This window comes from Dermochelys coriacea, chromosome 21 (genome assembly GCF_009764565.3).
Source record: "Dermochelys coriacea isolate rDerCor1 chromosome 21, rDerCor1.pri.v4, whole genome shotgun sequence".
Classification (NCBI taxonomy): Eukaryota; Metazoa; Chordata; order Testudines; family Dermochelyidae; genus Dermochelys; species Dermochelys coriacea.
The window spans coordinates 12,578,884-12,650,972 of record NC_050088.1 but is presented as its reverse complement, the minus strand read 5'-3'; positions in this window follow the sequence as shown (position 1 = coordinate 12,650,972).

Genomic DNA, 72,089 nt, shown 5'->3' with positions numbered 1-72,089 from the left:
TTTCATTACAATGGTAAAAATGCCTATACAAGTGTGAGAAGGCCACACAATAACGCAATTACCGTGGAAGGTTGTGATGAAACATAATATCAACGCAAGTCTTTGGAGACTTTATCATGATGCCATTACTACTTGTTCAGTCCAGAGTAAAACAAGACTGTGTGATGCTACAATTTCAGTATAAAGACTGAAATATCAAAACCACGGTCAATGGAATTGACTGACGGTATTTTTTACTCACTGAATCGTGTTGTGAAGATCAGAACTGGGTGAAGAATTCACAGCGAATGATGGATTCTGTGAATGTTACCTCTCAGACATTCACATCTGTGCAATGCATCACTTAAGTCCCACATAAGCCAGCCAAACCACAGCTCCACATGAGGCCAATGAGATTAGTGATCCTGAGCGCATCTGAAAACCAAGCCCGATCATTTTACTGTAAATCCGTGGATCTGCGCTACTGTTGTCACAATTGGAAATACCAAAGGCTACGCGATAGTTTGTGCTAATGCAAGAGCTTTGTCTCATGTCGCTCGTGCTTTAGGCTGGGATTTTCAGGGGATCATAAAGATTCCAAAGGGTTTGGGTGCCTAACTCCCATAGGCTGTTTTAAAAACTCCAGATTAATAAAAAGAAAAGGAGGACTTGTGGCACCTTAAATCTGTTAGTCTCTAAGGTGCCACAAGTCCTCCTTTTCTTTTTGCGAATACAGACTAACAAGGCTGCTACTCTGAAACCAGCTTAATAAAGGTTTCAGAGTAGCAGCCATGTTAGTCTGTATTCGCAAAAAGAAAAGGAGTACTTGTGGCACCTTAGAGACTAACAAATTTATTAGAGCATAAGCTTTCGTGAGCTACAGCTCACTTCATCTATGCTCTAATAAATTTGTTAGTCTCTAAGGTGCCACAAGTACTCCTTTTCTTTTTGCAGATTAATAAAGTGTTTCCTTTACATAGTAACTTTCACCCACGGTTCTCCACACAAGTAACAACTGAGCCCCACAACACACCTGGGATGTCTTCTAGTCTAATCCGTTCTCTTTAGGTTCTGACATCTTTCCCATCATTGTGGAATCTATTCTTCTCATTATACAACCAAGTCAAAAAGAGGGAAAGTCCCTTTCCCTAATTCATGTGTTGATTAGTGGGGGATGGAACCCAGGAGTCCTGAGTCCTACATCCACTGCCCTATCGACTAGGAAACCTTGCTTTAACAGCAAATAGTTCAGCGTTGCTTGAGCAAGCTGTATTCCAGGCAGGATTTTTATCAAGGGCGTTCAGGTGTCTTCCCAGAGTACAGCATGTCTGTGAGCTATGACTGCCCTTTGCAAAGCAGGCAAGGACTTTTGAACTGTGTTTGTCTCTTGGTTTTATTTTTTTCAGTCCTCAAAATCTTTTTATATCCTTTCATTTACTAGTTCAATGAACATTGTAATAGAGGGATATATCATCCAATCCTGGCTTGCAGAAACTTGACCAAGAAAGCTCTGAAGCCAATGGTGAATAGCAATGTGTCAACTAACATAGTTCTTTTTAGTAGGGGCAGCAAGTGACAGAATGACTCCCTTGAACCAGGGACTTTTGAAATTGCTGGTAAAGGCCCATATTTTAGCAGCCTTGGTGATGTTGCTGCAGGGACGGTGCAGGGAAGAAGAGCATAATATAATGGTCAGTGCCTAGCAAATAAATCTTTTATTAATTCACCCCTGTGCCAAGAGACAGGACAAGGTCTGTGTCTGTTAGAGCTGGGGGGACTTTTGGTTCTCTGAAAAACTCTCCGATTTGGAAGGGAGATTCCTTGGGAGCCCCAGCTCTGTGTCAGCCCACATGGCAAGCTTTGAAACCTGCCTGGCAGAAAGGGTTTGGTCCGAAACCTGCCTGGTTTCTGTTGGAATTTCATAGAAACCATGGAGTGTTTCTCTTCTGATGAATCAACATTGTCTGATGGAAAAACATGAACTGGAAAATTTCTGATCAGCTGTAGTGTCTCTATATATCCAAGTACTGTTGTTATTGTTAGGATTTATTTGTATTGTGGTAACACTTCGGAGCCCCAATCATGGAGCAGAACCCAATGGCATCTGGTACTGTGCAAACACAGAACAAAAAGCTGGTCCCTGCCCCAAGGAGCTTAAAATCTAAATACAGCCCTTGTCACCATAAAAGCCTCACAATCAGTAATGGATTTTATCTTTGCAACATCCCTGTGTGGCAGGAAAACAATATCCCTGCTTTACAGGTGGGGAACTGAGACACGAGGTAGTTTAAGTGACTTGCCCAAGGTCATACAGGAAGTTTGTTGTTGAACCAAGGAGCAAATACAGGTCTTTTGAGTCCCAGTCCAGTACCCTGTTCTCTAAACTTACCCTTACACCACATAAGATTCAGTTTGAGGCCCTAAATTTGATTTTTACATGGTGCACTGGCCTGTTATTGTCCCTTTGCACAAGCGTGAGTTACACCCCCTATGAATATTCACCAAGGTTTGCTATTTATATAAATATTACACACACAAAAATTATGTTAAAAAAAACTCACAATTATAAAGTCAAGCACTCAAAAGTTAGGAAATCTCAGAATTATGGTTGCCTGTGCAGTCTTAATGGAGCCCCCTCGTGTGTATGCAGGTTGCAGTCTTTAGTTACGTGATCACATCTGATTTTTTTCCCACAGGTCCCGCCTCTTTGGAGATTTTAGCTGCTAAAAGCAAAAGAAGTCTCTACTGAGCATGTGCAAACTGCTATTTTTCAAACGCTTATAACTTGGCCACATTTGGGTGCATTTTCACGGGGATGGCAAAAGGCACATGTCTGACACAAAGGCCTCCCGAGCCATGCCAGATATCAAGTTCCTGCTCCAAGCCTGAGCCTCTCAAAGAACAGGTCGCCAGCCTTGTTTCAATATGGCAAAACAATGTCTTTTCCTCCAGCCTCATTCTTCGAAATGCTAAACTATTTTGGCTGAAACTTTCCCAAAACCATAGCCTGAGGCACACACTGGCATAGAAAATGTCCACCCGAATAGTTAAAGTTTAGCAAAGTTACAATAAATTAAGAAAAGGGTCCTATAATGGGAAGTGTCAGACAACCTTAATAATAGGCAATAGTCTCAGCCCAGCCTATAACACAGGACCAAATTCTTCAATCTGTATTAAAAGCTGTGTTTTGCCCCAATTGAAACCAAAGGCTAAATTCTGATTGCTGTCTAAGGAGAAGGATCAGGCCTGTTATCCATGCTGAAGTAAACTCTCACTGAATAATGGCGATGAAGTTTCATATAGAGGTACATATATTTAAAGCAGACTCATGTCTCATTCCCCCAGTGTCTCAGTCTCCAGACTAGCCGGGACTAAGCGTGATGTAGAAACACCATAATCAGCCCCCTGGGGGTGGAAGGTTAAGATGGTCTCTCATTGTATCGCAGTGACGTAACTGGTTGGTCAACTCTAAAGGGAATTCCAGTCAGGTCCTCAGCTGAAAGTGGAACCTGAAAAGTGAGTGGACAGTGGGGACATATTGAGGAACATGATGGACTCATGAGACATGAATGAATCCTTCCCTTCACCCCAGCTGATTTCTGTGCATCTTTTAGCAAACAAGGGCCAAGTTCACATAGATTCATAGATACTAAGGTCAGAAGGGACCATTCTGATCATCTAGTCCGACCTCCTGCACAGCACAGGCCACAGAATCTCACCCACCCACTCCTACGAAAAACCTCACCTATGTCTGATCTATTGAAGTCCTCAAATCATGGTTTAAAGACTTCAAGGAGCAGAGAAGCCTCCCTCAAGTCACCCATGCCCCATGCTACCGAGGAAGGCGAAAAACCTCCAGGGCCTCTCCAATCTGCCCTGGACGAAAATTCCTTCCCGACCCCAAATATGGCGATCAGCTAAACCCTGAGCATATGGGCAAGATTCACCAGCCAGATACTACAGAAAATTCTTTCCTGGGTAACTCAGATCCCATCCATCTAATATCCCATCTCAGGGGATTAGTCCTATTTACCCTGAATATTTAAAGATCAATTACTTACCAAAATCACATTATCCCATCATACCATCTCCTCCATAATCTTATCGAGTAGAATCTTAAAACCAGATAGATCTTTTGCCCCCACTGCTTCCCTTGGAAGGCTATTCCAAAACTTCACTCCTCTGATGGTTAGAAACCTTTGTCTAATTTCAAGTCTAAACTTCCTGGTGGCCAGTTTATACCCATTTGTTCTTGTGTCCACATTGGTGCTGAGCTTAAATAATTCCTCTCCCTCTCCTGTATTTATCCCTCTGATATATTTATAGAGAGCAATCATATCTCCCCTCAACCTTCTTTTAGTTGGGCTAAACAAGCCAAGCTCCTTAAGTCTCCTTTCATAAGACAGGTTTTCCATTCCTCGGATCATCCTAGTAGCCCTTCTCTGTACCTGCTCCAGTTTGAATTCATCCTTTTTAAACATGGGAGACCAGAACTGCACACAGTATTCCAGGTGAGGTCTCACCAGTGCCTTGTATAATGGTACTAAAACCTCCTTATCCCTACTGGAAATGCCTCTCCTGATGCATCCCAAAACCGCATTAGTTTTTTTCACAGCCATATCACATTGGCAGCTCATAGTCATCCTATGATCAACCAATACTCCAAGGTCCTTCTCCTCTTCCGTTACTTCTAATTGATGCGTCCCCAACTTATAACTAAAATTCTTGTTATTAATCCCTAAATGCATAACCTTACACTTCTCAGTATTAAATTTCATCCTATTACTATTACTCCAGTTTACAAGGTCATCCAGATCCTTCTGTATAATATCCCGATCCTTCTCTGAATTGGCAATACCTCCCAGCTTTGTATCATCTGCAAACTTCATTAGCACACTCCCACTTTTTGTGCCAAGGTCAGTAATAAAAAGATTAAATAAGATTGGTCCCAAAACCGATCCCTGAGGAACTCCACTGGTAACCTCCCTCCAACCTGACAGTTCGCCTCTCAGTAGGACCCGTTGCAATCTCCCCTTTAACCAATTCCTTATCCACCTGTTGATGTTCATATTAATCCCCATCTTCTCCAATTTAACTAATAATTCCCCATGTGGCACGGTATCAAATGCCTTACTGAAATCTAGGTAAATTAGATCCACTGCATTTCCTTTATCTAAAAAATCTGTTACTTTTTCAAAAAAGGAGATTAGGTTGGTTTGGCATGATCTACCTTTTGTAAAACCATGTTGTATTTTGTCCCATTTACCATTGACTTCAATGTCCTTAACTAATTTCTCCTTCAAAATTTTTTCCTTGCATACTACAGATGTCAAACTAACTGGCCTGTAGTTACCCAGATCACGTTTTTTCCCTTTCTTAAAAATAGGAACTATATTAGCAATTCTCCAATCATTCGGTACAACTCCTGAGTTTACAGATTCATTAAAAATTCTTGCTAATGGGCTTGCAATTTCAGATGCCAATTCCTTTAATATTCTTGGATGAAGATTATCTGGGCCCCCCGATTTAGTCCCATTAAGCTTTTTCAGTTTCGCTTCTACCTCAGATATGGTAATATCTACCTCCGTATCCTCATTCCCATTTGTCACGCTACCATTATCCCTAAGATCCTCTTTAGCCTTATGAAAGACTGAGGCAAAGTATTTGTTTAGATATTGGGCCATGCCTAGATTATCTTTAACCTCCACTCCATCCTCAGTGTTTAGTGGCCCAACTTCTTCTTTCTTAGTTTTCTTCTTATTTATATGGCTATAGAACCTTTTACTATTGGTTTTAATTCCCTTTGCAAGGTCCAACTCTACTCAACTTTTAGCCCGTCTCACTTTATCCCTACATGTTCTGACCTCAATTAGGTAGCTTTCCTTGCTGATCCCTCCCATCTTCCACTCCCTGTATGCTTTCTGCTTCTTCTTAATCACCTCTCTAAGATGCTTGCTCATCCAGCTTGGTCTACAACTCCTTCCTATAAATTTTTTCCCCTTTCTTGGGATACAGGCTTCTGATAGCTTCTGCAGCTTTGATTTAAAGTAATCCCAGGCCTCCTCTACCTTTAGATCCATAAATTCTTCAGTCCAATCCACTTCCCTAACTAAATTCCTTAATTTTTGAAAGTCAGCCCTTTTGAAATCAAAAACTCTAGTTGCAGATTTATTTTTGTTAATCCTTCCATTTAGTTTGAACTGAATTAGCTCATGATCACTTGAGCCAAGATTGTCCCCTACAACCATTTCTTCTATGAGGTCCTCGCTACTTACCAAAATTAAATCTGAAATGGCATCCCCTCTAGTCGGTTCAGCAACTACTTGATGAAGGAATCCATCAACTATCGCATCTAGGAAAATCTAAGCCCTATTATTATTACTAGCACTGGTCCTCCAGTCTATATCTGGGAAGTTAAAGTCTCCCATGATCACGCAGTTTCCATTAGTATTTACTTGATTAAAAACATTAAAAAGGGCTCTATCCATATCCAAATTAGATCCCGGAGGTCTATAGCACACCCCAAGCACCATCGTAGGAGAGGCTTTATTAGTTATCTTCCCCAATGTAATTTTTGCCCAGACGGACTCTGTCTTATCCATTGCATCGCTTCTTATTTCTTTACATTCTACCTCATCATTGATATACAATGCTACTCCACCACCTTTACCTTTGTTTCTGTCTTTCCTAAACAGCACATACCCTTCAATACCTGTAGTCCAGTCATGACTACTATTCCACCATGTTTCTGTTATCCCTATAATATCTGGTTTCACTTCCTGCGCCAGTAGCTCTAGTTCCTCCATTTTGTTACCTAGGCTCCTCGCATTGGTGTACAAACATCTTAATTTTTGCTTAATTTTTCACTCCGGATGTAACTCCATTGGAACCAAAGAACTTGCACAAAGGATGGTTTTGGTGCAAGGCGTTAAACCTTGGATTCACAGTAAAGCGAGTCTGCACTGAAATGCGACATGGTAGCAATTAGGCAGGGATGCCTGGCAAAGGCAGGGAGCTCTGGGATCCACAGATTCCCCCTGTGACTCTCATCTGGTTTTAATCCTCAAAGGAGATGGCTAATTAATTTAATTAATAGGAAATTAAAACTTGCACACCCCTGTACTGGAATCATTACTGCAGACCTGTCTTCCTGCCTCTGCACTTTCAGATTAATTAGTTCATGTTTGTACAGCTCTGCAAAGCTGCAAAGCCCCGCAAATGTGCTAAGTATTATCATTATTCACTTTCTAGCTGGCAGTCTGTGTACAAAACTCTTCTGCCTGAAGGATCATTTGACTATTCTTCACATCATCATGCTGCACCTTCAGGCGCGTAACCTGGTGATCACTGATGCGGAGAACTAGGGCTAAAACGTGCCTATTATTCAAAGGACTTCTCCATCCATAATGCTGGGCCAAGGTAGGTGTTACTCTCCCCATTTGACTGCTGCAGAAATTAAGGCACAGAGAAGTTAAGGTGCATCTTTTCAAAAGTGGACATTAATTTAGAGTGCCTGGATACCCCTCTGAGCCACCTTGGTCCTGATTTTCAGAGGTGCTGAGCACCTGCAGCCCCCTTTGCCTTCAGTTGGAGTTGTGGGTGCTCAGCACTTCTGAAAATCAGGCCCTACGTGTCCCCAGAATCATCCATACTTACTAGACACTTTTGAAAATGTGGACCCAAGACCAAGTGATTTGCCCGCTTAAGAAGATGGTGGTAGAACCTGGAACAGACCACGGTTCTGCTAATGCACAGCTCCGTGGCTTAATCCCCCGCCCGTCCTGCCTTCCTTTTAATGATCTAAATTCTGCTCTTGGGTCCCCACTGCAGACCTCCGTTGCTTACTGCACTCTCACCGCCTGCATGGAAATTCCATCAACATCAGAGGGAGTTTGTCCAGGGGAATACACCTAAATCTAAGGGATATTATAAATTACCCCTGTTGGGTGGGGACACAGCCAGAATTTCATAAGAATCTCATCACTTACCACCCTGCCTCTTACTGCTGAGTGGTTTATGATGAGGTACCTCTGACACCCTGAGAGTTCCTTGATCAGAGATTCAACCTAGGTATTATTATTTAACAAGTTTATTACGGCAGTGCCTAAGGGCCGGCCAAGAGTGGGGCCCATTGTGCAAGATGCTGTACGGTCCCTGCTTACAATTTCAATAGACAAGACAGATGCAGCGGGAGACTTAACACACAAGCGGAGTGATGGCACGTTGACTGCACAGCTCTCACTGGCTGATGATGTCTTCCTAGTGGTGGATAAAGCTCAGGTGCCCATACCAATTATATTTCAGATCTACCAGTATCCACGACCTCTGATGCTATTGGCCACATGGCAGCAGGCCCAGACAGGGATAGAGTGGTATTGGAGAGGTTCTGTTCTGTGAAAGGACCCAGAGGGTAGTATTGGGTGGCCGTTCATCTAATCCAAGTGCTGTTTTGTGGGAGTGCTGCAGAGTTCTGCGTTGTCCCCTTCCTGTTCGGTGTGTACAGGAGACTTGGGGAGATAGTGAGATGTTTGTGGTACCCGGCAATCAGTACACAGATGACACTCTGCCCTGCATCTCCATTTCACCAGAACTGGATAATTCAGTTGTCAGTGGAGACAAGGCACTGTAGTTTATACCATGAGGTAGCTAGGCCATGTGAGCCATGAACGGGACCATAGAGCTGACCTTGCCTATCCACCTCATGGTAAAAACTATAATGCCCTCCCACTGCTAGGGTTTTACAGCTGGATAGCTATTGCTCATTAGTTATCCTATGCTAAAAACAGACCTATTTTGGCAATGAAGCCAAAGCCAGAGACGAGCTTGAACGAGAGCAAACTGGATGAAGCTCAATGTGGATAACACAGGGATGATGGAGTTGCATTGGCAGAAACATCCAGATTACAGTGGGGGAGATTGTACCTGTCCCTCTCATTGAGGGGGGTATATCTGTCTTTTCTTACTCATGTCCAAATCCAGGAATCCTACTGGATCTTTAGCAATTTCTAAACACTCAAGTAGCTGCATTAGCTTGTGTTTTTCTTGTTTGGTTTTTTAATGTTGTGCTGTGTTATTGCTTGCAAACATTTACAAAGCTTTGGTATTGCCAAGCTGTTAAGAGTTCAGTCCTACACAAGCTGAACTGCCATGGATTTCAATGAGAGTTTTGCCTGAATTATGACTTCAGGATAAGGACCTTATTGCTATAATTGGAAGCACCAGGAGGATCGTGGGAGCTGTTCTATAAAGATGGAATCCTGTAAACACTGGTACACATGTTGACTGGAAACACTAGAGCTGGCCAGAGAACAACAATTCCGCTTTCCAACAACTTTTGAGGTTTTGAAATTTGTTTTCGTTCCACATTGGAAAGAGAACAAAACCCTGAGAACATTTTTCGAAAATAGAATTCTGCCAAAAGACCCATCTTTGAACAGAAAAGGTCAGGTTTTTTATTCTTCTCTCCCTGTGGAAATGACTGGAGAGTCTACTCTGGACCTCAGAAACCTTCCCAAGGAAAACTTGGCTGGAATCAATCATATTTCAACAACAAAAAATTAATCAGAAATGTTCCAACCAGTTCTATTAAACAAATAAATAGTTTGCAGGATCAAATACATGTTTGCAAGAGAAGAGGGGGGCCCATATCAATAAATTTTACAAAATCTATATAGTAATGTAGGACCCAACCTTGCTCTCCTTAAAGTTACACCTGACAATGGATAGGCCACTGATGTGATACCATTGCCTATCATGCTGATCAGTATGTTTCCTTCTTCTCCTTGTCTGTCTGTTGTAACCACCTGTTGTCTCTCACCTTATACTTAGACTGTGAGCTCTTTCAGATGGGGGCCATCTTTGTTATGTATAAAGCACTTAGCACACTGAGGCCCTAGTCTTTGAGTGGAACACTTAGACACTACCGCCACCACCACCACCACCATCATCATCAAAGAATGTTATGGATTCACCAAACACAGTTATGGATTCTCTTAACCCAGTGCTTAGTTAAAGGTGAAATGCAAACCAAAAAACGAAATCCTTTCATTTTGTTCTTTTCTGCATCTTTATGATGTATGAGGCAGCAGCCATAAAGTTTTGAGGAGGGGTGTTTGTTTTATTTTACTCTTTTTTTTTAATGATAGAAACATCAGGTCTTCACAGTGCTGGAGGACACTGGCAGGAGCACTGGAGGACCTGATGAATGGTGACATCTAATGTCACATGAGACTGTTACCTGAGCAACAGCTTCACTCCCAATGGAGGCCGGAAGGGATGCTGAGTCATTGCCAGTTTCTGCTTCTCGATCACCTTTAATGAAAAGCTTTGCTGGAAGATTCTCCACCCTTTCATTCCCCGCTCCTCCCCGCAATTAAAGAACAAAAACTCAATTATAAATGAATACAAGGAAAAATATCAGCTAACATCAATGAAACTTTAATTTCCTGAATTAACTAATTTTGGTTCAAAAGTCAGTGTCCGTTGGTAATTTTCTAAAGTGGCTACAAACAGGAATAACTTCTGAGATGGAGGCTTTCAAGCAAATATTGATGACTACATTAATAAGTCTGCAGTCAGAGAGAATGGGAAGGAAATCAGAGGAGATCTTATTTAATGAACTAAAACCAAGAACTGTCACTGAAGAAAACCCCTCCATTAAAAGATTACAAGTTTCTTTTCTTCTTTTTGTTGAGTTTATTTCCCCTTTCTTTTAAAATCCATGTTTATCTTCCTATTTCCAGCAAATAAAGTGTTGTTGTTTTTTTAAAAATTTAAATAGCCTGCTTTAGATGATACTTCTTTCCTCCAGCCTCTGGGAAGTTGCATATTTGGGGTCCAAAAATATGAGTAAGATCATATTACGAAAGCAAACATTTACATCCCTTGCTTTGGCACGGCGGAAACATACAGCTACCCTTTCGGTATGGACAAGAGCTCTCTCTCTCTCTTCGGTGCTTAGATGGCCCCCATGGCCATAAGCTCCAAGCAGTCACAATCTTTAACATGCTACCCTATGGCATCAGGCAGTGCTGTTATCCCCATTTGATAGCCGGGGAAATGAGGCACAGAGCCGCCAATCTCCATTGTGAGCTGGGTACCTCAATACCTTTGAGAATCTGGGCCTATACGACACATCTAAGGTCACCTGTTAAGTTTACAGCAGATCCGGGACAGGAATACAGCTCTCCTAAGTCTCCTAACTCATGGCCTACCCATCAGACCATCCTTCCTCCCCAGATGTCAGTTTTTAAGTGTAGCCAATATGTATTTTTTACATATAATGGGCCCAGTTCTGCCTCCCCACATAAAGGCCACATTGTTGCCTGTCTAACACTCCCATGCAGGGGCACAAGACATTCTGCTTCCTCCCCTGCACTGGCTAGCTACATCACAGTGGAGGGAAGCAGCAGTAGGGTGGGGAGGAGGGAGGCAGGTGCGGGGAGGGAATGGTGTCTTGCTTCTGTCCACGTCACAGTCCTGGGGGAATAACATACCCACCCCTGGCCTCCCACTCCCACCCCAGAGCAGGGATCGAACCAGGAAGCGGAGTCGCAGTCTGGGTCTGAGTCTGTGCCTGGGCTCTCACAACTACGTGCTTCCCCTTACAATTAATTATTAATTTGTTCATGACATTTATTTGTTTCTTCTTTTGCTTTCCACGCACTCATTCCATCAAATGGAGCAAGTGCCCGGCCTTGGCTTTGGGTGCTCCTTGACGCATTTGAAAAATAGAGTTGCAGCATCACCAGCTCTCGTGATTCTACTTGTGAGAGTCGGTGTTTTTCTTAAAGCCTCATCTTCTGGAGTCTTGTGATTCTGTGAGACTCTTGGCTTTCACTTAAAAGTAAGTCTCCAACCCTTGTGATTACAGGAGAAAGATTAGGAAAGGAGTACTTGTGGCACTTAGAGACTAACAAATTTATTTGAGCATAAGCTTTCGTGAGCTACAGCTCACTTCCCCGAAAGGCTCATAAACCAGACAGCAAATAAAAGGAACCCCATTTTTAAATATCAGGATTTTAAGACAATCTCGTGATTTGGGGGGTCTGACTCATGATTTTTGAACATGTGGGGTTAGCAATGCTGCAGTTATAAAAATAGATAGTCCCTACCGCCCAATTACCAAGATAAATAATAGCCAAACAGCTAAATCCTGCTCGGTCTTGTAACTTCTTGTTGTGTGTGGGTGGACATACACTGCACTGAGACTCAAGCTTTCATCTGTGGAGGTCTCTGAGACAATTACTGGTGTGTCAGCCAAAATGGTGGCTGCCACTCACCTATGTGAGGTAAAAATGGGTATTATTGAAAAATCCATATTCTGGATCTCAATGTCATCCTAAGAAACCTCTTCTTCCCACCCCTGGCTAACAGCACATGTTGTTTGTTGTTACCAAAGAGCCTGAGTAGGCCTAACTTTCCTTTCTCAGCTCCTGTCCTGGAGGCCCTTCAGGTTTCTGAGAGAGCCAGGATTGCGTTGGAAAACACGTGTCTCCTATAGCCCTTCTATAGTGGCTGTACCACTATGCACCTCTTGTTTGCTGATAGCCTTCCACTGGTGCTTTTAATAGATCCATTATAGCAGCAAGGACAGTGCATGACATCTATGCAAAGCTGAATTGTAAATGTTTTTTTTAATGAGGATGATTCATCGTACCTACTGTCCCTATTATCATGGTAAGAATGTGCCTGACTGGGGTTGCATTATGCTAACATTTCAGTGTACTGAAGCTTGGCCACGACATATTCGTTAAGAAAAGACTGCAACTGTCAGTTTTCAGAGTAGCAGCCGTGTTAGTCTGTATTCGCAAAAAGAAAAGGAGTACTTGTGGCACCTTAGAGACTAACAGTTGCGACTCGTGGTTTTAGGTAGTGTGGCAGGGTGGACTAGGGCCAGAGGCCCCCTGTTCCAGAATAGAGCAGCGAAAAGGCCTCCAGGCAGCCTAGAGTGGCTAAGAAGAGCAGCTAATCAGAGGGGTCTGCTGGAGCGACCAATAAGGGGCCAGAAGGGCCAGATAAAAAGCAAGCAGCAGAGCAGCGCCTTCAGTTGCTGTGTGGAGCTTGATGAGTGAGGACCAGGTGCCTGACTGGCTAGAGGAGCAGCAGGCCATGGAGAGCTCACAGCAGAGAGTTCACCAGGCAAACTGAGCCCAGGCAAGGCTGCCAAAGACCAGATGCCTGCTGGCTGGATAGAATAGCAGCAGGGCCATGAAAAGATCAGTGTGGGCAGGCTGAACCCAAAGGACTGAGCCCAGGGAGGGCTGCTGAAAAGGCCACCAGCTGAGGGTACCAAGATGGATCCCAGCTAGGTGTCTGAAGAAGGCAGTGCCTCTGGGAAGAAGCCTAAGAGCTACAGCCCCATACCAAGGCCATGATAAGAACTCGGGACTGTAGACCCCGGAAGGCTTGGAGAGAACCAGCCAAGAGACCCAGCAGCCAGGGGGCGCTCACGCAAGGAAGGTGCCATCCTGATGTAAGACCAAAAAAGAAAAGCAGGCTCACACCTAACCAAGAGAAAGAGGGCCATCCATGAGAGGTGGGGTCCCCCCATACGAAAAGAACTGTTTGCAGGCACTATTGGGATGCCCATGAGATGTGGATGCTGACATTATTACAGGTAGAAAGCGATGTAGGCAATAATAATCCCAAAGTAATAACAGTACCATGCAATTCTTTAGCATTTTTCATGAGCGGCTCTCAATGCTCCTTCTAGGGATAGGCTGGAACCAGAGCTCTGACACATTCATGTAAAGGGGAAGTTTTGGATTTGGATCTGGATCCAGACTTGGCAGCTGGCCCTATCTTATAATGGGGAACATCCAGACCTAAGATCTGAATTCCCCTTGAGTTTTAGAGTCTGGATCTAAAGTTTGTAACTAAACATCTCAACCTCCTACTCCAACAGGGCACAACCATAGCAAGTAGTATTAACCCAATTGAAGGATGGAGAAGCTGAGGTGTGAAGTGATTTGCCTGAAGTCACAGAGCAAATCTGTAGCAAAGCCAGGTTTAGAAGCCCCAGCCAGCCCCCAGCATCTGCCCTCCCCAATAGATCACTGCTTTGCACTACAACAAAAGGCTCTCTTAACTGCAAAAGTCTGGACTGCTCTCTGTCACCAAATGGAGAGGGTAGCAGGTAATCTAAATATTCCAGCAACCTCAGAATGGCAGCAGAAGCAATCTAACAATTAACCCACATGCTCTTCATAGGGGCAGAGGCAGCCTGTGGGTGAAATGTTCTTCACTGGATCAGTACATTCACATTGCAGTTAGAGATGGGGGCTTAAACTGCAAATGGGGATTCAGGTGCAGGTATTTGGTTCAGCCCATTATGATGTTAAGGGGCTAGTACTCAGGCTCCTTGTGTTCTATTCCCACCTCTGTCACTGACTACCTTGTGGCCTTCAGTAAGCTACGTCACCGCTCAGTGCCTCAGTTTCCTCACCTGTAAAAGGGGAATAAAGACACTGCCCTTCCTTGTAGAATGCTTTGAGAACTATGGCAGAAAAGAGGTTATTAATGATTATTGTTTAACTACACCAACCTAGCCTCAGGGTTGTTTGGGGGAATGATTGGATCTGGGCACTTATTACAATACAATAAAATAAAAGCCCCTCTTTTTGTGTGTGTGTGTGTGTGTGTGCGCGCTCACTTCACTCCATTTTTGATGGGCTGCTTCTAATGACACCAATGCAACCTCAATGGAAAAGCTATTAATTTTCACGCTCAACGGTGGGCTTTTAAGTCTGCCCCGGTGGAGTTGGTGAATGGGTTTTGAACGATGGAGCAGAGATTCCACAGGAAGCTGCGATGGAGCTGCCTCAATTCTCATTAATGCAAATCCCCACTGGCTGACTCCAGCACTCCGACAATGTGCTCAAATGCTGAAAATTAGCCACATTCATCATCATAAATAACAGGGTGGGCCACTTTGAATGGTGAAATGGCTCTGATAGATTGTTTCGTGGAGGGTCCCAATATGCAAATACTGGGACTAATCAAATCCTCTGACAAACAGGAAGAGATAATTGAATCACTGCCTTGTTACATATGGACTGATTTAGACCCTCATTATGGATTTGGCAAGTACTTCGCATAATAAATCAATGTAAAATGGCACATGAGACTAAGGTAATTCATAATGAAACTAAAACTCGGGATTGTGAGGCAAGAGTAAACCTCTTCATCTGAAATGAATGGCCCAACTATTAGAGAGGAAGCGTGGGCAAGTGGATAAAGCAAAGACACTGGGAAAAAAAAGGTGATCCAGTGACTAGGAAGCTAGCCTACTGATTGGAAGACTGACGTTCACTCCCCTACTCTGCTACAGCCTTCTTATGGTGACCTTGGGCAAGTCATTTAGGATACATTTGCACCTTGAGCTGGGCAGTACAATTTCAGCTCAAGTGGATGTACACAAGTCAGTGCACTAAAAATAGAAGTGTGGCTGCGGTGGGATAGGCTGGTAGCCCAGGTAAGGCCCAAGGATCCTGGATGGGATTTTTCTCAGGCCACATAGCCCATATCCCACCCACTGCAGCTACACTTTGGTTTTTAGCATGCTAGCTTAATCAAAGCTAGCACACATCTGTCTGCCTGGGGTGGAAACTCCAGCTCCAAGTGCAGACACGCCTGCAGTCTCTCTCTGCCTCAGTTTCCCCGGCTGTAAAAAACTGGAGACAAGAGCACTGCTCTATAGCACAGATGTTGCGAGAGGCAAGATGTTAAAGATTGTGAGCTGCTCGGATAATGGGTGCCAGATATGTCCCATAGACAGATCAGAGTTCTATTCCCAGGCCTGCCTCAAACTTGCTGTCTGAAGCCAACTCAGGTCACCACTCAGTGCCTTGTTTTCCCTAGCCATACAAGGGAGCTAATAATACTGAATCCATCTCCACACGAGTCTTGGGAGATTAAGTCATTAATGTCTGCAAAGTGCTTTAAGATCCCTCAGTAGAATGTGCTGTAAGGGCGCAAGTATTTATAATTTTTTATCACAGTAGTGCCTAGAGGTCCCAGTCAAAATCAGACCTCCATTGTGTTTGGTGCTGTACAAACATGGCATAAGAGATGGTCTGTGCCCTAAAGCTCCCAGTCTAATAGAGCAGACAGACAAGGGGTGGGAGAAAGGAAATACTGTTGCCCCCATTTTGAAAACTGGGAACAGGGAAACAAAGAGAAGTCAGTGGCAAAACTCCCTTGGACTTCAGTGGGGTCAGGATTTTCCCCTAAATAACTTGCCTATGGTCGTACAAAGTCTGTGTCTGGTAGAGCCCAGACTGGAACCTGGGTCTCTTGAGTCTCTGGCCAGTAACTTAACTACAAGCCTCTCCTTCTTCTGCAGTAAATTAAGTATTATTGTTGAAACAGAGTGATATGTAGCAGAGCCACACATTAATTTCCAACTGCAACTAAGCAGCCAAATAAGGTTACAGTATACACAGTGTTAGTGTGGCTTAGATCTGTGCGCATTATGAAATCTTTGAGGGTAGGATGTGTATTATTGCAAGTCACTGGCGGGAAACTGGTATTTCCAGTGGAAATCACCCTAACCTATTGCAAAACTCTGGAGGGATGTAGCAAAGAGTAATCAATAAATTGCTGTCAAACGGGGAGGGTGTATCTACTGGGGTAACACAGGGGTCAGTCTTGGATCTGGTACTATTCATGACTTGAATAATGGAGTGGAGAGGATGCTTATCCAATTTTCAGATGACATCAAGCTGGGAAAGGTTGCAAGCACTTTGGAGGACAGGATTAGAATTCAAAACAACCTTGACAAATTAGAGAATTGGTCTGACGTTAACAAGATGAAATTCAATAAAGCCAAGTACACTTAGAAAAGAAAAATCAAACACACCACTACAAATTGGGGAATAACTGACCAGAGGGTACTGCTGCTGAAAAGGTTCTGGGGGTTATAATGGTTCGCAAACTGAATATGTGTCAACAAGGTGCTGCAGTTGCAAAAAAGGCTTCTACCGTTCTGGGGTGTATTAACAGGAGTGTCATACGTAAGACACAGGAGGTAATTGTGCTGCTTTACTCAGCACTGATGAGTCCTCCATGTCCAATTCTTTAGGAAGCTGTGGGTAAATTGGAGAGAGTCCACAGGAGAGCAACAAAAATGACAAAGGTTTAGAAAACCTGAAGTATGAAGAAAGGTTAAAGAAACTGGGGGTGTTTAGTCTTGAGGAAAAAAGACGGGGGGGACATGAGTGACACGTAATGGAGGCTGGGGGAGGCTAAGCCTCCACTCATGCTCCCTGCCACAGCCCTGGGGCCACAGCTCCTCCAGCCAGTCAGGGCATGGGATGGCTCAGATGGGCTGGGGCTCGGGGAGGGGCAGGCTGGTGGGCCGAGGCTCGGGGCAGTGCGGGCAGGCCAGGGCTTGGACAGGCCGGCGGGTCAGGGCTTGGGGTGGCTCAGGCAGATCAGCAGGCAGGGGCTGTTCAGACCGGGGGGGGGGCTTGGGGCTCCTCTGGCCCCAGTGACTGAGAGTGGGAGGAGGCGGGGCCTTGGGCAGAAGGGGGGCATGGGGCTAGCCTCCCTGAATGGGAGGGTTCACACACTGCCCATGCTAAGGGGAAACCTAATAACAGTCTTAAAGTAAGTTAAGGGCTGTTATAAAGAGGATGGTGATCGATTGTTCGCTGTGTCCACTGAAAGTAAGACAAGAAGTAATGGATTTAATCTGCAGCAAGGGAGATTTAGGTTGGATATTAGGAAAAATTTTCTAACTCTCAGGCTTCCAAGGGAGGTTGCAGAACCCCCATCATTGGAGGTTTTTAAGAACAGGCTGGACAGACACCTGTCAGGGATGCTCTAGGTTTTCTTGATCCTGCCTCAGTGCAGGTGGCTGGACTTGATGACTTATTGAGGTCCCTTGCAGCCCTGCGTTTCTATGAATCATTGTGAAACTAGCTCACTTAACCATTACAGAACCATTACAGATGAAAATAACTTGCAAAGTCAAGCAGTAGATTGTTCAGAAATGCCAGATTTTCAGTTGTCTGTACAACTTTAATTAAGCCCCTTTCTGTATCCACTCTGTGCTTGAATTAGGCAGAGGTCGTGTGGAAAAAATCCAGCATGTGATCGTGTAATTAAAGACTGTATCATAATGCACAAGGAGGCTGTTGGAAGATGTGGATTAGAAGAGCTACTGAATCTGTATGATTGTTGAGTTTCCTTGTGTAACAGGAGATAGGGATCAGAGCATAGAGAATTCATCGATTCACTATGTAATAGGTAGAGACTGGTCCCAAATTCAGATCCAAATCTCAACTTTCCCCAAGTTCATTTGGATGGTGGGGTTTTCTGGGGCAGTGAAAAGCGATGACAGCATGGCCACCTTCATCACTCACAGCTGAGCAGATCCAGAATCTAGTTGTGTTCTTAAATGGCCTTCATCACCATAGTATCCAACCACCACGCAGTCATTAATGGATTAATTAATGGCACCTCAGTGTCAATTCAGCTTATTTTGGTGAATTCACTGAAATCAGCTATACTGATATAGGCACTTTTATATTGACATACCTGTGTCTACCCTACAGATTGCACTGATTTAAAAAACTGTATGTAGACAAGACTTAATGTTACGTAATCTTGTCCTGGGTGCTTTGCACAGGAGGCAGCATTGCCTAGGAAATAAACCACTGGATTGGTTCTCTGTACACCTGAGTTTTATTCTCAGCTCTGCCACTGGCTTATTGGGTGACCTTGGGCAAGTCATTTTGCCTCCTGATGCATCAGTTTCCCCATCTGTAAAATGGGGGTGATGATTTTTACTGCCTTTGTGTAAAATGCTTTGAGATCTGCAGATGAAATGCATTAGATAAAACCCAGGTATTATTATTCTCCAAAGACCTATAATTTTTAATGGAAATCACCTACACTACTGCAAGGGAAATTTGCATGGGTTTTTGTATGAGCTTTAAAATTCACTTATTTTGCCACTAGAGATTGATATAAGAGAGAGGCATTCACAAATAAGGGACCAAATGAGCCTCCTGTAAGAGGGCCTATGTGGTACGTAGGTGAATGTAACCTCTGCGTGATAAAATAGTACCTGGAAATAAAGATAAGACAACGCTAGAAGCAAATTTTGCCTGAAGTTCTATTTAGTGTGGCAGCATGGCATAGCGGCTAGAACTTTGCAGTGGGACTCCAGGGATCTGAATTCTCTACTTGGCTCTGCCACTGACATGCTGTGTAATCTTGAACAAGTCACTTTGCTTCTGTTTTGCTTCCCATCCTTTTCCTACTTATATTGTAAGCTCTTGGGGCAGGGACTGTCTTTGTGTCTGATCTCAGTTGGGGTTTCTAGGTACTGACGTAATAAATATAATTCTATTTGATGTCTCTGACATAACTTTTTTGCATTCTAGGAACCCTACAACCTGAGCAGATAAAACAAAACCCTCACACCTAATGATTAAACTATAGGTTTTTAGTCTAAAATAAAAGGAAATCCTCGTTGAATAATAGCCAAAGAAATGAAACTGACTAATGAGAGTACTCTGGGAACTCAAAACCAGGAGTCTTGCCAAGTTAGAGAATAGCTTAATTGGCTATATAGGACAGATAATATGAGGCTTCTGGGATGTTGCTCTGACAGTTCTAGTGCTTGTGACTTTGTTCCCTCTATATCTCTGGACAGACCTATTCGCTCTATCGTCCCACGTAGGAGATGATTTTAATTGGGGAGCTTGTCACGGAGAAATATGCTTCTGAAAAACCAGCCACTTCCTCCTGTTCCCTTTGTGGAAGTGCCATTCACAGTACAAAGAGGGTCGGATGAGCTAGGCAGCCCAGCTTGGCTTGAGAGCTTGAGCCTTTTTATGAAACAAAATGTATCAAAGAGACTTTAGGGCTCGTGAAAAGTCCCAGAGTTTCAGTCTGTCTGCTCACAGAATAGATATAACACAGACAGCAGCAGCTTTCCCAGACTGTCCCACTGATGCAACTGATGAAATGAGCTGTAGCTCACGAAAGCTTATGCTCAAATAAATTTGTTAGTCTCTAAGGTGCCACAAGTACTCCTTTTCTTTTTGCGAATACAGACTAATACGGCTGTTACTCTGAAACCTGTACCACTGATGTGTCTCCCCATAGAATATCAGGGGTGGAAGGGACCTCAAGAGGTTATCTAGTCCAACCCCCTGCTCAAAGCAGGAGCAATCCCCAATTTTTGCCCTGGATCCCTAAATGGCCCCCCTCAGGATTGAGCTCACAACCCTGGGTTTAGCAGGCCAATGCTCCAACCAGCTATCCCCCCCCACACTTTGTTAGTTACATGTAGTTGGCACTGGGATGTTTTGGGGGGAGGGGTTGTTTGTTTGGGTTGGTGGTGGTGGTGTTTTTTTGTCCATCTACAGCATCTAATAAGCCAGATCCGCAACTGATGTAAATCAGCATAGCTCCATTGATTTCAGGAGAGTTATTCCGCTTTCCACTACCTGTGGATCAGGCTCCGTCTGTTTTGAACGGGAGATAATTGTAGGTAAGTCTTTTGACATTTCAGCAATTTGCCATGAGGCACACAGAATGAGAGCAGGTTTATAGGTTATCACATGATACTCTCCTGCTGTTGTAGGGATATTTAGGACACCGCTTCTCCAGGGAGGTTCCATCAATATAATGTTCTGGATTACTGATGTTTGCTTTGTTTTATTGGCAGAGGTAGTATGTGGGTCAAATTCTGCACGAGTGTACACTCAACTTATCCCTGTTGCCTACGCTAGTGTCCCAGTCTCACAGTGGGATACAAGATGGTGGACCCCTGTGTCTGTCTGCTTTGACTTTAATGGGGCTTCACATGGACCACCAGAATTGGTCCATGTGTTTCACTGGAGGATCAGGGCCTGTGTTTGTACAGGATGTAAATCAATGCAGGATTTGGCCTTATGTATGGATATTGATATGTCCTCTAACCAACCCCAGGGGGTTCCACTTCTGGGAGAGGTGTTATTCCATCCCAAAGATGGGATCGATTTTGCACCTAACATAAACTTCATTTCAGCCAATGATGGGCCACTACGATTTGGAATTGGCTTGCCCTAAAGCAAACTTGCCCTTTTTCGGCCAAACCATCCCCTCTTTTTCAGGTGCTCTACATTCAGTCTGGCAAGGTGCTGAGCCCGCTGACCCCAATCCAGCCAAGCACTTAAATATGGGACTCCCCACATGTTTAAAGTTAAGCATGTATTTAGGTGTGGTGCTGGGCTGGAGTAATGACCCTTGCAGAGCTGAACTTTCTGTGTCTACTGCAGGTGTGATGCTCAGACTTGGATATCCCTGTTTGGAGCCTGACAGCTCTCAGAGAACAATACCATACTGAAACAGACACTCCTCTAATGCTGCTACAAAACTTATGGGACTAAGTATCTCTGCCGTATTTCTTTTATTGTCTTTCTCACAGGGGACCAGTACAGGAGACCTCCAACTTTGCACAAAAACACTGTGTCCAAGGTGAGGTTGTGGTATTATTAAAAATGCCATTATTCATGGGCTTTCCCCTAACTATTCTCTCAGTCAGAAAGTTCCTGCTACCTAACTGGGATGGAGGAAGATCTTGTGGCTATGACACTTCAAGGACCCAATCCTGGAAGGTGCTGAGTTCCTGAAATGCTCTGACTGTCCTCAAATCCCATTGAAGTCAAGGAGAGTTTTAGGATATTCAGCAACTCTGAAAAACAAGCCACATATTTAGATACCTAAATCAAGATTTCCAGAGGAAGGATAATGCACAGTGGTTATGGTGTTACGCTGCAACTCAGAAGGTGTGGGTTCCATTCTCTGCTCTGCTACTGACTCCCTTTGTAGCCTTGGATAAGTCATCAAGACCTACATCCTCATAGGTCTGTAGGTGCCTAACTCTTGTTGGCATAACTGATTTCATAGGTAGCAAGGCACCTAAAGACCTTCAAGGATCTGGACCTCAGTTCCCCATCTGTAAAATGGGAATAAGAGTACATCTCTAGCTGCCAGTGGTGTTATAAGGGTGAATATGTTAAAGATTGTGAGATGTTCAGATACTATAGTACTGGGGGTTCTATAAATCCCCAAAATAGATAAGTACCTGCATTTGGACACACAAATTTTGGCCTTAAATCTCTCTGTGCCTCAGTTTCCTATCTGTCCAAACACATTAGTAAACTGTTACCAGCTTCACAGAGTATTGTAAAGTTTGGTTAATTGATGAATTTAAAGGACATAGAGATTTTTAAATGGAATGAACTATGACCACAGTTTTCAGGGGGGCCCAGCATTCACAGTTGGGGCCAGAAACCTAAATAAGTGGCCAGATTTCCAGATGAGCTCAACAGACTGGATCCAGGTTGGGTGCTGGGCATTTTTGAAAATCTGGTCATTAGTGTCACTCTGGGAGCAGCTGGATGCGAACCGATTTTGAAAATGTGATCTTTAAACAGGTGTCTAAGTGGGAGCTGAACGCTGTTAAAAATCTGATCCCTGGTTGTGGGTGCTGAGTGCTTGGAAATCTGTCCCCGAACCCTTTCAAAACTGGCTCGTTAGCAGGGCCAGCTTCCAGTCTCTGTTCCACTGTTGTTAATCAATGGAGTTACTCCAGTGTAAATCTGGCCCTCTAGACACAAATGATTATGAATTATTTCTTTAAAGAATCAAAACTCCATCTTCATCATACAAATCAGTGCATATTCCTTTGCTGAGTAAACGAGTTGGCCTCATTTCCCAGCTCCCAGCATAGAAACAATCAGCACACATCAGGGCCACAATTCCAACACAATTCAGAGATCCAAAGATGACACAGATCGTCTGAGCCATTACCAGGGGCTTCATTACAAGACTTTGCGAGAATGACTGTGAAAGCTAATGACCGCAACATTAATGTGAGGATTCACATGAAATACCACCAGGCTCTATACCATGGAGACAAGAGTTTAGTAGGATTCAAAACAGGGCTTGAACACTTTTATGGATAATGAGAATATCCAGGATCCTAATGCACGATTTTTGGAAGGGCTGTAAACCTTCTGGCTTCGTGAGGGAACCTCTAATTAATTGGGGCCAGGAGGAAACTTTCACTGCCACCAGATTATTCCATAACTGCCTACAATGGGATTTCTCACATCTACCTCTTAAACAGCTGGTACTAGCCTCTGACAGGATACTAGACCATTGGGCTGACCTGGTATGGCAATTCCCACAGTCCTGTGGTTTTGCTTCCAGTCCCATAGGCTATGAAGCAATATCTCCAAAATTACTGTATATTGCCCTTGTACAGCTCAGCCCATCTCTAGAGTAAATAGATGGTGAGATTTCTTCCAGCATAGAAAATATAGAGCAGATAAGTGTCGCAAAGGCATATTTGTAAGCATTTCCTGGTGAAACAGGCAACCTGAACAAATTTAGGTCTCATAGGATGAAGAGGGAGAGAAGCGTCGTCCAGTGGTTGGAACAGTGCATAGGCACCGACTCCGTGGGATGCTCAGGGGCTGGAGTACCCATGGGGGAAAAAATAGTAGGTGTTCAGCATCCACCAGCAGCCCCCCTGTTAAGCTCCTCCCCCTCCCTCCCGCCGGCGGGCCCTGCCAATCAGCTCCTCCCCCTCCCTCCCAGCACCTTCTACCCGCCGCGGATCAGCTGTTCACCAGCGTTGAGAAGGCGCTGGGGGGAGGGAGAGGAGTGAGGGCGGAAAGGGGAGTGCAGGGGCAGGGTGTGGGCTTGGGGGAAGAGATGGAATGGGGGTGGAGCCTGTGGCGGAGCAGGGGTCAAGAACCCCCCAGCAACTCTGGAACAGTGATTATTCCAACCGCCATCTGCTCCTGACTTCTTGTGTGACTATGGCCAAATGACAGAGGGGCCCTTTTCCATAAAGGGGACCTTAGCCTGGCCTCTAAACTGTGCTTGTGCAAGCCCAACTCGTGCATTCAAAATAAATTGGAAGTGCAGCTCAGATGCCGGGCTGAGTCCCCTTTGAAACACTTGGAGGCACAGTTTCAGATCTCATTTAGACACCCCCTAAATAAAACCAGATTTTCAGAAGAACTCAGCACCCAGTATGCTGAGCTCTTTTAAAAATCCGACTGCTTATTTAGGTGCCTAACAAAGAGCTCCCCCCTGGAAAATCTGGCTCCAAGTATGGATGCTGAAAGCTTTAGAAAATTCAGTCCATAATAAAGACAGTCCTTGCTCAAAAGGGTCTACTACTTACTCGAAGTTTGTAGGCACAGTTTGTAGGCACAGAACAAGTGGATTAAATCCTCATGTGCTTGAGGGTGGTTTAAGAAAATGGTTTATGGATGAGGCCGAACTACATTCCACATGTTGGCCAGATGGTTCAAAATCAGTACAATTAATAGATAGGTTTTAAGGCTACGAGGGACCATTATGATTATCTAGTCTGACCTCTGGCATAGCACAGGCCAGAGAATTCCACCCACTGATTTCTCCATCCTGTCCAATAACTTGCAGTTGAGCAAGAGCAGATATTTTAGAAAGAGACATCCACTCTTGATGTGAAAAGACTCCAAGTAATGAATCCATCCCCTTCCTAGTTATCCCCATGGTTAATTACCCTCACTGTTCAAACTTTGCTCCTTGTTTCCAGATTAAATTTCTTTGCTTTCAACTTCCAGTCACTGAATTTTGTTATTGCTTTGCCTGATGGATTAAAGAGCCCTTTATTCTCAGACACTGGAGGAGGCTGCCCAGAGCGAAGATGGGGCCATCATTTAATATAAGGAGCAAGTAGGAGGAGCATTTCCCCTGCTAAATGTTCAGCACTCAAGCCCTGTCCATAGAGTTTCCTGAATGTGACTAAAACAGCTCCACATTCACTCTTTTGTGATGCAGGTTTGAATTAGGGATGCAGTTTTACTCAGCAAAAAAAAGGCGTTTATCTCAGCAAACCAGCTGTGGAAGAAACTGTGGCATGTCATCTCGCCACGCAGGCTCCAAAAGGGATGAGCAAACGCTGAAATGAATCACCCATATCTGAGTTATTGTCACAGAGCTGCAGGCCGGTAGGGACCCACCAGATCATCTGGTTGACTTCCTGAATGTCACACTCCCCAATTCTAATATTCATTTTGCCTTTTTCCTTGTTGTTTGTTTTCATGCGTCAGGGATTAAGCTGATCTGAAGCTGGGGTTAGGAAGAAACTTCCCTTTTTTTATTTTATTATTGCAGAATCAGGGGCATTAGAGGGGATTTTCACCTTTCTCAGAAGCATCAGGCATTGGGCCACTCTCTGTTACAAGATATTTGATTACATGGACCATTGATCTATGTGTCAGCTAGGCCTTTCTTCACTTGGCCTCTCTGTGCCTCAGCTTCCTCCATTGTCAAATGGGAATCATGGTTCTTAACTTCTGCAGGGGGGCAGAGGGGCATTAGGGTTAATCTATTCATATTTTAATAACTACTTAGAATTTAAAAGACAAATGCAAAAGGCCATCACATGGCAGTGATTTCTGAGCACCACTGGAAGGAAGCGTGGTCCAGTCAGCTGGGCCACATGTGTGGATCTCTGGAAAGCCGGGTTCTATACTCACCTCTACTGTGTGCTCTTGGGCCAGTCACATCACTGCTCTGCTCTGCACCTCAGTTTCCCCCATCTTGAAAAGGGGAATAACAACAACCTTCCTTTATAATGAACTTTTGGATCTATGGATGGAAATTGCTATGTAAAAGCTGAGCTATGATTATTATTGGTGTCCTGGGCTGGATTTGCAATGGCAATCTAGAAGTGAAAGGCTGCATAGATTAGTTCCCAGTAGCCACCCAGATACACACAACATGTGGAAATGTCCAGCTCGGAACTGAAACTAAATCTGCATAATGGTAAGATGGGTTCTTTCCAGATGTAAATAAATCCAACTATCCATTGAGCAAGGGAAGAAAAGCCACAGCTGCTTGCTCAATGAGGTGGGTCTCAGGCTGTCATTAGTGTTTCTCTTCTAAAGTAGCCTCTGCAGCTCATACCTGCTGTATGGGGATGAGCTCATAGCCTAACCAGTCTCAGTTACTATGCTCAGGAATTGCTACACGAACGCGCGCCCCATGCATAGAGCAGCAAAGTGACTCTACTGAGCGTTGGGTGTAGGTGCCGCAGAGCAGGAGCTCGGCAGGACGCAGATTAATGTGGAGCCAGGCTGGACTCTTTCCATTTGACAAACTGGAACGAAACATTTTGGTTCCAGAATGTCCAAACGTTTTAACGTTTCAGGCTCAAAGTACTTCGCCACAACAACGTTGGGTGCTTTGAGTGTCATCCCAATTTGGCATGAAAACACATTTCAAAAATATCACAATTTCCAGTCTACAACCAGGTCTGCTTTGCACAGCTGGTGTGGAAGGATAGATCCATGGCACTAATTGTCGGCTCTGATGGACACTTGGTGCTCCTATGCTTCAGGACCACACTGTATACTTGGTGCACAGAGTTCCTATAGCATCCCTCATGGTAGAGGAGGTACACTTCTCAGCTGGCATGGACATAAAGGGAATCTCCTTCCTTAGAAGTTTTTAAGGTCAGGCTTGACACAGCCCTGGCTGGGATGATTTAGTTGGGGATTGGTCCTGCTTTGAGCAGGGGGTGGGACTAGATGACCTCCTAAGGTCCCTTCCAACCCTGATATTCTATGATTCTATGATTCTTTAGGGAGGCTGCTGGACACAGAGAGATCCTGTGGTTCTATCTGGTTCTTTGGCTCCCAGACTAAGTCTTGTCTCCACTTACCGTGGATCAACGCTGCAGTGATCAATCCACCGGGGGTCAATAAATCGACTGCCGATGGCTATCCCGTCCTCTCTGGTACTCCACCGGAATAAGAAGCATAAGGTAAGTTGATGGGAGATCTCACTTCGATCCAGCACAGTGCAGACACCACAATAAGTCAACCTAAGGTACATTGACTCCAGCTACGTTATTCACGTAGTTGGAGTTGTGTAACTTCGGTCGACTTAACCCCAGAGTGCAGACCATAGTGTAAATCCAACCTAGAGTCTTCCTGAGCCCCGTGCTGGCCTAAGCAGTCACATATTGGTCTGCTGACTACTTTACATTCTCGTCCACAAGGATCTGAAACTCTAAAATCATATATGTTGTATGCAGGATCTAGAACAACAGTTCAGATAGACAGACAGCATTCCTTAGGAGATCAGCAGTAAAAGGTGAGTACAGAAATCACATCAGAAAGCTGGGGGCCAGTGGCGACAGCTGCTCCTGTCTCCTTGACATCCAAAGCAAGATTGCCAAGACAACAATAAATTTCAATCCTCTCAGTGGCGGCCATGAAATCCAATACTTAGATGTGATGTGGCTACTCTATGGCTGTGACTCATACACAGGATGAGTTGAAGACTTCCAGGTACTGAACATATTTCATCCCATCTGGTTCTGCTGAGTTCTTCTAGGAAGATCGTCCCCATCAGTCATTATGCCAGTGTTACTATTTCACTCCTAGACAGCATCTTCCATCCAACAATCTCAAAGCACTTTGGGAAAGTATCATTATCCCCATTTTAACAGATGGGAAAGCTGAGGCACAAGAAAAGCAATCTGTCCACAGGTCAGTGGCAGAGGCAGGATTAGCTTCCAGGTCTCCTGACTCACAGAACAGTGCCCTATCCACTGAGCCTCACTGCCTCAACTAACAGATTTATTTGGGCATAAGCTGGTGGGTGATTTAAAGCACCTGGCATATTGGAGGCAGGAGGCTGTTCCAGGCAGGACCAAATTAAGGCAATCTGGGGCCCCGAGCACAGCCTGCATGTGGCCCCACTTCTATACTATAACCCTGCTTCCAGGCCATGGCAGCATTCTCTCCCTACTAATGCCTCCATTGCCCTTTCTTGGGTATCTCAAAAAGCACACCCAGACTTTTGTGCAAGTAAAATAACACCCCTTCTTGGAGTCTGGGTTATTAAAACAGCACAGTTCAAGTGTCATCTTAAACCAGAACCAGATTAGTTTCTTCAGCCCTTTGCTAGGCTCAAAAGTTCATTCTGAAACTCAGGTCTTGCTGCCTGGCGTTTCCCTCTTGAGGCTGTTCTTCTTGAGGGTTCTAATCCTGCACCCCGATGGAGTAGCTCCAGGCAGGCCTTTTCAGATGGCGTGGACAGCCCCTTCCCCAGACCCCTTTTCTCACCCTGGGTTCCCTCTAAAACCTAACCCTGCAGGTCTCCCCCACTTATGTAAGGTCTTCAGGCTTAGGGCTACCACCTAGCTGGCATTTGGCCAGCCTGGCCATTTTTTTTTTAATTGGATTTGCCAGTTGCCAGAAAAATAATTTAATCTGCCTGGTTTTTTTAATGTGGGTCTAAAGATTTGCATGATTATCACAATGCACCAGGATATCTAATGTTAAAATGACAGGTTTCAGAGTAGCAGCCGTGTTAGTCTGTATTCGCAAAAAGAAAAGGAGGACTTGTGGCACCTTAGAGACTAACAAATTTATTTGAGCATAAGCTTTCGTGAGCTACAGCATCCGATGAAGTGAGCTGTAGCTCACGAAAGCTTACGCTCAAATAAATTTGTTAGTCTCTAAGGTGCCACAAGTACTCCTTTTCTTTTTGCTAATGTTAAAAGTTTCTGTGTCCAACTAAAGAGGCTGCAGTGTTCACACTTCTGCAGTTTAAGCAGAACTTAAGTCAAAACTGTTGAAAATACAGCAGCCGTCTGCCCACCAACACGCACGCACACCGTGTGTTTGTGAGAGAGGGTTTGAGTCCAGCGAGAGTGAGAAGACATGCGATGTTCTCAATCTTATCTATGTGTTATCTCTCTAGATACCATCATTGGCTGTTGAAGGGGAGGTTGCGGAGGTTGGGGTGGGGATTGCAGTGTGCTTGCTTTGGGGGGGGTGCCAGTTTTTTTTACATTTCAAAGATGGCAATCCCATTCAGGCCCCAGCTGTCCTTCAGCTCCCCAGAGCCCTCTGATCAGGGGAGCTCTACCAGGCCCACTCCAGGCTTCTCTAGAGAGATCTGTCCTAGGTCTCTCCTGGCCTCTGCTCTTCCTCTCTCTGATGGAGCAGGCTCCATCCCACAGGAGCCTTGCCCCTGACCATGATGTCTGGTCACCACTCCGAACCCAAACCCTTCACCTAGAACCAGGTGACAAGGCACAGGTGGGGCTGACCCCAAATCCACCCTGTGGTATGCCCTGGACACAGACCATGAGTGCCTAGGCCAGTGGTCCCCAACCTTTCACATTCCTATTCCCAACAGATCATGGCGGGCGCCAAGCACCCCGCCGCTGCAATGCCACCGAGAAGCAGCAGTGGAAAGAAGCCCCGCCGCTGAGAAAGGGCAACGCTTCTCGGCGGCATCACGGCGGGCAGTTCTCAGGAGGCCGCGCTCGGCGACGGCCTTTTGGCGGCACGGTGTCCTGCAGGGGCACACAACTGCCCTGGCGGGCACCATTGCACCCACGGATACCACGTTGGGGACCCCTGGCCTAGGCCTTAATCCAGAGAAAAGCGGAGAAAAGCACCGAGAGGTGGGGGAGAGATTACGGGGCATTATGTCACACCCAGCGGGAGGGGGTGCTGAGGTGGCTCTCTGCCCCGGCCAGAGCAGCACCCTGCGGCAGGTAGGCCCAGTGCCACCAGGAACCCCAGGGGAGATTAATCCATACACCATCCGTTCCTTCTACACAGCTCCACCGCCTACTGCAGGAAGCATGGCCCTGCCCAGCCCCTCTGCGGAGGCTAGCACCAGCAGCGGCACTAAAGCAGAGCAGCCAGAGGCGCACAAGGATGGCCATTTTGTCGGGCTCCTGAATGCATGTGGGAAGTTCCTGGTAGTCTCTCCCCTTCCTTTTGTACCCACAGCCAGGACCAAGGTGCCCTGTCCAAGGCTGCACAGCAAGATAGGAGCAGTATCCTGTGATAATTTCCCAAGAGAGCTAGCCTCACCCAGAGCCCATTGAGTGAATGGGAAGAGTGCCATTGACTTCAGGGGGGTTTGGAACAGACCCCTCAAGCTTCAAGTGTGAGTCTGAAGGATTAGAGCTCAGATGAGCATAAATGAGCTCATCTGAGCACAACCTGTGCCCTGATGCCATCTGAAGTAACAAGAGTTAGTTCCCCACAAGTAAAGTCAGGCTGTTCTCAGGGAACCTATGAAGACATCTGGAGAGCATGAGGTGCTGTCTAGACTTAAGATGAGTGTGTTTAATCTATCTAATCTATCTATCTATCTATCTATCTATCCACACACATAGATCAGTTTCTTCTTTCCTTCCAAGTGCCAGATTACCTCTTGACTGTGTGTGTGTGAGAGAGAGAGATAGACAGACAGACAGAAGGAGGGAGAGAGAGAGAAGTCTGAAGGTGATTTGTATGCCCAACATGCTCCAGACTGCAGCAAGCATATTAAATGCAGCAAATTTCTAAGATTATTTCTCCAGAAACGGCCAGCTCCAAATGTGAAAGAAATCATTGCCGAGCTGCGTGCATTAAAATCAGGTGAAGATCTCCCCGCCACAGTAATAGCGGACTGATTAAAGCTCTCATTCCTTCCCAAGTGAAATGGAGGTTTGAAAACAGCTCGTTTCTAAAAGAGATGGCTATTTAACCTCCTTGCTAATGGTCAGGTGGCTAGAGCAACTGTGTCCATCTGCAGCCGCTGATAATAGGTCATTCAAAGGTTTCAGAGTAGCAGCCGTGTTAGTCTGTATTCGCAAAAAGAAAAGGAGTACTTGTGGCACCTTAGAGACTAACAAATTTATTAGAGCATAAGCTTTCGTGAGCTACAGCTCACTTCATCGGATGGCATCCGATGAAGTGAGCTGTAGCTCACGAAAGCTTATGCTCTAATAAATTTGTTAGTCTCTAAGGTGCCACAAGTACTCCTTTTCTTTTTAGGTCATTCAAAGGAGCTGATAAGATATTTCATTTTTCATCAATAACCCCATGGCTACCCTAGCTGTAATGCTAGACAATTTTCCATTGTGCTAGACACCAGCTGCATCCTTCTGCGTCCTAATAACCTACTTTTAAAAAACAGATCCACTCAGGGGCTGACATTTACATCAAGATGGTTTGCCAGGAGGTATGGGACTAAATATTCGGCGTCTTGGCCTTTTCATTCAACAACCAGGGGAAAGGAGAGAGAGAGCGAGAGAGAGCATTCTTTTACCACTGTTTAAAATGTTATTGTAAAATGACAATCATTTGCTCCTCTTCCTAGATGCTCAGATAATAAGAGTATTTAAAATTCAGGTGCTGGAGATCTTTGAGACAGATGGCTATTAACCAGGTTGATTACTAACTCCATTAATGATTAGAGATGAGACTCATTTGACCTGCTAGCACTGAACAGCCCTGTAACTCTGAGAAAATTCTGATCCCAATCCAGATGCTGTGACTAGCCCTGCTATCTATAATGTGTCAACATAAAATCCCAGATGTGCACACCCCTGAACTCTGAAGAAACTTTATGCTTTGCCACCTGTGGCTATGATAGATCAAATAAACTGCTCTAGATCTGGGCATCTCTAAGCTTTGAGAGAGTTTACATTTAAAATATTTTTATATTCAGTGAATGAAGCCTCTCTTTCTGCTCACAAAATATCCTCAGGTTTATTTATTGCCTCCTTCCTGCCCCTCTGGGAGATGCCTTGTGACCCAAGGAGTATGTACAGGGGGCAATCTGTATGCTTCTTGGAGCGTAGGGGCTGCTATTTAATAGAAAAGCAGTAGATCCAATCTACCTGGACTTTAGTAACACATTTGATACAGTTTCACATGGGAAATTATCAGTTAAATTGGAGAAGGCGGGGATTAATGTGAGAATCCAAAGGTGGGTAAGGAACTGGTTAAAGGGGAGACTACACTGGGTCATGCTGAAAGATGAACTGTCAGGCTGGAGGGAGGTTACTAGTGGAGTTCCTCAAGGATAAGTCTTTAACATTTTCATTAATGACTCTGGCACAAAAAGTGGAAGTGCATTAATAAAATCTGCAGATAACACAAAGGTGGGAGGTATTGCCAACAGGGAGGAGAACCAGAATATTGTTTGAGAAGTTTTGGACAACCTTGAAAACTGGAGTAATGGAAATGGGATGAAATTTAATAGTGCAAAGTGCAAGGTCATGCACTTGAGAACTAACAACAAGAATTTTTACTATAAACTAGGGATGTATCCGTAGGAAGTGACAGAAGAGGAGAAAAACCTAGGTGTACTGGTCCATCACAGAAAGATTATGAACCACCAGTGTGATGCAGCTGAGAAAAAGGCTAATGCAGTCCTAGAATGCATCAGGCAAGGTATTTCCAGTAGAGACAGGGAAGTGTTAGTACCATTATACGAGGCACTGGTGAGGACTCCTCTGGAATACTGTATGCAATTCTGGTCTTTCATGTTTAAGAAGGATGAATTCAAACTGGAACAGGTGCAGAGAAGGGCTACTAGGATGATCAGAGGAATGGAGGACCTACCTTATGAGAAGCTTCAGAGGGGTAGCCAAGTTAGTCTGGATCTGTAAAAGCGGCAAAGAGTCCTGTGGCACCTTATAGATTAACAGATGTATTGGAGCATGAGCTTTTGTGGGTGATTACCCACTTCGTCAGATGCGCATCCAGCGAAGTGGGTATTCACCCATGAAAGCTCATGCTCCAATATGTCTGTTAGTCTATAAGGTACCACAGGACTCTTTGCCTACCTTAATAGAGAAGATTTAAGGAGCTTGGCTTGTTTAGTCTAACAAAATGAAGGCTGAGGGGAGATATGATTGTTCTTTATAAATACATCAGAGGGATAAACACCAGGGAGGGAGAGAAGTTATTTAAGTTAAAGGCCTATATTGGCCTCCAAGAACAAATGGATATAAACTAGCCGTCAACAAGTTTAGTCTTGAAATTAGATGAAGGTTTCTAACCATCAGAGGAGTGAAGTTCTGGAACAGCCTTCCAAGAAGAGCAGCGGGGGCAAAAAACCTAACTTCTTTTAAGACTGAGTTTGATAAGTTTATGGAAGGGATGGTCTGATGAGATTCCTTACAATGGCAAATGGCTGATCCACAGCTGGCATTAGCAAATATTTCCAATGGACGGAGACGGGACACTACATGGGGAGGGCTCTGAGTTACCCCAGAGAATTCTTTCCCAGGTGTCTGGCTGGTGGAGCTCACTCACATGCTCAGGGTCTAACTGATCATCATAGTTGGGGTTGGGAAGGAATTTTCCCCTTGGTCAGAATGGCAGAGACCCTAGAGTGTTTTGCCTTCCCATGCAGCATGGGGCCCGGGTCACTTGCTGGTTTGAACTAGAGTCAGTGGTGGATTCTCTGTAACTTGGAGTCTTTAAACCAAGATTTGAGGAGGTCAGTAACTCAGCCAGAGGTTATGGGCCTATTACGGGGCGGGTGGGTGAGGTTCTGTGGCCTGCATGTGCAGGAGGACAGACTAGATGATCACAATGGTTCTTTCTGGCCATAAAGTTTGAGTCTATGAGCTGTGCCCCTCTGCACCACCAGGGGAGTGGGGGTCCTTGTACCCTTGCACACACAAAGAAGCTCCAGGAGAAATCTGCCACACTATTTGACACTGCAAAGCTAAGGCTGTGATGAGGGGAATGAAATCTCACGCTCCTGAGTGTAAAATGCCTACCTATGACTGGAAAGGAATTTTCCCCACTCATCCAAACAGGATGGATTACATGGGAAAAGGGAGGTTGCCTTCCTCTAAGGGTATGTCAATGCTGCTGTCAGAAGATTGCAGCTCATGTAGACATATCAAGCTCGCAAGATTAGGAGGCTGCACAAGCTAGCCACACCTGCCCAGGACCCTAGGTACAGACTTGAGCAGCTGGAGCCCATGCTGCTGGGGCTTGGGTGGCCAGATAGCAGTCACAGACAGAAAGATGCCTTCCTCTCAGTAAGTCTTGGATGATGGCTGCTATCTTGGCCAATATGTGAAGGGATTGAACCAACAACCTCCAGAGCTCAGAGAACAAGTTGCTTGCTGAAGAACCAAGCCTGGGCTGTAAGTATGTCTACACAGCAAACAGTAGCCCATGCTAGCAAGTCTCAGAGCCCAGGTTGACAGATTCAGCATCAAGGGGCTCGATCCATTGCACTGATAATAGCTGTCTAGATATTCAGACTTGGGCTGGAGTTCAGGCTTTGAAGCCTGGAGAGAGGGGTGGGCTTCAGAGCCTGAAGGTCTACACAGCTATTTTTAGCACCATAGCGTGAACCCTGTAAGCCCTTGTCTGCTGACCAATGCTCTGAGACTTGCTGCTGTAACAGACTCTTGGGATCAGGCCCAGAGTGGGACCTCTGACACACACTCACCAATGGGTTACACTCCTTAAATCCCTAGCCCCATTTCAGACCAAAGAGATTCCAGAGAAGTATCTGAACCTTAGGGAGAGAGTGGGTTAATGGTTAGAGTGGTGGGCATGGGTTCTGGGTTCTGCTCTGGGAGGACCTTGGGGGTCTATGAAGAGAGAGCCAAGAGGAAAGTGATTCAGGACTCCTGGTTTCTATTCCAGGTTCTGCCACTGACTCGTGACTTCAGGCAAATTTTCAAAAGTGGCCTCTAATTTTGGGTTAGATATTGCTGAGCCTGATTCGCAATAACACAAAGGCTCCTTTACAACACTCTAGCTGTGTAAATCATAGAATCATAGAATCATAGAATATCAGGGTTGGAAGGGACCCCAGAAGGTCATCTAGTCCAACCCCCTGCTCAAAGCAGGACCAAGTCCCAGTTAAATCATCCCAGCCAGGGCTTTGTCAAGCCTGACCTTAAAAACCTCTAAGGAAGGAGATTCTACCACCTCCCTAGGTAACGCATTCCAGTGTTTCACCACCCTCTTAGTGAAAAAGTTTTTCCTAATATCCAATCTAAACCTCCCCCATTGCAACTTGAGACCATTACTCCTCGTTCTGTCATCTGCTACCATTGAGAACAGTCTAGAGCCATCCTCTTTGAAACCCCCTTTCAGGTAGTTGAAAGCAGCTATCAAATCCCCCCTCATTCTTCTCTTCTGCAGACTAAACAATCCCAGCTCCCTCAGCCTCTCCTCATAAGTCATGTGCTCTAGACCCCTAATCATTTTCGTTGCCCTTCGTTGTACTCCTTCCAATTTATCCACATCCTTCCTGTAGTGTGGGGCCCAAAACTGGACACAGTACTCCAGATGAGGCCTCACCAGTGTCGAATAGAGGGGAACGATCACGTCCCTCGATCTGCTCGCTATGCCCCTACTTATACATCCCAAAATGCCATTGGCCTTCTTGGCAACAAGGGCACACTGCTGACTCATATCCAGCTTCTCGTCCACTGTCACCCCTAGGTCCTTTTCCGCAGAACTGCTGCCGAGCCATTCGGTCCCTAGTCTGTAGCGGTGCATTGGATTCTTCCATCCTAAGTGCAGGACCCTGCACTTATCCTTATTGAACCTCATTAGATTTCTTTTGGCCCAATCCTCCAATTTGTCTAGGTCCTTCTGTATCCTATCCCTCCCCTCCAGCGTATCTACCACTCCTCCCAGTTTAGTATCATCCGCAAATTTGCTGAGAGTGCAATCCACACCATCCTCCAGATCATTTATGAAGATATTGAACAAAACGGGCCCCAGGACCGACCCCTGGGGCACTCCACTTGACACCGGCTGCCAACTAGACATGGAGCCATTGATCACTACCCGTTGAGCCCGACAATCTAGCCAGCTTTCTACCCACCTTATAGTGCATTCATCCAGCATCATGAACCTTCAAGGGAATGTTGAGTGGGGCAAAGGGGCCTGCGTGTAAATGAGAATCAGACATTTTACAGAGAGGGAAACTGAAGCACAGAAAAGTTAAGTCCCAAGCTTTACAAAGCAGCCTCCGATTTTGAGTGTCTTGGTTTGGGGGGTATTACTATTCTTCTACTGAACCTCCAAATATTTCAAGATTCAACAAGTACATGAAAGACATATTAGCTCAGCCTCCCTCCAGGGCAAGATATTTCTAAAATTTATGCTTCAATCCAGCTTCTGGGAGAAATTCCATGGCCTGAAAGGAGGGGGGCAGTGAGGGGAAGTGGGCTGGATGGTCATGGTGCACCTTATGACCTTGTGTAACAGGTATATTGGCCCTTTAAGGCCAAAGGCGGAAGTCTGGCAGACCAGGCTACCCTGGTCCAGGAATTCTGGAGCAGACAAAATCATAGAAAATGGCGGAGGCAGTTTCTTGGAGAGAGGGAGTGGTCCCAGGGTGATAATTAGTGTCAGGGAAAACATAGGTTACTGTTTCTTTAAGGGCCTGGGGTCAGAAGCCTCGTAGTATAAGGTAGAGGCACGACTCCCCTCTCTCCCAGCCAATCAGGATAAGTTCTGGGAAAGAGGGCAGTATATAACCCGCCTCTATAATGTGAGAGAGTGTTGAAGGGTAACATGGGGTGCATGTTTTTATGGTTCAGCCTAGTGGTAGGAGCACCAGGGTGGTGTGACCTTCCCTCCAAGTGACAGCGAGTATCTGGAAGAGTGCACCCCGGCAGAGATGTGTGGGAGGAAAGGACTTTTGTGACGAAGGTTTGTTTCGGTGTTCTGTCTATTTTTGAAAGGCTTTGCCAGCCTGGGTAGAGTTTAATGAGTGAAATTTAAAGGGGCTGGCTGGGAGAAGCTGCCTGAAGCAACCTGAATCCGAATGCATCCGATGAAGTGAGCTGTAGCTCACGAAAGCTTATGCTCTAATAAATTTGTTAGTCTCTAAGGTGCCACAAGTACTCCTTTTCTTGAAGCAACCTGCTACATCTGTGAATCCCCGAATCCCCTTGTTCACCCCCACCCCACCCCATCTCCTTCCTTCCTGGGCCATGAAGAAAATAGGATTGCCTTTGACCTGCTTAGAGACTAACAAATTTAATAGAGCATAAGCTTTCGTGAGCTACATCTCACTTCATCGGATGCATGAAGTGAGATGTAGCTCACGAAAGCTTATGCTCTAATAAATTTGTTAGTCTCTAAGGTGCCACAAGTACTCCTTTTCTTTTTACGAATACAGACTAACAGGGCTGCTACTCTGAAACCTTTGACCTGCTTGTAACACTTGTAGCTCTGTGTTAAAACAATGACTAACTAAACTTCCTGCTTCAACTGGTTGCTTGCTGGGGTGGAAGAAAGGAAATTTTCCCTGATGCACAATTGGCTAGATGTATTTTGGGTCATGTGCCTTTCTTTGAAACATCAGATTCTCCACACCTAGAGATGGGACACTGGATAGGGTGTAACAGTGCCCTGAGGTGGTGCTTGTTTGGTGTCTCGCTCACATGTACAGGGTCTTACTGAGTGTCAGATTTGGAGACTGGGAAGGAATTTTCCCTCAGGTCAGTTTGATGGAGACCTTGGAGGTTTTACCTTCCTCTGTAGCATGGAGCATAGTTTGCCTTGGGGATTATCTGTGTGTGTCTCACCTAATCAGTTCTTTGTGGCTACAGGGTCCTTGGGTATGGAGTGTGCTTGGTCTCTGCCTGGGGCACATGGTTTAGTCTTCTAAGGACTGAAATGCTTTAGTTTGATGTCACTTGGCTCATTAGAGTCATGTGGATAAAATGTAATGGCCTGTGATATACAGGAGGTCAGACTAGATGATCTAATCCATTTTGGCTTTAAACTCAATGAAACTCTCTCTAAAAGGATCAGGGCTTATATAAGACCACAATCAGCTCTGCTATGCCTGCTGTTTAAAGACAACCTGTGAATGAAACCCTTCGCCCTAGGGAGCTTGTCTCACCACAGATCAATGGCTTGGCTTGGTTAGAAGCCTATAACCCTTAGGAGGACAGGAGCATCAGTTGCTCATTCAGAACAAAACTCAAATCCCTCCATGCCAGTCAGATGCTCCTGTTATTCAGAGGTTTGTTCCCCTGCTTGCAGTACTTGAATTCAAGGGAGAATGGCTGGGTTCATCGTCCTCTTAAACCTTACGCGGGGCTGGATCTTGTGCCTGGTATGTGATATTTTAGAAGGGCATGTTGTTTTTCTGCCTCTGAAAAGCACCAGCTGGCAGTTGTTACCATAACACTTTCCTGGGGCACAGTGGCCAGACTGCCTTATAAAGGCACTGTCCCATTCTGTTTGCTTTAGGAGCTTCTATCGCTATAAATCCAAGCACTTCCCAGGTAGGTTACATCTGCATCAGGAGATCCCTATGACAGGTTTCAGAGTAGCAGCCGTTGTTAGTCTGTATTCGCAAAAAGAAAAGGAGTACTTGTGGCACCTTAGAGACTTACAAATTTATTTGAGCATAAGCTTTCGTGAGCTACAGCTCACTTCATCAGATGCATTCGGTGGAAAATACAGTGGGGAGATTTATATACACACACAGAGAACATGAAACAATGGGTTTTATCATACACACTGTAAGGAGAGTGATCACTTAAGATGAGCCACCACCAGCACGAGGGGGGAGGAAGGAGGAAAACCTTTCATGGTGACAAGCAAGGTGGGCCATTTCCAGCAGTTAACAAGAACATCTGAGGAACAGTGGGGGGTGGGGTGGGGGGAGAAATAATCCATGTACATTGGCCAAACTGGACAGTCTCTACGTAAAAGAATGAATGGACACAAATCAAACTTCAAGAATTATAACATTCAAAAACCAGTTGGAGAACACTTCAATCTCTCTGGTCACTCGATCACAGACCTAAGAGTGGCTATACTTCAACAAAAAAGCTTCAAAAACAGACTCCAACGAGAGACTGCTGAATTGGAATTAATTTGCAAACTGGACACAATTAACTTAGGCTTGAATAGAGACTGGGAATGGATGAGTCATTACACAAAGTAAAACTATTTCCCCATGGTATTTCTCCCCCCCACCCTACCCCCCACTGTTCCTCTGATATTCTTGTTAACTGCTGGAATTAGCCTACCTTGCTTCAGAGTAGCAGCCGTGTTAGTCTGTATTCGCAAAAAGAAAAGGAGTACTTGTGGCACCTTAGAGACTAACAAATTTATTAGAGCATAAGCTTTCGTGAGCTACAGCTCACTTCATCGGATGCATTTCACCATTGCTTGTCACCATGAAAGGTTTTCCTCCTTCCCCCCCCCTGCTGCTGGTGATGGCTTATCTTAAGTGATCACTCTCCTTACAATGTGTATGATAAACCCATTGTTTCATGTTCTCTGTGTGTGTGTATATAAATCTCTCCTCTGTTTTTTCCACCAAATGCATCCGATGAAGTGAGCTGTAGCTCACGAAAGCTTATGCTCTAATAAATTTGTTAGTCTCTAAGGTGCCACCGGTACTCCTTTTCTTTTTGCGAATACAGACTAACACGGCTGCTACTCTGAAACATGGGGAAATAGTTTTACTTTGTGTAATGACTCATCCATTCCCAGTCTCTATTCAAGCCTAAATTAATTGTATCCAGTTTGCAAATTAATTCCAATTCAGCAGTCTCTCGTTGGAGTCTGTTTTTGAAGCTTTTTTGTTGAAGGATAGCCACTCTTAGGTCTGATTCCACTCTCCTGGCCCTCACTGATGTAAGTGAGGGACTCCAGTGAATCCAACGGACTTGCATCAGTGTAAAACCAGCATGACACGAGAAACGTATGAGTACAGAAGCCATGACAAAGAGGCCATTACACTGACCCACTCCCTTTGAACCATTCTGCTAGAGAGAGGTGGGCTCCAATCTGACCAGCAGCTCTATAGGCATCCCTTTACTCATTAATGTGGTGGAAGTGGAGCAGTTTTAGGGTATGTCTACACTGCAGTCGGGTGTGGCTGCAGTTTGTTTAGACAAACTGAATCTAGCTAGCTATGTCTACATGAGCTGCAGCCGCACCCTGTGACTGCAGTGTAGACATACCCTTAGTCATTACCAGACTTGTTAAAAGCCAGAGCTCTTATTCCAGATACAAGGTGGGGGAGGTAATCTTTTATTGGACCAATTTCCACTGGGAAGAGAGACAAGCCTAATTCTAACCAGTCCTTAGCACCTAAGAAGGATGCGGTTTATTTAACCTTTGTATAAAATTATCCAACCAGCAACAGTGGAGAATAAGCAGTAAGAGCTCTGTAAAAGTTTGCAAGGGCTGCTCAAATGTGTCTGTCTGAGTTACTTCTGGCAACTCAAGTGACTGCCTCCTTATCTTTATTGACTAGATTAATATCAGGCAGTTTGTCTGAAATAGAGACTATATTCAAGCCTGTTTGTCCTCTTCCATATTAGCAAAATGTTTTGTGACCTGTTTATCGAGGGCTGACAGGTTGGCCCTGGGAAAGGCAGTGGCATCCATCACAGCTGCCCAGGCAATCAGCCGTTTGCCAACAGGCTGTCTCTTCCCACCGCCGCCCCCTTCCAGCCCCCTTGCGAGATGGATTCAGTGCTGCAGGAATGCTTGGGGGTTTTATTACTGGAAATGCTACCTCGTATCACTTCCAAGTACCCTATTAAACCTGTGTAGCCAAATTGTCAGAGGCCGCTGAGTTTGGGGGGGTGTCAATTTCTGGGGCCCCAGCGGCAGTCTGATTTTTTTATGTTTTTGAGAGGCTGAGCACCCACCACTCTACCACTCATTTCAGTTGGAGCTGCAGGTGCTCAGCATCTGTAGACATCAAGGGACCGGGGTCTTAATGTGTCATCCGATGGACTTCAGCAGAGTAACACTTACCTAAGCCAACCGAGAATCTGGCACCGGGTCCCACGCTAAGCAATCAAAAACTGAAGCACTCAAAAATCAGTGGCCCCTTTTAGCTGCAGTGAATCAGTGGGAGAGATGGGAAGCGGGCCCAGGAGACTGCGCTCCCCCATGTCCTGCCCACTTAAATCGTTAAAGTTCCCATGGAACCCTTCACAATAATACAGATACTGGCTAGGACAGCAGGGCCAATCTCCCTACCTAAAATCCCCCTTGTAGCTTCAAATGGAGAAGATAGTCTTCGCTGTCCCTTCCTAAAAAAGAATTGTATAGTGGTGGTAAAAGGCAACATGGTAACTGCCCACATAGCATTTCAATGGAGAGGCAGACCATGGGAACCACTTTATCAGTCTGTAAAGGCCCTGGCTCCTTCTGGGTTAAAGGCACTACCTGAATGCAAGATATCACTATAACTTTTAACGAGACTTGTGAAATACAAAGTGTTTGAGGAGTCTCACCTTCCCGTTTATTTCTATCAACAGCTGAGTAACTCTGACTGTCAGGCATTTATTTGTCCCGAGTACAAAGTAACAACTTCTCAATCCACCAGCTGATGCTCTGGGCTAAATCTAGCCCTTGTCTAAGTGAATACTTGTCTTACAGTAAGACCTGGAGTCCCTAACTGAGATCAGGGCTCCATTGTGTATGTACAGCTCTTGGAACGTATTAAGAGACAGTCTCTGGTCCAAAGAGATTCTAATCTAAATAGGCCAGATAATGTATCCACCCAGTTTAGAGATAGGGATCTGAGGTACAGAGATTTGCCCAAGGCCCTACAGCCTGTGTCAGTAAAGGATCAAACCCAGTTTTCTTGATTCCAATATCAGTCTCTTTACCACGAAACCATCCTGACACGAATCATGCCAACCCCTGAAATGCTCTGAATTACAGCAGTGAGAGGAGCTAGCTGAAATCAGTGGCACCCTTGTATCTCCTCTGCACAAACAAGGCCAAATTCTTCCCCAGCTGTCTGGCTTTCTCTAGATAGTGAGGTTGAGAGACTCAGAACACACAAGATGGCCTTGAGGCATCTATCCAGCTCTCCTGTCATTACTTTCCATCCAGCATGTACGCTTTGTTCATTCCCGTCAGTGTTCACGTGAAAGGCCCCGTGTTAGCCCATCACTCAAGGTGGCTCTTTCTAGGGGGAAGCACAGCTCTGAAGGGATCAAATGTTCGCCCAAGTATTGTATTCTGACACATGGGTTTACTTGTATATGTGTGTCTATCTCTGTGCTGGTGAAAGGTGCCGGGCTGGCAACCTTGGAAACTAACATTCTTCCTCTTATCCCCACAAGGCCAGCACTAACCATACAAACCTCTCCACTTCATACCACCCCTGACTCGAACAACTCCGCTCAGCTAGTACAAGGATTCAGAGCTAGCTTCATCCTGCACTGGTGACTGTGCCAGCTCAGGGTCAGAAATGAGAGCAGCAGCTTGTGCCTCCCTTATTCTGCAGCTACAGGGGCCACTGTGCCCCCTGGCACAGGTTAAGGCAGTCATAAAGGCTGCCCCAGTTCATGCCCTTATGGGGCTTTGCTAGGATGCAGAATCACAGGGATATGGGTCCAACCTCTCCCCACCTTGCCAAGCCTGACCCACTTCCTTCCTCTTCAAACCCACCCCGAGCACTGAGCTGACTCTGAGCCTACATATAGGAGCCCTCTGCACTGGGGCTATTCCCCAAGGGGCCCTTACACCTGTGCTATGCCCCCTTTTGTCCCAGCCCTCTGTCTCTTAATCTAGACTTTCATACTATGTTCAGCACTATGGTATCTGAGTTTGAGACAACCAGTTTGGTGTTTTGCTCTCTGACTTATCTGTTCACTTGGAATTCACCTGTGAACATCAGCTCACTTAACATGCCTTCTGCTGGCTGTTTGGTGCTGTCACAAGTTTTAGCCACTCTCACCCTGGCATGGATATGGATATACTTGCCACCTTGACCCAAGTTCATTACCAGCCATGTGAGCCCAGGAAGGAGATTTACTTTTGTATTATTGAAGATGTCCAAGAGTCTTAAAGGCCTGATTCACCATTGCCCTGCAGCTTGTTTGGTTGGTTACACCACGGCAGAGTAAGTATAAAATGTACCATATACAATGGCAACACCTTATTCTCTGCACTGGTACAAAGGTGTAGGAAAAATAGTTAATCAGGCCCTGTGTCACTTATCCCAGTGCAAGATGCAAGGATTTCATACATGCTTTGCAACCTTTCTGAGCTGGCATTGCCTTACCCCTGCTTTGCTCCAATTACAAGGTGAAGAAAAATAAGACCTCAATTACCCTCCTGTTCAGATTGCTCACTGCTTGCATTTTGAGTGCTTTTGGCTGGGGACCAGAGAGGGGACATGGGGAGGAGAGCGAAGGTTTTGCCAAATACCATGGAAAATCACTAGAATATTACAGAAATGAGAAATAAATGCTACTGACCAAAATGTCTCTTTGGAGAGAGATGATGGTGTAATTGCCAGAATTGTTCAGTTTGGCCAAATATAATTCTCAAAATGAAAAGCAGATGGCTTTTCTGAGCTTTGCTTTTAAGTATTCATTTGGGGAACGTGGATTGCACAGAAGAGAAGTATAGGCTTCGTACGTTGGTTGCCTACATTAGGGACTAAGGGTACAGCTACACAGCACGCAGGATTCTGTGGCAGTGAGTCTTGGAGCCTGGGTTGAAAGATTCTGGCTCATGAGGCTCACCCTACAGCACTAAAACCAGCTGTGTAGATGCTTGGGCTCTGAAGCCCAAGGAGGGGGTGGGTTTCAGAGCCCAGACTCCCGCCCAAGCTGCACAATGTCAACACAGCTGTGAGCCTGCGTGTGTGGACCCAGGCTGCGAGATTTGCCGCCGCAGGTTTTAAAATGCAGAGTAGACCTACCTGCTGGGCCCTGAGCTCTTTGGAAAATCTGGCCCTGATTCTAGGCGCAGAGCCCTTGAAAATCTGGCTCTTAATTTGTTTTGAACGTTGCCATGACAGAGAGAAAAGAGGTGAAAAATCAGATCTCAGAAGGGAAAGCTTTAAACATGCTGGGGGGGAGGGGTTCTCCCATGCGGTAGCAAATATATTGCCAACAGGCATCAAGTCTGAATCCCATCAGCAGGTGAGAATGTGCTAGGAAGAAGTGTGATCTATCCAGAGTTGCATCTATTTTTAAGGTGCTGCTGTTGCCCATCTGTTAGCGATGGGTGCTTTTTTTTTTTTATTTAAAAGCATGTAAATGTAATGCTGGTTACAGTCTCCAGAAACAGCTGTCAACCTGGAACTGAAGTCCTCTGTTTAATCATGGAACAGCACCAGCGCACCTCCATCTTCTGCCCTATTCAGTGCTGGTTAGGTCTCAGCTGGAGTACTGGATCCAATGTTGATCATCAGTGTATAAAAAAGATGTAGAGAAACTGGAAAGGTTCCAGAGGTGAGCATCAAAGATGATCAGAGGGATGGAACACAAGTCCTACAAGCAAAGGCTGAAGGAACTGGCTATGTTTAGTTTGGAAAAGAGGAGATTAAGAAAAGACATAGTAATAGTCTTCAGATATTTGAAAGGCTGCTATGAAAATGATGGAGAAAGTTGTTCTCTCTGGCTACACAGGGCAGGACACGAGGTGATTGGGGTCAAACTACAGCACAGCCGATTTAGATTAAACCTCAGGGAAAACTTCCTATCGGTCAGAACAGCAGGACTATGGAACAGATGCCTAGGGAGGTTGTGGAAGCTCCTTCACTGAAGGTTTTCAAAAGGAGGCTGGAGCCCTCTGTCTGGGATGGGTTAGACACAACAAGTCCTGTATCTTGGCAAGGGGTTACACTAGATGACCGTTGAGGTCCCTTCTAACCCTATTGGTCTATGATTCATCTCTGATCTTGTATATGCATGAGAGTGGGCAGTCATGTCTTCATGGCCATACAGTCCTTTGGATGCTTACCAAGTGGAAAACTTATGATACTGTTCTGTGTGAGATATGGATAACCGCCTGCTAGGATTAGGAACATTTCACATATCCTAGGCCAGTGGAGAGCCATCAGATAGCAAACATTTTCAATCCCTTCCATACTGGGCTGGATTTTTAACTGGCAACTTGGAGATGAAAGGAGCTGGATCACCGGAACGCCATCGGAGGTCAGCGCCCTACTGGGCAGTACAGATTCCATTAAAAGCTAGACAAGAGATCATTATCCCCATTTTACAGATATGGCACTGAGATGCAGAGTGTAGGTGACTTGCCAGAGGTCACACAAGAAATCTGTAGCAGAGCTTGGAATTGAATCTGACTCATCTGAGTCCCATGCATGGCCTTTCACCACAGGACCATCCTTCCACCACATAGTTTAGCTCACTGAGCCATCAGGTCCTCCAGAACATGGCTGCTGTAAAAGTTGCAGAGGTATCTAAGAGGCGAACTCAAAGCCCTACATGAGAAGAGCTAACTGAAGGGTCTGAATACATTACTGATGGGGAAATGAGATGTCGTCCCAGAATATAAAAGCAGAGATATGTGAAGAGTCTCATAACTGGTAAGCTGCTGATGTGGTTAGTGACTGGGGTGGGATAAAAAGCCACTGCTTTTAAGAAGACAGGAATCAAAGCTAGCCACTTCCTTCACTGCAGTGCTGTAGGCTAGATGGTGGTTTACCCTCCCAACAGGGGAGAGGAAGTTTGTGGAATTCATCCTAGCCACAGATCATCCATTTCAGCCATGAGTCGGCACCAGAGGGCTTTGTGACAGGCAATCGGTTACCTGGCCTGTCAGACCATGCAGCCTGCTCTGTATCTCCCTGAAGAAAATATTTTCTTCCTCCAGCTGGAGAAGCTTGATTTGTGCCAATGCCTCACTGTCCCACTTTAATTTTTTGTTGGCCCCGAGGCCTGATCCTTGAAGATGATCAACACCCTCGACCTCTGCTGGGTGACCGAGTTTGGCACTCTGCAGAATCGGGCCCCTGCTTGTCTCCGAAGAGGGTGGTGGGAATGAGCCGTTTAAAACTAGCTGCTTCAGAGACCTCTGCAGAGTTTTGTCTCTAAACCCTAAGCAGCCTGCCCCTTGTAATACTTCTGCACCCATCAGTACACACACTCATTGGGCCTGATTCTCTTCTCAGTGAGTGTGTGTGTGTCTGTGGATGTATACTACGGGGTGGATTGTTACCAAAAGTGTTAAAGATGCAAATAAGCGTTATTTACACTGTGGTGAGTGAGGGGAATCAAGCCTGCTTGTGAATCACGTCTGATTTACACTGGACCTGACTCCTCCCCTGTTCACACCAGTGAAAATCAGGAGCAACTCCATTGGACCCAACTCCCCTCTTACCCATTCCAATGGAATAAGTTACACCTGATTTATACCACTGAGAGAAGAGAATCAGGCTAGCTTTTTACCATTCATTCTCCAATTTAAGAGGTCATCTACAGCCACAGGAAGTGATCTGAATGTCAGCTATATCCTCCAAATCAAGGCCATGTTACCTCATGCAAACATTTGCCTCCATTATCCAAATTCCTTTAATGCTGAAAGAATAATTCAGGTTCAGTAGAAGGGGCAGGGGAAACCCTCTCTCAAACTGTCCCTCTTCCTCTGAAGCAAAATATCTCTGCTGTCAAAGCAGCAAAATTGAGTCTACAGCCACCTTAAGGAAAAGTTTCAGAGTAGCAGCCGTGTTAGTCTGTATTCGCAAAAAAGAAAAGGAGTACTTGTGGCACCTTAGAGACTAACAAATTTATTTGAGCATAAGCTTTCATGAGCTACAGCTCACTTCATCGGATGCAGTGAGCTGTAGCTCATAAAAGCTTATACTCAAATAAATTTGTTAGTCTCTAATGTGCCACAAGTACTCCTTTTCTTAAGGAAAAGAATCACTTAGCATTTCATTAGTGTGAAGTACCATGTTAATTCATAGCATGGCAGCAGGAATTGTAAAGCATGCTCTTATTGGGAGTGGTGTGGGCCAGATTCTCAGCTGATCTAGGTTACTGCAGCTTCAATGGAAGCTATGTGCATTTACATCAGTGAAGAATCTGTCCCAGTGTTCTTAAATCAAACCTCCAATGTGTTGGAATGGAGCAGGGGGAAATATATTTGTGGTGCAATGAAAATCTTCCTGCTCTAAGGAACCTAAAGTAACATGGATAATTACAAATCATAGAAGATTAAGGTTGGAAGAGACCTCATGAGGTCATCTAGTCCAACCCCCTACTCAAAGCAAGACCAACATCAACTAAATCATCCCAGACAGGGCTTTGTCAAGCCGGGCCTTAACCTCCAAGGATGGAGATTCCACCACCTCCCTAGGTAACCCATTCCAGTGCTTCACCACCCTCCTACTGAAATAATGTTTCCTAATATCCATCCTAGACCTCCCCACTGCAACTTGAGACCATTGCTCCTTGTTCTGTACAAAGCCTTGAAATAGCTTCTGAATGGTTTAGGGAGTCTGATCCAGTGACGTGCTGAGCACTTTCAAGGGGAATGGAGGATGTCCACACCTCACAGGGGTGCTCAGGACCCAAGTTTCTAAGTAGATAACCTATACAGCAGTAATAGGCTGGCTGTTAAAGCGAGGTGCAGTGACTTCCCACTGAAAGCAGCTGGAGCCCTAGGAAGGTTCTGTTCTGTACTGCAGTGTGTGCTGATGGTTATGGAAACTCTGAAATAGCTGGTTTCTGTGGCTGTAGGTTTGATGGCAAAATCTGGATTCGAAGCAATCAGTATAGGGGAATGGCTGATGTATTGAATTTGCAGCCAGAGGCCCCAACAAAGATGGTGGCTAAGTGCTGTGAAAACACCTAGTGAGAGCAATTCCCTGGCAGGAAGGCTTTACAGGACAAAAAGTGGGGCAGAAACAGGCACAGAAGGTGAAGTGACTTGCTAAGGATTGCAGTCTTACTTCTCAAAAAACGGAGTACTTGTGGCACCTTGGAGACTAACAAATTTATTTGAGCATAAGCTTTCATGAGCTACAGCTCACTTCATTCAGCAGTTCAAATCTGACCTGGATCCATAGGGTATCACTTAAAGAATCCTCATAGATATATTTGTTAAGGGTAAGGACCCAAATTCTGCTCTGTTACAGGGGCACAATTTCCACTGAAACTGCTGCCAGTAGCACCCCATGTAACTGAAAACAGAATTGGGTCCTGTCTGGCAAAATGCAGTTCTCCCCACCAGCTGCTGCTGTAATGAGCTTCCCCGCCCTGGCCACGCAGTTTTGTGCTGGAGTGATAGAGATCGAGGTGCTGGAGGGAAGTGTCTCCAGATCTGAGCGCGTAATAGTGAGATCTACCAAGGCTCTGGAGAATGTACAATGCATGGGCATAGTCACCATTGCCAAATCTGGATTGACATCGGGTAAGAATCTGGATTATTCTAAGATCTTGACCCGGATCTGGAATGCCCAAGGTAGGTGGGTGTTTGGCTCTAAAATTTTTGGCAGAGGGGTCACTTGCAAAACGTGGATGTGGAAATGGGTTGGGTTTTCTAGCATCCCCACAGTTCAAGAGTGGTTGGATCAAGTGTTTGGGTTCAGGGCAATGTGTCATTGATGCTGTGGATGGGATTCTAGGCGCCGTGTTTACCTGAAGTGTACAGAGATTGTTCAGCGCTTCAGAGGGGTAACCTTAGAAAGCCAGGTAATGAGACTTTGCAATACCAAGGACAACCTAAAAAAAGTTCACAGGTAAGGCTCTTAAACTGTTAACTAGCCTTAAAGGGTCAAAGAGGGCGAAAGTGGAGGCAGCAGCTGTGCAAAGGGGACTGAAGATGGGAGGTTTGGGGGAACATGGGCTGCATGCAGTAAGAGCTAGGGGGTCAGTATTCAGAGTCTGCAATGCACAATGTAAAATTCAGACCAGGAGAAAGGGATACCCATAAAGAGTGTGTGAGGTGGGCTGGGGGGTGGATTTTAAATGGCCTGGGAAAGGAATTGGTATTCAATTAGAATGTAATAAGAGAGCAAATCAGCCAGTGTTTAATTAATAATGAAGGACATGCTGGGGCTCAAGCAATTGCCTTATTTTCATAACTCATGTGGCAAGCCTAGAGGTGAAGCCCTGAAACCAGTTCCCACCTCCAGGGCACTGGAATCAATGTGGGTCTGAGCAGAAAGGAGGGTATGCCCTCCCCCCGCACAGCCCAGTTCCACAGGGCTCCATGCCTGGCAGCATACAGGGGCAGATGGGAACTGGGTATGGGTGGGCTGAGATCAGAACACTTGCTGTTGCAGGGATTGTCTCACTCTCCCCACCATGACAGGACCACACAAAGCTGCTTCAACCATGGCAAGGAAAATGCCTTGCCTTTCCCTTGTGCATCCTTTGCCCCAGCAACTCCATTTTCCCCTCACTGGGCTGCCTATTTGATGGAATGTGTATTGCACAATGTCTTCCATCAGTAGATCTCAAAGCACTTTACAAAGGGGATAAATCTCACTACCCCTATTTTACAGATGGGGAAACTGAGGCCCAGAAGGGCAGGGACTTGCCCAAGGTCACCCAGCAGTAGAGCTGGGATCAGAACCCAAGTATCCTGAATCCCAAGCTAGTGCTCTATCCCCTAGAAGACCAAACTTCCAAGCGGTAAGAAAGACTAGGGAGTGAATCTTTCCTTCACTTGTTCCTGTGCAAGCATGATGAGTTTAACAGAGCAATATGGAGACTGGGTTACTGGGGAACTCCCTATGTCAGGGTCCTGAGACTTGGTACAGAGGGACATAACTCAGAGCTTTATTGATAGCATGTGTGCTGCGTGGGCATCCACACAGCCCAGACAGAAGTCCCGAAACCCCATCCCAGGACGCACTGGGCTCAGTGTCACTCTGGTCCTATAAGATAGGGACACTGCTCTGAATCTCAAGAGTTATCCTGGGATTGAGTGGGCTGGCAGCCTTGAAGCAGAGGAAATCAGGTCCCATCATGCCATAGGGCAATATCCCACACTTGGTAACTTAACTTACTGCCTATCAGGCATTATTGTTTAGCAATATAGGTTCTCAATCTTGTCTGTCTGTCTTTCCTCTGATAATTGAGGGTTATTTTCATCACTAGCCTGTATTTAACACCCTCTCTTGTATTTAACATCCTCTCTCATAGCTGTCACTATGTTGAGATAATGACTTTGTTTCTGGGCTGCAGTCAAGCTGAACTTGGCATAGCTGTGGGAAGGGGGACACAGGCAGCTGCACTCTTATTCTTCTTGGACTCAATTCCCTATATAAACTAGAGCAGCCTCTGGGGCTGCTCTGATTTACACCCTGATTGCAGTTGTCCCTAAGGGACCGCCCACGAGACACGGTGCAGCATGCCCTGGCCACAACTCTGCATTGGCAGCAAAGGGCCATTCTCTGCCCTACACTGTTTTGTGTACAGCATGCTGGGTAATAACGTGAGGACTACATGTTACAAAAATTAAAGTGACTTTTTTTAAGAGAACTGTTTCCACAGGGGCTGCAACTGCAAGTAGCATTCCAGCCATGTGCAAACAGTCTTACTGGTGTTACTGCCAATCTCTTCTCTCCTGCAACCTATGCTCCTGCCTCCAGTTTGCAATATACACCTCTATGGAGTCCCCTTTCCCCTAGGGGAATTCTTCCAAGGGGAGATCCAGCAGGCTTCAAGCCCCTTTACACTGCTTACTGGCATCAAAGCACCAGAATGCAGCTACACTCAGGGCCAGTCACTGCCGGGGCAGAAGAGAGCTGATTTATGAACCTGAAGGGAAGCAAATGCTTTTCCTTGACCTCAAACAGTCCAGAAAAGGGACTGGCATATCACACTGCTAGCCAAGGCCAGATTTAAACCAATGCCCCAGAAATACACCCCTCCATAGCCCTTTACTGTCCTACTGGAACTGTTTAGATAATCAAGCCATCAATTCAGCTTGCAATTCTACCCGTCCAGCCAGACATGTGGCTGACCTTACTGGAGGAACTCCAGGGAAAAGTGTGTTTGCACGAAAGTGCATTGTAAAGAACTCCATCAACCATTTGTGAATTAGGCTATTGGTCTCTAGGCAGTTGAGAGTTATGAATGCAGAAACAAAGACGTGGCATTTATACCTGGAGCAGTAGCACACGCTGCTGCAGAAACTGTGCTAAAATCCTGCCGGTAGCGATTTGAACCCAGCTGCCGCTTGCCCAGTTCTGATCTCAGCAGGGCCATGGATCTGATTTGTTTGGGTGGCGCTTTTTTTTTTTTTTCCAATCTAAAGTCAAAATATTCAGGGACTGAAGATGATGATCTTGGAACCCAGGCATAAAAGAATCCATCTGAAGGCTTTCTTTGGTTCTCTTGTCTTTGGTAAAACAATCCCAAAGGACCAGAAAGATAACACGTTTCACGGGCAGATGTTAATTTGGTGCCCAGTCTTTCTGGGTTCAAATTCAGCTGAAGTCAAGGAAGTAGAAAACCTTGCACATTGACCTGTCTCCAACTAAATACATGTAGGGGATTAACTGAGCTAATCTGTTGGAAATTCAGTCTTATGTACCACGTTTGCAAAACCTAAAACGGGACAAAAATAACCCCTGAGATGCAGCTGTTTGCCTGCAGTCATCAAGGCAACTGAAAATGCAAGGCCCTAAGGTTGTTAAATGCTACCAGAAATCATTACAGCTAGATTTCCCCCCCCCACCCCCCCCAAGTGCTCAGCAACCCCAGCTGAATCCCCACTTTCAGAAGAGTTCAGTCCTAGGACCTAACTTTTGGTTGGACATGAAGCTCAATGGAAAGATTTTTGGATTGGGCCTTTTAGCAGGCACTGATAACCCACAGCATCCTTCGATTTCACTTGATATCTACAGAAAGCTTGTAGCTTGTCAAGGTTCATAATCACTCTGAAATATATGTAGGATAATAACTCTTTAGGGATAAATCTCCTGTAAGACAAGTTTAGTGTAGTGAGTTTGTCAGGTCTGAGGTGAGATGTCTGCAAAGAACAGAGGACCCTTTGCCAAGGGGGTCTTTATCATTGTGTGTGATTATACTTCCATCTGAAAATCTCAAGCATTTTACAGATGTAACCAGTCTTTTTCCCTCCAGTTTACTGAAGGGGAAACTTGAGCTAAATGACTTGCTCAAGATGTCAGCAGCTGAGCCAGCAACAGGACCGAGGACTCCAAGTCCCTTGTCCAGTGCTCTAAACCAAAATCCAAGGACGGACACCGGTCCTTGAGAGTTAGCTCCCTGATACAGTTTAGGAAGGTAGCAAGCTGGTCTCTGGTATCAAAAAGGTTGAGGAAACACTGCTCTGAACAATGAGCCCCAAAGGCAACTGAGTGTGTGATCAGGGAGTACTTTTTCAAAGGATCCTGGTAATGAGTGCCTTTAATGGAGGTATCTGTGAAGACCTTCTGTAGCTTTTGTCATAGTCAAGATGGTAAGTGAAAATTCTGTATTTCTATCTGCATTCAGATATACTGGAGAACTTCCAACTGAAGTCAATGGAGAATTGATTAAATCAAGAAGTTGTCTCTTGGCTTGGCAAAGTGGATGTGAACATATCAAGCAAATCGGGGATGGTACTGCCAGAGCCCTGGCTGCTGGTCCTCTCCTGAACCTCTAATCCTTGCTCCTTTTGCTATCATTAGGCTACAGGGACGTCTGACAAAGGGGTCCACACAAGTAAGTGTAGTATACTGACCTGAGAGTCCAGTACAGCCACAGCTAAACCTGGAGGGGGTGACTTTGAGGGTGGCTCTAGAATGGCTGAGAGCCAGAGCCTATGGACTGTTCTCCTTAGGAAGTTTTGGACAAGAGACAGTGGATATTTGTGGTAGTTGTTTAAATAGAAATTTTCCACATGAAACAACAATTTTTCAAGTTCTGTGTTTTTATTAAAAGCCTCAGAAATGTCAAATTTGGGCAAACAAAAGATTAGAGATACCAGGTAGTTGAGGTAATTTTTTTTTTAATTGGACCAACTTCTGTCAATGAGAGACGAGCTCTTAAGCCTCTCTCTCTCACCAACAGAAGTTGGTCCAATAAAACACACTACCTCCTGGTCTCTCTCATATCCTGGGACTGACACGGCTACAACAACACTGACAAAAAACCTAAACTTGTTTTATGCAATCTCTTGAGAGGATGCAGGGGGGAATATGGGGGGGGAGGGCATTTCATGGCCAGCTGCAGTCCTGACAATTCAGATGCAACAAAGACGTGGATAGAACAAGGGTAAACTCATTTGAAGAGATCCACATTAGTGAGTCTGGATGGTGAATATCCTATTGTGACCATTGTTCATGCTGATCAATGTTTCTTTGTGCTTCCCCTTGTCAGTTGAATCACCTGTTGCCCATGTATTGTAAGCTTCTCACAGAAGGGGCAGTCTTTGTTAGTACAGTGCCTTGTACAATGGCCATGATACCTGAGATCATATTCTTCATCCTTCCTGGGGAATTCCATGCTTCCTGTGCCAACAGGGCAAGAGAGGATGGTCTCATGGTTAAGGCTCAGGAGGACTTCAATTTCCAGCTCTACTGCAGACTCCCAGGAGACCTTGAGTACATGACATGGGGCTTCAGGGGTTCTCAAAGTGGGGGTCGGGACCCTTCAGCGGGTCATGAGGTTATTATATGGGGGATTGTGAGCTGTCAGCCTGCACTCCAAACCCCACTTTGCATCCAGCATTTATAATGGTGCTAAATATATTTAAAAGTCTTCTTAATTTATAAGAGGGGTCACACTCAGAGGCTTGCTTTCTGAAAGGGGTCACCAGGACAAAAGTTTGAGAACCACTGGGCTAGACATTCCTTGTATTGTACATCCCATCCACTGCTGAGGCTAGATTCTCAAAAGACCTCGGAACCAATAGGTGTGGAAGCCCTGGGTTTCCCGGCTCTGCAGCTGGTGGAAGCAGCATTTCCTGTCGAATCTGTTCTTTTGCCACCTAGTTAATACCAAATTGAATTATGGGAAGGATGTTGCACAGCAGACAGCTGTGTGTAGAGATGTTCGAAAGCATGCCAGGTGAAGAGGGTACCTCTACTCATGTTGCATCAGGATCTGTGAAATTAAGCATGTAACTAAGCAGTTTCTTGTCCCACTGAAACACACACACACACACACACACAGTATAGAGTGCTACAGTGTGAACCTGCATGAGGATTTTGAAGCTTGCCTGCTTAAGACCAGCATTAGTCCAAAAACTGAAATCATTTCAAAAAGCACATGCTATTTAATGGCTTGCAAAAGGAAGCGGTGCATGGGACGTGTATAGAATACCCCACAAATTGCACCAATTTAATTAAATTGATTGAGAAACCAATGTAGTTAAATTAGGGCAATCCACCAGGTGGGCACTGAATTAAGCTAAATCAGTGTCAGGTACTTTAAAATTGATTTGAGGGGGCCACACAATGAGATTGCCCTGATTTAACTATATTGATTTAGAAACAGATTTAATGTTGTACAGTTTCCATATATAGACCAGGCCTCACTACTCACAATGTGGTGGTCTGCTGCTAATAGCCTCCAAGTAAAAATATAGTGGGCAGACTGAAAATCTGCTGGTTTGGGAACAGGCCAAATTCACCTAGTGCAAAGTCGAAGGGACAAATTGGACCAATTTTTCACTATCACTTGGAAGTTCTGTTGGCTAACAATAGTTCCTAAGAGCGGTTTACTAGGAAAACTTGCTTTGCTTTGCACAGGTGTGGTGAGGCAGGGCTGAAGTTCAATGTGCCTCAACCCTGACCACACCTAGGGGATGAGGAGGGAGCTGACTCTGATTCAAGTGAACTAATGGATACCCCTGCCAGTGTCAAGATCCTGGAAAAGAAAGTTCTCAAGGTCTGTCCCTCAAAGGCCTCTTTGGGATGAATTAGCTGGGTCTTAATCCTGCTGCTAGTAGAAAGGGTGTCCACACTACACAACCACCACCAGCACTGACACTATTGCATACTCTTGTTGATCCTCACGGCAAAGAGGCCATGGAGAACGAGCTGGTATATTTACCCCAGAGGCAATATCCCCAAATCTAGGGGTGAGGCCCATGAGCAGGGCACTGGCCGCTGCTGAACCTGTCCTGTGGGTAAATAGGAAACATCACTTAAACTAAACCAGATTGAGAGACTTGTGCTCAGCTTTAGGGGAGGAAGGAATACATGTGGTTTTATACCACCTTTTTGCATCTGGGGTTGATGTGGCCTCCTGAATATATTCGAGCATTGCTGGGGGTACTCTAATTTTAATGCAGGTTCCTGAGGGCTTCTTAGGGGCTAGTCTAGAGCAGCCTAGAATCCATGCAGTGGTTTGTGCTCTGGCCCTGTACTCTCCCCTGGCATATTCCTTGTGGTGGGGCTTGTGAGGGGACCAGCCTAGGGCCAACACAATGCCTGCAAAGGTGAAATTCTCCCCTCTGCTCCCTGAGAACTGTTTATGCCACCACCACAGTACTGCATAGGGGCAAGGATGGGGGCAGAATACCTCCCAATGATTGCTTTTTTGGGGGTAGTAAAAGACCATGAAAACAGAAGTGCAGATGCTAGTCTAATCCCCCATGGGGTGAATCTTGCACTCCTTGCACATCCAAGGTTTCCATTTAAATGGGAGTGGGGATTGTCCATGGTTCCTTGCAGGTGTATAATTATCTCTGCTTCATAAAAACTAGGTGCTGGAGCAACAATGCAATAAAACAACTAGCCCTACAAGTCCACTAATCTAGTTCCAAGAAATTAAAGAATGGTAGTGAATTATTTTAGATCTCATTATGCATAACAGCCTCTGGTTTCTTTTTTGACTCAAATGGAGAGAGACAGAGGCAGGAGTTAGTTACCCACTTGGCACCAGGCCAGTTGGACTTGATTAGATCACCACAACTGAGTCTAACACACTGGAAGATCTAGGGAATTAAGCCACATGCGCATATGTGTGTGCTGTCAGATCTCATCTCTACCCTTCCTCATCATAGTGTCTGAGCACCTCCGTGACATGAACAGCACTCAGCCTGAGTGAGCCCAGGCATAGCTGAACGTGATGGGGTGGTGCTGAGCATGCCAAAATGGCAGAGGGAATGAAGAGACTGACATGCATCGCCTCAGTGCTCTGGGTTCAACACACACGTCACTGCAGAACAATGTCTCGGACCATGTGTAGCAGGATTGTGTCACTGGAAAATTAGAAGAGCGGCTCAGAATTGATCCCCAGGATATTTAGGTGGTGGTTCTGGCTCAGGGGACAGAGTCTGATCTAATTTACATCACTGTTTATCTGGTGTAACTCTTCTGAGCTTAGAAACTGACCCCCCGCCCATTTAATGTCCATACATTGATTGGCATATCAGGGTCTAGTGACCACTTTGGGAGACAGCAGGCCTAATCCTGCTCATGCTGGTGTAAATCAGAAGTAACTCCTTTCAAATTAAAGGGCCAGATCCTGATCTCCCTTACTCTAGTGTCCATTTGGAGCATGTCCATTGTATTCATTAGTGTAGTAAGATGAAGCCCTGAAACATAAACCCTTGGTATCAGATGCCCGGTATGAGGCCTAAGGCCTGAGCTAAAGTAATGGTCAAGACTTTGCTAACATAAAGCAAAGTTAAGAAGTGGACCAGAGGCAGGATCTGCTCACAGAAGCTGGCAAGGAAAGGGCTGATGCTGCAAAAAAACACATATCTAAAAGGTACTGGACACTAGATATCAGAACACTCCGATACTTGCACGTTCCACACGCATAACAAAGAACAAGCTGACCCATCCTAAAAACAGGGGCAAAAGGGTACTATTATGGATAGAGTTGTTTTGCTCAAACCGACATGTACAAGGTGAGAGGCGGCACCTTGCTCTGTAGAGGGGTTGCACCTCAATATGTCAGGAATGATGTGTAACTTGTTTGTATCTGTGTATAAGAATGCATTCAAAGGGCGGTGGAGAGTCCCGCCACTGACTGAGCTGGTCCATTGCCAGAGGGCACATATTCGTAGTATGTCCTATAGAGTGTGCGGGGAACTATTACTATGCTTCGTTTGACAATAAACCTAGCCGGGTGCCTTCGTACCTTATTAGCGTCTGTGGTCATTGGGGGTTTTCTCGGGGTCTGCTGTGCCAGCAATCTGCAGAGCCAGGGCAGCACACAGAGGGAACACACGCACACAGCTGGCTGTTATCAACATTGAACAGAGCAGAGCACCACACCGGTGACGTCTGACAACAATTAGAATTACTGTGGATTTACACAAGGCAAACTGAGATCAGGGTTTGATCTGGGGCGTTACACCCATGGATGATCAAACAGGATCAGGCCAACATCTGCCTCCTCTAGCAGGGGCCATGCACAGAAACAAACTGGAATGGACTGAAAGCGGGAGATGAAACTAAATTGGAAAAACATTTGATTACATTTTCATATCCCTAATAATTCTTGGAGATCTGCTTCCTTCTAGATTAATGTGTATCCCTAGAACCCCCTCTAACGAACACTAGCTACATCCCAGGAGCCAAACTTAAAACTTTCTATCAGCATCATGCAAGGAAATGAGCGAAACAGCCCTCTGAGCTATTCCAGGCCTTTTACTGATAAACCCTGCTTTTCTTCCTGAGGACGTTGCTCTGTTAGCTAGAGCGCCCTTCCAGCGTGGCACAGTCTGGAGGAATTAGAATAAAGGTCAAAGGCAGAATATCGAGGAGAGAGAAGGATACAACAAATAGAGGGGGGGAAATACACATGGCTGCACACGTTCATGCTGAAGCTATGGCACTATGTGCTGCATATGATGTGCCTGCCATGTGTCTTTTGAAATAGACAGACACTAGCAATCCCTGTACCTAGACTCCATTGAAATTTTTAAGGCGTCTAAAGGAGTTAGACACCTGAATCTTAGTTCCAATAGGAGTTGGGCACCTCCTCCTTTAGTCTCTTTTGAACATTCCAACCCTAATCCTGTCTACTTATGGCATCTCCAATGTGCCCACCACTGTACTGTCCAGATGCCAGGTACAAAAGCAGGCTTATGGATGAAAATTTCCCCAGGAAAACTCTTCTTTACCATCCCATGCTTCTGTTACGGTTTTGCCCAATGAACAAAATGTGCTCTGAGGCACGCATCCCCTGCAGCAGGTGGGAGATCTTCCACTATAGGGCTGTGTGAGCTGCAATGCCTTAGCACAGCAGAGCTGACCAGAAGTTATTGTGAGAGCATCAGTGGTTATATCCTTTAAGGACACTCTCAACTTCCCCTTGGTCTCCATGGAAGCTTGATATCTGGAAATATCAACCTAAAATGTATTTGGACCCTCCGGTGGCTGGGCACATCCATATATGTCTGTGGCGGGGGTTTTGTGTGATGTAGGGGCACCCATCACTAGAAACTAGAGTAGACCAAGATCCTGCAACTTATTTCACACCAACTGTTGATGGCTTTTGGGGGCAGATCCTCAGCTGATGTAAATCAGCATAGGTACACGGGAGCTATGCACCAGCTAAGCATCTGCCCCTTGATCACAAGGAATCTGAATGGCCTGGTGGAGGTGAAAGGCTCTTGCTTCATTACTAGATTCCTGAAACATTCAGTCCCCTTTTCTCCTGCCTCAGAAGTTCCCATCATTTGTCAGTGACAAGGTAAACCCATTCAGAACAAAAAGTCTGGTGCATCAGCAGTGTCCCTATCGTTCATATATATAAAGATCTCCCTCCCTCCATTGTCTCAGCCTTTTATAGGAGGTGTCTGTCAACTTACATAGCCGCTCACTCAACATCCGATGAAGTGAGCTGTAGCTCACGAAAGCTTATGCTCTAATAAATTTGTTAGTCTCTAAGGTGCCACAAGTACTCCTTTTCTTTTTGCGAACCCCCAAAAAGAATTCCAAAGCCAAGGTTTTCAGTGTCTTAGCAGCTGATGCACGTGTGCCTAACTACAGCCAAGAGGCATCAAGAAAACAAATGTCAGCCAACAACGGGCCTTTCTGAGATTAACCTTGAATCTCTCTAACCAAAGACAAGGGGAAACATGGATCCTATTGAATTAATCAGTGTTGATAGTTACGTAGGAAGACAGTGTGAGCAAACAAATATCAACTAGTTTTAGAGTCAGACTTTTTTTTTACTCCATGGTTCATTTCTTATTTTTAAGGTTATAGTCAACCAGTTCTGAAAGGAAACCCAATACAAGCACCACGCGCTTAGATTCATTGTTAAGTGTTTTGATTTAAGGCCATCAGTACTATTAGGTTTCTGTGAACAAGTCTCAAAAGCAAAAATAAACAGGTGGGAGGGGGTAGCAGAATTATTCTTTGCAAACAGGACCACAAAAGTGAAATCAGACCCATTTTTCTTACATAGACTCTTATGGGTCTGTGAGCGGCAGTGTGGTAGAGTGGGTAAGGCATTTGGCCTGGGAGTCAGGAGACCTGCGTTCTCTTCCCACTTTAACCCTGAATGGTTTGTAACATTGAGCATGTCACACTGCTGCTCCCTGCCTCAGTTTCCCCACTCACGCTCTTTAATGTAGGAGCTGTCTCTCACTATGCATGTAGAAAGCGCATAGAGAAATGTGGCCCTGATCTCAGTGGGAGCCATTAGGTGCTACTACCATACTCCTTATAATACAAGATTTTAAGCTCAGAAGATATCCCCATGGTCAACCTGATTGATCTGATGTAAAGCACTGGCCATAGACCTTCACCCAGTGATTCCTGCATTGAGCCCAATATCTTGTAGTTGAACAAGAGCATATCCTTTCGAAGGAGATCTAGTCCAATCACATCTGGGAACTAGCAGGGGTCAGTGGTTGAGTGAAGGGGCTGTGGAGCCCTTTATTCCTAGGGTAGCAGCTCAAAGACACCCAGGGCAAGTTGCTGCTATGTCATGCATCCACCACACAAACAAGAGTCTCCTACCGTACTGGATGACTGAATAAAGAATTATCATCTCAGACCTAGCTAAGGATGAGATACATTGGGAGGGCACGTTGGCTGATGGATAGTACGGAGAAGCAGTTGCACATTTATGGACAATAGGGCCTGATCTAAATCCCATTAAAGTCAATGCAGAGGTTCCCATTGACTTAAATGGGAGCTGGATTGGGCTCATTCTGTAGAGGGGACTTCACTCCCAGTTTTCTAAATCTGGTACCTTTCACCATCACTAAAACCCCCACCACACTGGTGCATTTAGCTATAGGGTGCTGTGTACTGTCCCTTTAAATCTCTAAAAGGACTCTTGTTAGCAGATGAGACTGGCAGCTATGTGGTGTTCAGTGCAGACTGTTAAACAGACACATGATGTACAGAGAAACATATGTACATCAAGATCAAAGGAGTGAGGAGGCAAGAAAAGATACTTCACTTAAAGGGGAAAAAAGAGGCCTGTCTTGGGTGATAATTATTCAGTTAAGTTTCCTCTTGCTACATGCTTATTTTAGTCCGAACGAAATTCACCCCTGTGCCGAGACCCAGCAGTTAAATCCTACTTGAGCACTCAAAATAAGGTTTAAGGGGCACTAGAGCAGTCTGTAATGCTTAATCATCCTATGGACCAGGACGTCATTGTGCTAGGAGCTGTACAAATGCAGAACAAAAAGATGGTTCCTGTCCCAAAGAGCTTCCCATAGGACCTGTATGGGCTCTGTGCATAGGAGGTCCCTGTCCCAGGAGAATGGTCAACACCTCTGTAGCTGCTTTATAAAGAGATGAGTTGGACAGCAGTGATATTTCTAGTCCTGCATTAACATATGATTCACACGTTTATTTTCTCTGGTATGTTTGTGGCTATTTTAAGTAGTGTCTAAAGAATCCCAGTAACTATGTAATAACTGAAATGAAAGATGCCAGTATTTTTATTTTGCTTTACATCTAAGCTAAAAGGTTCATTTTTAATTCCTTTAAAAAATCTACCAATGCTTCCGTCCTCCCCCGCCATCCCCACTCCCACCCCCCCAAAAAACCAACCCTGCAAATTATTTTAAACATTTTGACCCCAATCCTATAAACTGATCCATTTGGGCAAACCCCTACCTCAGCTGAGCCAGATCTGGGGGAGGGATAGCTCAGTGGTTTGAGCATTAGCCTGCTAAACCCAGGGTTGTGAGTTCAATCTTTGAGGGGGCCGTTTAGGGATCTGGGGCAAAAATTGGGAATTGTTCCTGCTTTGAGCCGGGGGTTGGACTTGATGACCTCTGGTCCCTTCCAACCCTGAATGTCTATGTCTGATGTAAATTGTTGGATCAATTTACACTAGCCATGGATCGATCTAGCCCATTACCTTCAATGAGGTTCAGCATGGGTGTTGGGGCCTGCCATGAAGATCATGATGCAGGATAGGGCCCATGTCATCCCCAAAACAATTCTAACATACCTGCATCTACTATTAAAGCTACATGAACAATCAGCACAAACCTGAGCCAGGATTTTATGCACATAGATTGGGAAAATAAATAAAGAACCAAAAAGAAATAAATTATTTGTAGATTTCAAAACCTGCTTTTATCTTTTCAATGGATCAATAATCATAAAAAGACCAGTATCCCCCAAGGGTGTGTAAGGGTTGGGTGAATGTGAGTCTAACAGGTTTTCAGTGGCTTTGCTGGAGGGGCTGACAATGAAATATGTACACTGTCTAAGGAACTACCGATGTGCGGTCCAGCAGAGTCAATTCTATTCTCCTTCTCTCCAAGTGAGAGCCAGGGCATGTGTTTCTTTACTCAGACAAAAATCCAATTGACTGCAAGTGGATTTCTACTTTGGCCATTTGAAACAATATTTTTATGCAGCCTGAGTGAAATTGACCCTGTGCAGAGGGCAAGCACAAGGCCAATGTATAAGCAAGTCACAGCTGATATTTGAGTCTGCGACAGCTTCCTGTTCCTAGGTGCATCCTTTAGTTCAAGCGGTAGTTGCTCATGGGTCTAGTGTTGAGGGTTCCAGGTTTGGAACCAACTAATGGTCCGAGCAGCATTGGTTGCATATGTACCACTTAACCCTTAAAACAAGCCTTAAATTGGACATGTGCTTTATACTAATCCTCTGCGTTGGAGTAAATTTCCCTCTCTGAGAGGGTTTTGGTATGTGCACCGCTGTCCTCTGCTGAATAGAATAGGTCAAACCCACTCATGTATGTTAATTTTTTTTTATCAATTTTACCTACTTTGCCTGTGTGCAACAAGCAGGTAGAGTGGACTCAGTGCATCCTGCCACCCGCTGAAATCAATGGAAAGACCCCCGCTGCCTTTGATGGGCTTTGGATCAGGTTGGGAGGGTGCTCAGCACTTTGCAGGATCAGACTCATACAAGGCAGTTTTTCCTGCCTTCGAGAGTGTTAGGCTAGTGTGTTTACCTTGGGGCAAGTCCAGTGCTGGTTATGGAAGGGTTAAAAATGTATTTGTTCTCAAGCCCAATTTATTCTTTTAAAAACAAAACACAGAAGCTTGAATTGTTTCAAGGAGACAGATTACTGTGGACCCGTGCTATTTCAGCTTGACCATCTGCACTGATCCAGGGATGACTGGCACAATCTCTCATCTGCCCTGTTGCAGCTGTGTGCTTTGTGCTGTTGTCCATGGACCCGACTGACACTCCCTGAGAAAGGCTTATTCCCTTACTTGGTTTAAGAAGTTCAAGATTAATATGCAGAGCTTCAGGATTCCTCTTTGCCTAGCTCCCCGTCACACCAGCTTGCGAGAATTCTTTAGCTCATGGTCTGCCCTTTGCTGCTATAGGGGGTTAAGATGTAAGCTTGTTTCAGTCTGCCATCTGCTCCTGCAGAATGTAGAAGGGTGTGGTGAATAGTGGTCAGAGCAGGGTGGGGGTGACGGAGATTAGGACTCCTGGGTTCTATCCCCAGCTCTGGGAAAAAATATTGTCTAGTGGTTGGTGGAGAGGGGTGAGAGTCAGGACTCCCCTAGCTCTAAGAATGGGGTTGAGGGGAGGGGGAAGGGGGAGAGAGCTAGGATCCCTGCATTCTGTTCCCAGTTTCGGGAGGGAGTATTGACTAGTGGTTAGAGTGGCAGATGAGGAATGGAGGCAGGGAGACTGAGAGTCAGGACTCCTGGGTTTTACCTGTAGCTTTAACGTTGCACTCACTGCATGGCCTCGGGCAAGTCACCGCATCACTGTGCCTCAGTTTCCCTATGTGTAAAATGAGGATAGTACCTCCTCATTGAAGGGTCGTGAGGTTTATTAAATGCTTTTGAAGTGCTTTGAGATCCCCATAAGAAAGGAACTACATAAATGCAAAGTATTAGTGGTGTAATGACATTTCATTATCAGACAAATTAAGGGAATTATGTATTCCGTTTATGGCTGAGTTTGTAAAAATGCACTTATAATATCCAGAAAAGGAAATTCCCAGATTCCTTTTCCAGAGGTTTTCCAAAAGTCAATAAAATGTTAAAATACACTCAGAAGACATTACTTTTTGAACTCCTGAATTTAACCCATTGATGTGGCATAAATACAGAAGCCGTGGTAAAGTTTCAACCACGTCTGGTTTAAACTAAAGTCAGTGCAAGACGACTGACAACAGTTATATGTGCATTAGTCAGTAAGAATCTTCAAACATGTAATTACAATCCTAAACCACTACATTTCCCCATCCCTTTCCTTCATCGGTTTGCTGCAAGGGTGGGCCTTGATCCAGAGCGGAGGATGGAGAAATGTACAGCAAGAGCTCTTCCCTGCCCTTCACCTGTTAGGCAGAAAGTAAAAGCATGCTAGCCCAAGACATTCCTTTCTAGGGCTAGCAGAAAGTCCCCAAACACAGGATCCTTCGTCTTCCCTAAAGATTCAGATCTAGAATTTTTGTTACACTCATATTTCATACAGCATGTTGTTCGGATCATTTCTCACTTCATAGCTGCTTGCTTTCTGCACACCTCTATCTAGAATAAGTCACCTGCTGAAGATAGAAATGGGTCCAGTTATTCAGTCCTGCCCTGGTCTGGGAAAGAGGGGACAAGAAGGGATGTTACCATGTGTAGTAGTGGATAGATTAAACATGTGACAGTTCCGGTATAAGTGTGTGTTTTTGATCATATACCAGCATGGATCAATTTTTTTTTGTCCTTGTTAGTATTCTACACAGTGCATGTATGCCAGTTCTCTTGGTAACTCCTGAAATACATTTCTGTGTGATAGAGAACCAAAATGTCCTTGAGAATTTTCCATCTGAAAGCCCGTGTCAGGGTCAGAAAGCTGTACTCTGTGTTTCCACAGCTGTTTTCTGCCCTCTTGTGAAGATCTACCGCAATCCACATCTCTGGGTACATCAGCATTCGTGCCAGCCGTAAAAACCCTTTCTAGCATGCTCTTCGCATTTTAAGCTAGAAGCTCTTCTGTAGCAGAGCCTTTCATAGACTCGGTCAATCAGTTTGGAAGGAGTTGGATGAAAAATGTCTCCTAAAACATTCCAATGCATTTATACAAGCTACAGATTTCAAACTTGGGTCCTGGACCCATCAATCAGATCCACTAACATGTGCCCCTGTGGATTTGCAATGAAACAAGTGGCGTGCCTCATGCAGACAAGAATCCATGCTAACAGATCCACAGGCTCAATACCACGTTACCTACAACCAGTCACCTAAATCCATTTTTGGCACCTAAAGACAAGTGGATCACTCCAGCTGCCCTGTTCTGTGCACTCCCCTGAAGCTCTAATATTGGCCACTGTCAGACAGGATGCTAGGTTAGATGGACTATTGTCTGATCCAGTGTGGCCGTTCTTATGAAATAAGTGGCTTGATTTTCAGATGTTGAGCACCTTCAGATCTCATCAACCCCAGGAACCCAATCTGAAAACGCTACGTGTCATCTATCTTAATAATTCTTATCTCACGTTAAGGGCCTGATCCAAAGCCCACCTAAATCACTGGTAGTCTGAGAGCAATTTTCATCCAAAGGTTCCCAAGGCTCTTTCTTAATTACGGTGCAGATTTTCAAAAGCACAAAAAGGCAATGAGGTACCCAACTCCTGTGGAAAGGTGCCTGCTGACCTGTCACCTGGAAAATCTCCCCCTATGTTTTATACATCAAAGTCACAAATAAATAAAGTGCTATTCCAATTAACAAGTGCCCACCCTGCACCCGGGCAATAATGAGATGGATATTATCCAACTGTAACAAATGACAGAGCACTCACACCATCAGAGGCGCCTTGGGCCCACACCCTGCAGTTTGATCTAGGTAGGTTTCATAGATTCTTAGATTTTAAAGTCTAGAAGGGCCCATTATGATAATCTAGTAAGACCTGCAAAACATAGGCCAGAGACCCCCACCCCATAATTTGTGCATTGAACCCAGAACTTCTGTTTTGAACTAGAACAGCTCTTGTTTGAGCGGGAGCATATCTGGCGAACCCAGGCAGAGCTCCAATGGAACGTCCACATCCCAGACTGAGAGATGGGGTCCTGAGGAACTAAATACAGTGGGACAGGTTCAGGCCTCTATTATCCTCTGCTGAAACACTGGTGGAAGAACCCAGCACAGAAGTGCACAAAGAGGTGGTTGCAGGAGTGGAAAGCAATTGGAGACTGTCTTCTACCAGCAGATACTTACTCCATGGGTCAATGAAAATCTGCTGAGCCATCCACTAGTCTTATCCCATGGTTTTGATTGATTGCATTTTAATTGTACAGCACCCCAAGTATCTGCAGGCCCAGAGGGCAGAGGAAAGTTGCGGGAATAGGTCTGGGCCACTCCATCATAACATTTCATACCATTTTTCTAATAACCTGGGCTGTGAAACATCTGCAGTATCTTATTTAGAGAGGGCCTGATTCTGTACCATGGATATCAGTGCAGCTTTATTCTTTTTATTTTTTACTGACAGTAGCATCTAAAGGCCCCAGCCAAGATCAAAGCCCAATTGTGCTGTACATTCACATACGGAAAGATGGTCTCTGCCCTGACGAGCTTGTAATCTAAATAGATAAGACAGACAAAGAGTAGGACACATGAGAGATTATTGTGCCCATTTTAAATTGAGACCCAGAGGTGAAGTTACCCACCCAAGGTCTCACAAGAAATCTGTGGCAGAGTTTGGAAGTGAACCCAGATTTCCTGAGGCCCCATCCAGTGCTTTAACTACTTAATCATCCTTCACCTTTTAGGGAAGGAGCTTTGCCACTGACTTTAATGGGACCTGGATCTGGCCTCAAACACACACCAGGCTGCGCCCTCTTCACTATTACCAGAACTGTTTTATTCCTGGGAGATCTATTTTTAGAAGCACTGGGCTGCCTGACTTTCTCATGGATGCTTCTTGACATTTGTCTGCAATAAACACAAATCACTCTTGTACCACTGGGCTACCAGCCTGAGCCTGCAGCTCCCCAGAGGTCTAGCAGCAAGAAAAACACCCTTAAAAACTAGTAATGAGCACATCACCTAAGACAGCGTAACTGTCTGGGCTCTTGCATGCAAAATTGCTAGGCTCTTTGGTACAGAAGAGCCAGTGCATTGCTTGGGCTCTTTTCCCCTTCTTTCATTTTTCACTCTGTTTGGTGCCACTGTTTTTAACAGGTTTCAGAGTAGCAGCGTGTTAGTCTGTATTCGCAAAAAGAAAAGGAGTACTTGTGGCACCTTAGAGACTAACAAATTTATTAGAGCATAAGCTTTCGTGAGCTACAGCTCACTTCATCAAATGCATCCGATGAAGTGAGCTGTAGCTCACGAAAGCTTATGCTCTAATAAATTTGTTAGTCTCTAAGGTGCCACAAGTGCTCCTTTTCTTTTTACTGTTTTTAACGTGGCTGCTGATGTGAGAGGGATTCCAGGATCTGAGCCTGATCTGCACTTATGAATAGTCCAGACTGAGCCAACAGTGGCCCACAATCCATGCAGCTGGATTAACAAATGTAGATAAGGAAGGCTGGGGCTTGTAGCAAAAAGGTGGCAACTGTCTACTACTCTGTACAGTGCCTAGCCCAATGGAGCCCTGATCTAGGCTGGTACCTAGGCATTACCGTAATAAAAATGATTACTAATAATAACTGAGGTTTAGTCCTTCAATGTTTGTATGACAGAAGCACCTGAAGGCTCCAACAGCGATCAGCATCCCATTGTGCTAGATTCTGTTCGTACGTGGTAAGAGACAGCCCTGGCTCCAAAGATCTTACAGTCTAAATATACAAGACAGAAGGGTTGGAAGGGAAATGACTCACCCAAGATAAAACACACAGGCAGACAGAGAACTGGGTCTCCTGACTCTCAATCCATTGCGCTACCCACTAGGCAACACTGTCTCTCACACATACTCATGACTACACTAACGTGTCAATACTGGAGCAGCTGTGCCAGTTGTTGAATTGGGGCTATTCCTGAGTGGAGACCAGGCCTTGGGCTGCTAGCTCCTCCAGGCAGAGTAAGGGCCGTGCATTGGTAAGCTGTCCTGTGCACAGGGCCGTCCCTAGAGGCATGCGGGGTCTGAGACAAATCGGCCTGCCCACTAGTCTCCTCGCAGTCTGCCCAACGTGCCCACCCACCTGCTGCTCACCTCCTCACACACACCCCTCGTCCCACTGCTCTCCTTCTTGCTGTCCACCCCCCGCCTGCTGCTAGCCTCCTCGCCCACCTGCCCGCCCACCGCTCGCCTTCCTCCTAGGATTCTTGCCGTCCGTCTGGCGCTCCCCCGCCGTCCCCCGCTCTCCTCCTTGCCATCTACCTGCCCACCTGCCGCCTCACCCCCCGCCCGCCTGCCACTCGCTTCCCTGTTCGCCTCCTCACCCTTTTTGCCCACCCACCTCCTGCCTCACCTCCCCGCCTGCCTCCTCACCTGAATATCAGAACAAATGGTGTCCCGATCATACATCAGTCAGGACGTGGGTCAAAGGGCTAAATATCGGGACAGTCCCAATTTTAGCAAAGCGCAGGGCCCCCCAAAGCATGGGGCCAGGGGTGATCACCCCCATTCACCCTACCCAAGGGACGACTCTGCCTGTACATTTACAGTGCTATGCTATATCAACAGTTTTAATTGTTGTTATTTATTAGCATCTCACGGGGAGACTAGTTGCATGCATCTCTGCTCTAGTCTCTAAGGTGCCACAAGTACTCCTTTTCTTTTTGCGAATACAGACTAACACAGCTGCTACTCTGAAACCTGCTCTTGATACTGTTTCAAAATTAATAGCCATCTGTCGAGGCACTTCGCTGGCCCCCATCACCGCAGTATCTGAGCATCTCCCCTAATTAATGTATTTACCCTCACAATGCTTCTATATTAAAAAGGATTAGTATCCCCATTTTACATAAGGGGAAAATGAGGCACAGAGGGATGGCATGTTGCAAAGCCTTGTGCAGAAGTTTACCCATTAATCCACACAAGTCCCATGTGTTGCATTTTACCAATGGGGAAACTGAGGCACAGAACGGGGCTGTGTCGTGCCCCAGGTCATCTAGTGAAACACTGGCAGAGTCAGAGATGAGACCTTCCAGACCCAGGCACAATCCCAGTTGCCTCTCTAAGAATAATGCTTCTGTGCTGAAAACATACTGCAGTCACACTGCACAGTAATCACTTTATCTTCCTGCTTCATGCTCATTTTGTGATGGGTCTTGAAGCCTTTACTATGGTATCTAGTCTGCCTGAGGCATATTTAATGTTTTTATAGACAGTTACTGGCCGCATCAATTATTAAGCAAATCCCACAAGTGCTACATTAAAGCAACTTTTGCATTGCAATGTTGATGCAATATTAAGTGTTTGGTAAGTCAGCCTCATCTACAGTATGATCCAAAGCACACAGGTCATATACCTTTCACCAACAGAGATCACAGACATTAAGGATGCAAAAGGCCTATAAGGTCCCATCTGGTCCATCCCTCACTGCCTGAGAAGTGAAGTTCTGGAGCAGCCTTCCAAGGGGAGCAAAAAATCTAACTGGCTTCAAGACTGAGCTGTATTGTGCGGGTAACAGAGCTTGATAAGTTTATGGAAGGGATGATATAATAGGACTGCCTACAATGGCATGTGGCCCAACAGTGACTGCCAGCAACAAAAATCCCCAACTGCTGGAGATGGGACACTAGATGGGAAGGGCTCTGAGTTACTACAGAGAATTCTTTCCCAGGTATCTGCCTGGTGGGTCTTGCTCACATGCTCAGGGTCTAACTGATCACCATAGTTGGGGTTGGGAAGGAATGTTTCCCCAGATCAGATTGACTGAGACCCTGGTGGGTTTACGCCTGCCTCTGCAGAATGGGGCTCGGGTCACGTGCAAGTTTAAGCTAGTGTAAACAGTGAATTATCTGTAATTTGAAGTCTTTAAACCATGATTTGAGGACTTCAGTAACTCAGCCGGGTTAGGGGTCTATTATAGGAGTGGGTGAGGTTCTGTGGCCTGCAATGTGCAGGAGATCAGACTAGATGATCACAATGGTCCCTTCTGACATTAAAGTCTATGAGTCTGAGTTCCTTAAAATGTATTCAGTGCTTTATCCTCTCTAGGTTTAAGTGACCCTCACAAAGAGACTTTGCACTGTTTACATAGTATGTAATTCAGAGTTCTCTCTCCTCCCCCACCTCACACAAATTAAGGAGGGCAAAGACCATCATATCATCAATAGCACCAGAATATTTTCCATAGGACTCTCTCTTTTCTTCTTCATATAGCTTTCCATCTCCCCTCTTTAGCTGCTGCTGCACTTCTATGGAGCTGCTACTGATACCTCGAGCCTCTTCCAAAGAGATTACAGAGGTTTCAGAGTAGCAGCCGTGTTAGTCTGTATTCTCAAAAAAGAAAAGGAGGACTTGTGGCACCTTAGAGACTAACAAATTTATTTGAGCATAACCTTTCGTGAGCTACAGCTCACTTCATCGGATGCATGCCACAAGTACTCCTTTTCTTTATTACAATTACTGTAATTCAGCACTTCATAACCAAAGCTACTCGCCAGATGGCACCATTCAGCTACCCACCAGCACTGCTCAGTTATCAGATAACCAGCTCTGCTATTTGTTGCCTGATGGAATCTGTGTTTATTTCACAAATAATACAGGAGGGATGTCCAAGTGTCCTCTCCCTCGGAAGATCTTAATACATTTGACGGTGTGGCATTTAAAGGTTGGATGGCAGATCTTGCACTCTGCGATTACAATAGAATTAGACGTGGTAAATGCACAGTGTTCTTGGTGCTGTATCATCTGAGGGGGTGATGGTACTGCCTTTCCTATGCTGCATCAGGCTGGGTTAATACTGGAAGGGAGGCTTTTGATGAACACATGCAGAAAATGGTGGAGTGATTCAATTAAGGCAGTCTTCCCTCTGAGTCAGTACCAAATTGCCCAAGCATTGTGCCAGGAAGTGCTGTGGTACTGGAGGGGTCATGGCTGGTCCTGATTACTTGTGATCATTAATGATCTTTTCACACAAATATTCCTCCTGGAGTCCTGTTCAAATGCTGTCGTGGATGATTACATTCTGAAATCCCACAGCAGCTAAAGCTTCCTCTTTAAACTGTTGAACATGTCACTGTAGCATTGTTAAGCTATTGTTGTGTTTCACCCCACCAGCAGCTGTACTTCAGTGAGGACTAAAGTGAGCTGTGCAAGAGGCTGACAGAGCGTTTTAGCTTACTTTGGAAGGTAAGACGCTTTCTGCTTGAGCTTGGGGTAATTGCTCTTAGGAAGAAAACATCTCTCCCTCTCTCCAAGCCTGATCCTGCAGGGTACTTGGGGGGGCTTAGTGTGAAGGTTGTCTTGTTTTAGGGTGCTCATCCCTTGCATGACTGGATCCTCTCTCGGGATAAAACAAGAATGTTACATAGTCTGGTCTCCGTAGGGTGACCAGATAGCAAGTGTGGAAAATCGGGATGGGGTGGGGGGAAATTGGCCTCTATATAAGAAAATGTCTCAAATATCGGCACTGTCCCTATAAAATCGGGACATCTGGTCACCCTAGGTCTCCCTCACTTTTTAGGACTTGGTTTTCAAAGTGTTGTTTATTTGTGCCACTGGATAACTCGCTGTCGTAGGGTCTGTATAGAGGTGTAATGCCCCGTGGGCATATTATGAGGGAGATTAAATTAGCCCTCAGTGAGCCTGAGCCAATCAATGGTCCAGATCTACATGTCAGCCTGTAGGCAGACTGCAGTGATGCTGGGCCAGGGCTGTTATATGGTCTATATCTTGGTATAATGGCCTATGGGCAGAATATGGTGGAGCTTAGACTGGTCCTTGCCAGGTAGGGGCAGCTCCCTGGGCTAGAGAAGAAGGGGCGGGGCTCCTGCTCTCTTTCCCCCTTTCCAACATGGCGGGCCCGGCGCCCATTGCCCGGTCTCTGTACGCATGCGCAGACATAGAGCCGTGGGAGGCGGGACTAAGGAAACGTTCATTCTGTAGCTTGTTCTCTGGTGTGTTTAAATGATCGCTTGTGGGGGAGGGGCAGCGGCGTGTGACGCGCAGAGAACGAAATCGCCGAGGGAGCGAGAGGGGAGATGAGGTGACCTTTGACCCCGCGCCCTTTGACCCGCCCCGCCCTGGCGCAGAGGCCGTGCGGCCCCGTAGGCCAGTCGTCACCTGCTGCTCGGAGCGCGGGGCAGAGCGTGCGCATCGTTTCGGGTCTGTGAGGGACTTAAAGTGAGTGCGGGTCGCGCTTCGCCCCTCCCCCCCCGAGAGCCCCCGGACCCCCCCCCCCGCCAGTGACTGCCCAGCCCGCCCCCCCCGAGCGCCCCCGGACCCCCCCCGCCAGTGACTGCCCAGCCCGCCCCCCCCGAGCGCCCCCGGACCCCCCCCGCCAGTGACTGCCCAGCCCGCCCCCCCCGAGCGCCCCCGGACCCCCCCCGCCAGTGACTGCCCAGCCCCCCCCGGACCCCCCCCCGCCAGTGACTGCCCAGCCCGCCCCCCCGAGAGCCCCCGGACCCCCCCCGCCAGTGACTGCCCAGCCCGCCCCCCCGAGAGCTCCCCCGCCAGTGACTGCCGAGCCCCCCCGGACCCCCCCCGCCAGTGACTGCCCAGCCCCCCCCCCGAGAGCCCCCGGACCCCCCCCGCCAGTGACTGCCCAGCCCGCCCCCCCCGAGCGCCCCCGTACCCCCCCCGCCAGTGACTGCCCAGCCCGCCCCCCCGAGAGCCCCCGGACCCCCCCCCGCCAGTGACTGCCGAGCCCCCCCCGGACCCCCCCCGCCAGTGACTGCCCAGCCCCCTCTCCCGAGAGCCCCCGGACCCCCCCGCCAGTGACTGCCCAGCCCGCCCCCCGAGCGCCCCCGGACCCCCCCCGCCAGTGACTGCCGAGCCCCCCCCCGGACCCCCCCCCGCCAGTGACTGCCCACCCCCCCCTCCCGAGCGCCCCCGGCCCCCCCCCCGCCAGTGACTGCCCAGCCCGCCCCCCCGAGCGCCCCCGGACCCCCCCCCGCCAGTGACTGCCCAGCCCCCTCTCCCGAGAGCTCCCGGACCCCCCCCGCCAGTGACTGCCCAGCCCGCCCCCCCCGAGAGCTCCCGGACCCCCCCCCGCCAGTGACTGCCCAGCCCGCCCCCCCGAGCGCCCCCGGACCCCCCCCCGCCAGTGACTGCCGAGCCCCCCCCGGACCCCCCCCGCCAGTGACTGCCCAGC